The sequence below is a fragment of the Nyctereutes procyonoides genome, unplaced genomic scaffold (genome assembly GCF_905146905.1).
Source record: "Nyctereutes procyonoides isolate TBG_1078 unplaced genomic scaffold, NYPRO_anot_genome, whole genome shotgun sequence".
NCBI lineage: Eukaryota > Metazoa > Chordata > Mammalia > Carnivora > Canidae > Nyctereutes > Nyctereutes procyonoides.
The window spans coordinates 13924935-13997023 of record NW_026575140.1 but is presented as its reverse complement, the minus strand read 5'-3'; the positions used below and the strand labels follow the sequence as shown (position 1 = coordinate 13997023).

The 72089-nt window shown below is 40.0% G+C and overlaps 1 long non-coding RNA gene across 1 annotated transcript; it reads right to left on the bottom strand.

Moving 5' to 3' along the window:
* Nucleotides 1-20642: 20642 nt before the first annotated feature.
* Nucleotides 20643-56530, bottom strand: LOC129496633 (uncharacterized). Its single transcript, XR_008661823.1, has 3 exons — nucleotides 56475-56530; nucleotides 51902-51963; nucleotides 20643-20822 (listed from the first exon to the last, which is right to left on the bottom strand). It is a non-coding gene; the product is annotated as an uncharacterized LOC129496633 (long non-coding RNA).
* Between the last annotated feature and the right edge of the window lie 15559 nt (nucleotides 56531-72089).

Here is a 72089-nt window from a genome sequence, read left to right as displayed (position 1 = left end):
AACTATTATGGTGAGTAGTAGGTGGCAATGATGCAGCTCTAATTTTTCAATGGTTATTGGGAAATTAGGCAATTAGATGTTAATGGTCATACTAAATCCATAATGAGGAGGCGAATGATCACATTAACACACACCATATGTTTACAATCATTTTGTTATGGTTACTCTACCAACTCTAAAGGGAGAGGAAAAGTTCAACTTAAATTGGGAGGAGAAATAAGAGTGCCTGCAACACCTAGGTCAGAGATACAATAATTCTACTTTCTCCTTTCCACCAGGAATCTTGATGTCTCCTACTTGGCTTCTTGTTTTCTTAATGACCCATCGAATTCCATTTGTTTCTTTAGTTTATCCACTCTTGTCTCTGTCCTCCTACATATGAACAGCGTGCGTTCTCAGCCTTCTCCTTCTCACTTCCTTGTCTTCAATTCACCTATCGCATACCTGCTTTTATTTCTTTATGGCTTGGCTTAATCAATCTAAAGTCCCAAGCCCCACTGTCCATCTCCTGTATTCTGGGATGCATGGACTCATTCCTAATATCACATACAAGTCACACCTCCCTCCCTTATCCACCCCACACTCAAATGTTTAAGAATAGTGCATTCATAAAATAGCTGTTTTCTATTTCATTACAACCCCCCAACAAAAACCCCCAGAAATCTACATAACCTTACACACATTTCAAAGGATAAAATTTATAAGCATCTCTGAGTTTTTTTAACTCAATTTGGGAAAATATACTCAATATGCCCTGTGAAGTATGGCATATAAATGACAAAATAACAATAGTTATTACTGATCAGTATCCTTTCTATGGATGATAGCTGCTTTGGACTGAATCTCTGTAATGTGACACACAGGTTTATACTGCTGCTAATAGAGTAATCCTGAGAGGTCTTTGGTATCACTGCAGATGAGGAAAACCAAAATCAGGCAAATGAAGCATCTGCAGACTTTGATTCCCACTCAGGGATACCTGATGTTGACATGGGTGCTTTATTTACTATATAATGTAATTCCATTTGAAAAAAACAACAGACTAGTCACACTTGATTTTAACTTATCACCTGTTTTAGATGGCTATTATTTTTATTATTATTTATTTATCTGTTGCTTGTTTTTAATACCAATAGCCACCATTAATATGGTATTAAGCTACCATGGGCATGTCCTCAGTATAGAAGTTGTGTGGACTGTGTACACAGTAAGGAATAAAAAGGTAGTTGTCGCAACCTCTTTTACCAGCCTCTAAGTAGCACAGTTTTGATATCATTAATATATCTCACTCTGATCAAAACAAGAATTAAAGAAGAGCTGAATAGGTGCTATTAACAGGAATGACACAGTAAAAACTTCCATAACCTTCCATAAAAGACATAAGAAAATGTGTGTGTGTGTGTGTGTGTGTGTGTGTGTGTTTTTAACGGTCAGAATCAACATTTCAGAACTCTGGAATTAACTGATGATTTGCAGCAATCTGGAAAATGTTTAATATTAAAAAATGCTAAATCTCAGGAAGAAGAGTTTCATGGCATTACTTGCCCTATTCCCACTCACCCCGTGCCTGCTGTGATAGACTTGAAAACAATAGCTTCACAATCATATGAGTATCAGCAATTTGGCAGCCACTGGTGGAAGAAGAACAGGACTGGAGCTCTTTCAAAGCCCCATTCAAGAGAGTTCAAGAGAATTTTCATTATTTAACCAGTATGGTAGTTCCCTAGAATATTTTACTTGCAAAACTAGTCTTTATTTTAACGGACTTAGTCCATTCAGGCTGCTATAACAAAAATGTCATAGAATGACTGGCTTAAACAACAAACATTTATTTCAAAGAGTTCTGGAGGATGGGAAGTCCAAAATCAAGGGACCCAGGGACTCAATGTCTGTAAGAGCCTGCCTGCTGGTTAGCAGATGGCAACCTTCTAACTGTGTCTTCACACAGTAGAAGGAGTGAAGGAGCTCTCTGGAGTCTCTTTTATAAGGGCACTAATCCTACTCATGAGGACTCCTCCTTCATGGCCTAATCACTTCCCAAAGGTCCCACCTCAAATACAATCACACTGAGGATTAGGTTTTAACATACGAATTAGGAGAAGGGGGGTAGGACACAGATATTCAGTCTATAAGTACTGACTCAAAGTTTACTCAGTGCAAATAGACTCTGGGAGAAAGTATTGAGGGTGGAGAGATTTGTCAAAAACAATTAGAGTCAATTGTTTAATATCATGGATGCCTGAGGTAGTGAGTGGATAACAGTTCAGACAAATAGGCTAATCATTAAGTTGAAAAGGAAAAGCTGAGGAATGAGATGTCCATAGAAGGGGTTGAAAAACTGCAGCATATTCTTAGAAATCTAGAAAGTACATACATAGGGCTATGTGCATGTCCAGGGCTGTGCATATGCTCAGGAAAGACCTGAGAATATCCTAAGTATTCACTTCTGTTTAACCTGGAAGCTATGTACCACAAGCAGCAAAAGCTAAGCAGCATTATAAAATAAAAGGCATTCTCTGATAAACAAAACTAAAAGAGTTCATTACTAACAGATCTGTCCTATAAAAATACTAAAGGAGTTCTTCAGACTGAAATGAAAGGACAGTAACACTAACTCGAATCCATATAAAAGATAAAAACCAAGCAATAGTAAAGGTAATTATTAGTGATACTTCAAATCTACACAAAATTTTGGTCACCTGACCTTTTGATACCTCACAGTTGAAATAAAGTTATTTACACTATTTTTAAAAGAAATTCTAATGAATATTCTCTTCATTTTCTATAAACATACTACCTTTACAATATTTAGCATATACATTTAGGTATTTCCAAAAAAATTGAAAATATGTTTATAAAAATATTACAATTTTAGTAAAATTTATTGCATGAGTTTAACAAAATCATACATATATACATATGCATTTATATTTAAATAGATGAGTGTGTATGTGTATATATATATATATACACACACACACGTTTATGCTTAAAAATATCAGGTAAAATAAGTTGATGAGATTATTCTAAATACTTGATTTTCTTTCTAATTTCCATCTGATGGCAATCAATGAATTTCCATTTTATAAAAATATACCCAAGTAACGAGACATCTGGCACTTTAGAATTTTTCCCTAAGCAAAAAGGTTCAGGAACATAGTCTATGGAATTATTTCACTTGTCAATTTAGAGATAAGTTGACTCGTGTTCTATATTATTTGGTGACAGAAGCTTTACATAATGTGTTTTATTATGTATCTTGCACTTCTTTTGGAAAACATGTACTTTTCAAAATATTAGCTCCAAGATTAGGTTAAAGATACGTCATAAGTTTAAAATAAAATATATTCCTATGTACATGTCATGCTAATAGCAGATGCCAAAAAACAATAAGTTATGAAGGGATATCAAAAGTCAGAGAATAGAAAAATGACATCCATGATATTTCCATGACACAGTTCTTCACCCTTGCATGGAACAGAGTTTATGAACTAATAGATATTAACATCTATGGCCAGCAGTGTTGGATAATCTAGGTATAGGTTTAAATAAGATGGACAATTAGATTGAAGTATAGTTGGGATTTTGCCAAGCAAACATGATGAAAGGACAACAGGATCAAAAAAAGTGAACAATATTTCTAAGAACTGAAGTTCAACTGAAGAACGTGTCGGAGCCAGGTAGGTAAGGAAGTGAAGCTACAGGGGCCCGATAAAAATAACAAACATTCCCATATGCACATAATCACTCTGTGACAGCTTATCTATTTTATCTATGAACATATGAAATTATACATGCTTTGCATCCTAAATCCCAAAGCAGTTCCTCAGTTTCCAGCTCTTCACTGGATAGATGCATGTTCTTATCAAGTCATTAAATCAGAACAATAATCCTCAGAATTATGTGTACATGAAAGCATTCTATAAACTATTATTGCTGTTGCTTTGAAGGAAAAATACAGAAATCTATGACAATTTTATAAAGATACTAAACAACCTAATTCCCTTTCCTAGGGAAGGATCAAGATGAGACACGACAGCTTAAAGAGTTAAAAACTTTTCCACTGAATTTAAGATCAACCTATGCAGACTTAGTGATGTAAAGTAGGAGTAAAGTCTATGATATTATCATAAACTCATTATAAATTGCTTCTTGGACCATCAAACATTTCAGCTTAGCATTTATTTTTCATTTAAACACCTGAAAATATATGTATTAGTTTATATGTTTTTCTTGCTTGATACATCATCTCTTAAATAAATAATAAATATCATTTTGTATCCTCTCCATCTTGCTGCATAAAGAAATGGAGCTTTGTGATAAGTGCATTACAGCAATTCAGATAATTTTATCTGCCATAACTCAAGGTTTAAGTTACAAATTCAAGGATTTCAACAGGAAAAAAATTTTGTCTCTCTGTAAGCATGTAAGAATAAATACACAGATGATAATAACAATATTCAAACACAATTTAACTTAAAATACTACAACAAATGAACTAAAATTGTAGACCCCATCACTTACTCATTTTACTTCAGCTGTTTTAATTTCATCCTTTGGAGGAAGAGAAAAACAAAAAAATACAAAATAAGATCCAGTGGACATACGTCTTACAGAATAGAAGTATTAAAATTCCTGACCTTATTTCTCTGTTTTAAAGAAAATTTGGGTTCTACACTGAGTAGCAGAAACAGTGAGTTAAAATATTCCTTTAAACAAAATCTTTATTAGATTCTTAATATAATACTAAGATATCATAACATCTGTTAGTCAAATTGTAGGGAGTGGTAGAAGAAAGCTATACTTTAATTAAAAAGTGTTGAAGCTACCATTTTTTTTCTCGTTTATCAACATAAGCCAAAGCACCTATTAAAGCTTGCTTTAAGTGTACATTTAAAGCTGTATGTGGACAAGCCAATGGAAATGAGGTTTGTACCTATTTAAGCCAAAGGAGCTGGTTCCAGCGTTGGAGGCCTAGGTAGTTGTAGTAAGTGGGAATATCTAGAGAGAAAGTGGGGGGGGGGGGTGAGATTTTCCAATATACCAAAATGGCCATTTTTAAATGATAATACCTAATGTTAGGCTTTCTTATCAGCAGTTGTTTTGCTCAGTTTAATTTAAAGGCTCTGTGTTTGACTCTAGAGTCGCTTTATGTCAATTTTAAAGTCATGCCCCACCAAAAGTTACTATCGCAATTTCCAATCATTTCCCAAGAACCTCATGTTGAGACATTTTTTTTCTAAGATTTTATTTATTTATTCATGAGAGACACAGAGAGACAGAGAGAGAGAGAGAGAGAGAGAGAGAGAGAGAGAGAAGCAGAGACACAGGCAGAGGAAGAAGCAGGCTCCATGCAGGGAGCCCAACATGGGACTCGATCCCAGGTCTCCAGGATCAAGCCCTGGGCTGAAGGCAGTGCTAAACCACTGAGCTGTCCCTGGGCTGCCGGAGACACTAATTTTTATACTCAAGAGGGAGTATATTTATATACAGTTGTTAAAGTTTCAACAACTAACCTGAAGATCTTTTAATGCATTTTTATGAATAATACAATAGCATAATGAAATTTATTCCTATTATAATAAAAACACATTTCAACCAGCTTGATAAAACCAGTTCAATAATGGCAATAGTCTGAAAACCTGTTATTGAACTGCTCCACAATGCTGAGTTTTGGAAACAAAGTTATCATTAAAGAAGAGAGTGTTCTTCTTGTATCTAGCTGGTGCAAAAGAAGTCACTGGGGAGTCTCCCAGTTCAGAAAAACAAGCAAACAAATTCCTCCTTGAAGTATCAAGGTAGAACTGATTATAGGAATTCATGATAAACAACCCTACTCTAGCTAAAAGGCGTACTACTTGAAAGTATATAAAACAATGTGAGGACCTTAGTACTATGAAGAAAGTTGTCAGACCTAAATGAAGTACCAGCAGTGATGGGGGTCAAGGGTTTGCTGAACCGTGCTGAAACAAATATGCCCAGTGTGGGACCCAGGAAATTTAACAAAATCCCCTACCCCTGGACAAGCAGAGCAGAACTGACTCTATTTTGTGCTGCACCCACCTTGTGCTGACCTGCTTATTACTTAGGGCACTGCCCGGACCTAGTCAAAGACCAGGGCACACCCTAATCAGAAATCGGCTCAGTGATAGGCCAGTTCAAATGGATACTTTAAGGTATAATGTAATTCAATCGGCCACCTGCGAGTGGACCAGCATGACTTGTGCAACTTTCTGCATATCCCATTGGCCACTGGCCCCTATAAAGTTGCTAAGCCTCTTAGTCTCGGGGTCCAAGTCCCTGCTCTGCTGTGTTGGGTACACTTGGACCCAGGCTCGAGCTTGGAGCTTGTAAATAAACCCTCGTGTTTTGCATCGGTGTTGGCTCCTTGGTGGTTTCTCGGAATCGCGATCTCGGGCACATTTGGGGGCTCGTCCGGGATCCAAGAAACCTCCAGGACCCCATCCCGAGGGTTTCACGCGTGGTGGGTGCACTCAACTTTTTCCACCTTTTGCGCACATATTTTCTGAGAGCTCTAAACTGTACTTTACCCATTGGAGTTCCAATCTGTAGTGGGTCGGCATTGGCTTAGGCGGACGTGCTGGCAGGCCGTCGACTGGGGTCTTGAGATGTCCCTTGCCTTGCCCCTGCCTGGAGGACGGGGTCCTCATCTGTAAGGAGGGCCGGCTGCCAGCCCTTCAGTTTACTTTCTGTTTTGTCTCTGTGGCCGCACGGAACGTTTGTCTGTTACCTTATTCTTGTTACTGTTTGCAGGTTTATCTGTGTTGTTGTGTCCTTGTTAATCGTCTTTACTGTCTGTGTCTTGGTGTGGATTGGGGACATAATGGGGGAGACAGAAACCACTCCCCTATCTCTTATGCTCTCTCACTTCTCAGATGTTAGGGAAAGAGCTCGTATTCTGAGCATAGACATACGGAGAAAAAGATTCCACATTTATTGTTTATCAGAATGGCCAACCTTTGACGTGGGATGGCCCCAAGAAGGAACTTTTCACCTACCTATTATCTTACAGGTTAAGACCGTGATCTTCAGGGACAAACCAGACGGCCACTCTGACCAGGTTCCCTACATCCTGATCTGACAGGACATGATCGAGAATTCTCCTCCTTGGCTAAAAACCATTTTTACCCCCCAAAGCAGGACCCACGGAGATTCTAGCCCTGCGGAAAGCCAAAAAGGAAACCGACTCTATGCCCAAAGAACCCCTTCGCCCGGTCTTTGAGGATTCCTCCCCGGAGGATCGGATTCTCCCGCCGCCCTACTGGGCATTCCCCGTGCCCCCCCCCCCCGCTTCCGCCCCTCCATTGGAGGCATCGGGGGCTGCAGAAGGGGCACCACCCCTCCCTGACGAGGGAGTCCCTGTGCGCAGGCCAGCAGCGGGGACACACAGTGGGACCCACCGGACGGCCCCACCTCCGAATGCGGGGCCGGCCCACTCCACCGCCCTTCCTCTCCGCGCCATGGGGCCCCCCATGAGACTGGCGAACAGCTAATGTTATATTGGCCGTTCTCCACCAGTGATTTATATATTTGGAAAACCCAAAATGCAAAGTTCTCTGATAATCCGAGAGATCTAATTGGGCTTTTAGATACTGTTCTCTTGGGATCCCTGGGTGGCGCAGTGGTTTGGCGCCTGCCTTTGGCCCAGGGCCCGATCCTGGAGACCCGGGATCGAATCCCACGTCGGGCTCCCAGTGCATGGAGCCTGCTTCTCCCTCTGCCTGTGTCTCTGCCTCTCTCTCTCTCACTGTGTGCCTATCATAAATAAATAAAAATTAAAAAAAAATATTTAGACACTGTTCTCTTTACCCACCAGCCTACTTGGGATGACTGCCAACAGCTCTTGCAGGTTCTCTTCACCACCGAGGAAAGAGAACGAATTCAGGTGGAAGCCCAACTCAAAACCCAGACCTCATAAATGCTGCCTTCCCTTTATCCCGCCCCACCTGGGACTACAACTCAGCTGAAGGTAAGGAGAGACTCCGGGTCTACCGCCAGACTCTAATGGCAGGTCTCAAGGCTGCCACGCGCAAGCCTACCAATCTGGCCAAGGTCTATGACATGAGGCAGGGTAAGGATGAGAGTCCAGCAGCCTTCTTAAAGAGAGTCATAGAGGCTTTTAGGCAGTACACCCCTGTGAACCCAGAAGCCCCAGAAACAAAGGCCGCAATTATCATGGTTTTTGTTAACCAGGCCGCTCCGGATATTAAAAAGAAATTGCAAAGAGTAAAGAGACTGGGAGAGAAGAGCTTGCAGGACTCAGTGATAGTAGCAGAACGAGTCTGCTATAATAATAGAAAAAGTCCGGAAGAACAACAAACCAAACTAAGTGACCGGCAGACCCGAAACCTGGCCAAGATCCTGCTGGCCACAACCATGGACGACCCACAGGAAAGACGGAGGCACCTCAAGAAGCTGGCTTCAGGGACAGGTAAGGAGGATGGCCCTGGTCCCTGTCGGGAGCGCCCTAAGCTGAACAAAAACCAATGCAAAGAGGAGCACCATTGGGTGAAAAGCTGCCCTAACAAAAGATCTAAGGCCCCTGCCAAGATCTTAAAAATGGAGGACCTGGACAATTAGGGGAGTCAGGGTTCGGCACCCCTCCCCAAGCCCAGGGTAACTCTTACAGTGGAGGGGCAACCTGTTGAATTCCTAGTGGACACTGGGGCACACAACATTCGGTTTTATTACAACCCCAAGGGAAATTGGCAAACCAAACTTCATGGGTGCAAGGGGCCACGGGCGCCAAACAATACTCATGGACTACCCAAAGAACTGTGGATATGGGCACGGGCCGGGTATCCCACTCCTTCATGGTCATCCCTCAGTGTCCCTACCCGTTGTTAGGTCGGGATTTGCTCACCAAGATGGGGCACAAATTTGCTTCCACCTCGAAGGGGCAAAAGTCCTAAACAAGAAGGGGCACCCAATTCAGGTGCTTGTCCTGAGTTTAGAAGACGAATATTGTCTCCACCAAATGCCCTCAGCCCGAATGACTGACATTGACCGTTGGCTGCGGGAATTTCCCCAAGCGTGGGCAGAAACTGGGGGAATCGGGCTGGCCCAGCATCGACCGGCCATATACATAAAACTAAAGCCGGGGGCAGACCCTGTCAGTATTGGTCCGCCAATACTCCAGCCTCTAGTAGCACGAAAGGGAATCACACCTCACATACGGCAACTACTGGATTCGGGCATATTAAGGCCCTGCCAATCGGCATGGAACACTCCCTTGCTGCCAGTTCAGAAACCACACTCTAACAATTACAGGCCAGTCCAGGACTTCAGTGAAGTCAACCGGCAAGTAGAGGATATGCACCCTACGGTCCGAAACCCATACACCCTCCTCTCCACCTTGCCTCCAGACAAAACTTGGTATACGGTATTAGATTTAAAAGATGCTTTTTTCAGCCTGCCTTTAAGGTCTTATTTGATCATTGTACATGCCTGTGAACAAAAAAATAATACTTATACTTGCTCTTTGCACATAAGCTAAAAATATTTCTTTAGGATATATATTTCTTTGAGCTTTTAATTATAGAAGTAAAATGCAAGGTAGTCTGGCTTTTTATTGAGTTGATCACTAACATTTTTTTAACAAGTTATATATTAAAACTTACTACTATAATTTTACTTGGTCCAAGTCATTCTTTGTCCTCGGTCTGGCACATTTAAGTAATACTGTCTTAATTGTCACCAACAGTTATTTTCTCTTTTGTACTTTGCATCTTAACCACCTATGGAGTCTCTGAATTGTGTAATGGAAATTGTCAGTATTTTTTATATAATGTAATAATTGGTAACATGGTTTTACTTTTTTTAAGATTTTATCTATTTATTTATTTACTTATTTATTTAATTTATTCATGAGAGACAGAGACAGACAGAGAGAGAGAGAGAGAGAGAGAGAGAGAGAGAGGGCCAGAGACACAGGCAGAGGGAGAAAGAGGCTCCATGTAGGGAGCCTGATGTGGGACTTGATCCTGGGACTCCAGGATCACACCCTGGGCCAAAAGCAGGCTCTAAACCACTGAGCCACCCAGGCATCCCACATGGTTTTATTCTTATACTTTAATTTCATTTGATCTATTTATCATTGTGTTTGTTCTTCTCGTTTTTACTCTTTTGACAAGTTTTGTTTTTTTTTTTTTAAGGTTACTTCCCACACCCATCACTCATATGCCTGGTTACTTTGGAAAGATAACCATACTTCAGTATTGTTACTATTTATATACCTATTCCTTTTATTTATTTTTTAAAGATTTTATTCATTTATTCATGAGAGACAGAGAGAGAGAGAGGCAGACTCAGACAGAGGGAGAAGCAGGCTCCACGGCAGGGAGCCCGATGTGGAACTCGATCCCAGGACTCCAGGATCATGCCCTGGGCCAAAGGCAGGAGCTAAAACACTGAGCTACCAGGGATCCCCCCCCCCCATTCCTTTTATTTAAAAAAGATTTTATTTATTTATTTGAGTGGGGGGCAGGGCCTGAGGAAGAAGCAGATTCCCCACTAAGCAGGGGAACCAGGCCTTGGGACCATGACCTGAGCTGAAGGCTTAGCCAACTGAGCCACCCAGGTGCACCATATATATATATATGACATATATATATGTATGACATATATATTTGACATATATATATATATATATAATCTCCATTCCTAATAGTCATAATGAAACCTACATTTCACTACTAATGAATCCAGATTAAGCAGTCATACTATCAACCAAGACAGTTTATCTGCCCACTGTATTTTCCTGGCCCAAGTGAAATTTTAACAGGCAGTCCAGGTGACGCAGCAGTTTAGCGCCACAGTTTAGCGCCACCTGCAGCCCAGGGCGTGATCCTAGAGACCCAGGATCCTGCATGGAGCCTGCTTCTCCCTCTGCCTGTGTCTCTGCCTCTCCTCTCTCTCTCTCTCTCTCTGCCTCTCCTCTCTCTCTCTCTCTCTCTCTGTATGTCTCTATGAATAAATAAATAAATAAATAAATAAATAAATAAATAAATAAATAAATAAATAAATAAATAAATAAATAAATAAGTAAAAAATATTTTTAAAAAAATAATTATAAGAATGCTTTTACTCCAAGTCTGCCTCCACTTGGCTAACTACCCACATCATATATTCATATTATACTATCCTCACCCTTTTAGATGACTCAATCCTTCTGTATTATACTTGAATAATTTCTTACATAAGATAGATGGTGGCATACCAATTGCATCTTGTATTCTCAAAAATTAAAAAAAAAATTTCCTAAGAGAAGAATGATCTCTTGGCTATATATGTGATCCTTAGAGTTCTGACCTTATTAAACCAAATGATCAATTATATGTTGGTCTTTTGCTCCCACTTGGTTGAGCATCTACCTTTAATTTCAATGCTATTTGGGAGCCATGGAGCCTAAGTCATTCTTCTACCGCTGAAAAGGTTCTGTTATTTTTTTCATTATTACCTATCCTCTATTTATTCTTTGTCCCTCTTAGTCATCAGTTAAATATCTTTCACTTCTGATTTTCATTTCTTTTTTATTTGTCTATCTTGTAAGCTACTTATGCCACTTGGTTATCTGAGACAATAATTGGGTTCTCAGTGGAAATCTATTTTTTTAGTTATTTTACTGAATTGTGAAATCCAATTTCAGAAAGTAATTTTGTTGTTGTTGCTCCATTTCCTCTATTTGAAAGTTTGATTCATTTTTTTCTGCGCTAATGCTCCATGCTATTTATCCATTGGTTTTCCCTCAAAATTAATAACCTCTTTCAACTACTGAGTGTGTTCATCCTGAGTCATACTGAATTAGTCATTTGCAACTCTGGCCATATATTAGAAGCACAGTAGAAGATTTTAAGATCTACTGATACTTGGACTACAGCCACAGCTTTTTTACTTCATGGTCTGCATAGCACCCAAGTATAGGTATTTTTAGAAGTTCTAAAGTGCACCCAAGGACTGAGATCCACTGTCTTTCAAGAATGACAGTGAGCCCCTCATGTTTATGGTTGTAATTCCTACATTGTCTACATAGGCTACAAAGGTCTCCAGGCCACCAGTGGGCAGTGAACAACAAAACAGCTCTTGCCAGCAAATTGCTGCCCTGTGCAAGATGACAGAGTTAAGACTCCCTAGAGCTGTTAGGACATAGATGTCCCCTCCAGACAAGGGGATATATAATTCAGCCCCTCTGGCCAGTTGCTCTCTAGCTCTGTGCAGATTTAAACAATGAGAAAGTCTGTCCAAGGGCCAAAGATCAGAGGGAGCAGACAACGGTAGCTCTTTTCTGAGACTGCTCCCATCTGCTGGCAGAGGAGAGGCTTGGGCCATCACTGTAGATAATTAAGTCCACTGCACTTGCCCTCTTTCAGAGACATCTCAGGAAATATCACCACCAGAAACACACCCTCCAGGGTCCATCTGTGATCCTGGGTGGATCCCAAGTGGAAAAGGGAGCCAGGTAAGCACATCCAGATCATTATCTTTCAGGTCCCTCTCCTTGGGCATGGCTGTGCACACCATATGCCATAGCACAATGCCTTGCACAGATGTGCAAAGTACATATTCACTAAATCTTTGATAGCAGATGAGGTCTGAGTCATCCGTGCCCTACAATCTGAATCTTGGGGAATCTTTCAATTCCAAAGTAATATAGTTAACTGTTTCAAGAATGCCTACCTATGAATCAATTTTGCTTAGAAATCAATACTGATATTTCTTTGTTTATTCTTAGTATCCCTACTTATTACAAACTACATTATTTCCATTTATATAAGGGTGATCCCCACCCTTTGTGAGACTTCAGAAAGCATGTATTAACCATTGCTGAATTCCCAATATCCTGCATAATAAATATTATTATAGTATAATATAATAAATAGTAAATGGTAAGTATTTGTTGTTGAAAAAACACAGTATTTTCCACTGAGCACCTCCTCAGAGGGGTACTGAAAGATTAAATCAAATAATATATGTAAAGTGTTTAAAGTAGCTTCTTGCACAAATTAAATAATAATAAATGAAATATAGCCATTGGCTCACTTGACTCAAATTCCTGCTTCTTTCAGACATAAGCATAAGCATGGAATTCAATCTTCTCTCTCACTGATGATGATAATAACAGAATTTATAACAAATATGTATAAATCATTTTATTTTCTAACAATAGTGCCCTATACCCTCTTCCCAGCCCCTTGTCCATATATGCTGTATAAGTGCAATATTGTCATTTAAAAAGAGAAAAACACTTTGAGTTTCCATGCCAATGATTTTTATAATGGTCCCTAAATTCCCCAGACATTGAGAAAGAACAACTCTGTCAGATTAAACTATATGTACACATGCCACACATGCATTGTTCTATAGTGATTGTGCAGAATGTCAACAGCACTGAGGTTGAGTGTAATTAGATAATTCACAGAGCTAACTCTAATTCTAAAAGCTAATAAACTACACTGAAACTTGCTTATAGTCACATCCTCCCCAGCTAAGCAATGTGAAATTTTAAAAAATTAGAACAAAAATAAATTTCATACAATATTTTTAGTGTTTTTCTGTCCATTAACATCTTGGTAGAAATCTTGAAGAGAACAAAATAGCCAACTCAATTTATTTATTTTCCAAATATCCCTCTGGCACTTTGTGATAATTATGTGAAGTACTAATGGCATTTAAATTTTATTTAGTCATTAGACTTCTTTAGAGCTTTAGTTCCAGAATCTAAAGTGCTTTATGAAGAATTTATAAGTCCCATTATCCGGAAAGTAAGGCGCAAAAGAACTCATTTAATTGTGCATAACTGTGTGCTGATGTTTTGCCTATATTTATGGAAGGAGGAGGTCAGAATTCCACTAAGTTTAATGGCATCACCAGCAGCAGCATTATCATCATCATAAAGTAATAAAACCATCATTTATTGAGCCCTTACAATATGCTTAACACCATTCTGGATATTTAACCTCACAATAACCCTATGAGGCAATGATTATTAATTACATAATACAGATAAGGAAACTGAAGCTCAGAGAGTTTTAGTAACTTGCCTAACATTGCACAGCACCTGATAACAAAGCCACTGTCTACATTCAGGACTGACTCTAACACTTGTTATACTAACACATGCTATTCTATCACACACCTATGTGTATGAGACTTATTTGATATCCCTAAAGCTACTATTGATAGTAGGCAGCTAGGCAGGAGCTAGAGGCAAAGGTGGTGATAAATAGACGAAGATTAGAAGTCCAAGGGTCCAACATCTTGATTTTGTGGCTCTTAACATCCTGGCTTTATGGCTTCCAACATCCCAGAGCTGATAGACCAAGAGATAAAAGTGCAGAACATGTACTCTCTTATTCAACCTCTGCCCTAGGGTAATCTATAGCTTCAGTATAATATATTTACACTGGTTTTGACCACCCTGCACCCTCCCCCATCCTGAAGATGGCCATGACAGTTCTGGCAAGAATCTTGTAGGGCCAAAAACTCTCCCTCCCAACCAATAGGAGGAGTCCCTTAGGTAACTGGAAACCACTTCAGTCAGAGACCACCCTGGCAGTGACCCATAACCTCTGCAAACATAAAAGACATCACTAACCCCAGTGCAGATGCCATATCTGGGTTGTCCGTTCCCCCATCTTGAGAGTACACTGTCCTTAATAAACTGCTCTGTGCTTACTACTTTCCTTCTGGCTGTCTTTATTCAAACGCAAATCCTCACATAAATCTTCCCCAGGGAATCCAAGAACCAAGACCTCCATTCACGCAACACAGACTCTCCCACTGGTAACAACTATAGCACCTTGGGAAAATCACAATGTGTAATAATCCATTTCTATCAAAAGTTCTATGCAAGGCTGTCTGAGCTTGTCTGGGCTTATGTGAAGAGATGCCTCCTACTAGAAATACCTGGAATAACAGGAAGGAAAGTCAAGAAGGGGCACCCACTGAAAAGAAATGTATGAAAAATAAGAAATCCTTTATTAAAAAATTATTTTTCACAAGTTCAACTGTCCAAAAAGTTTTGCCCATCAAGGCCATGCTGCAAAGATTAGTCAATATTCAGTTTGGGAAGGTTTGTGCTCCTAAAGAGTTCTAACCAATGCATTTTAAGGTCAATCAAAAGGTCTCATTATAGGGGCACCTGGCTGGCTCAGCTGATGAGCAGTGAGTTGTGAGTTCAAGTCCCACACTGAGTATAGAGATTAAATTTTTTTAAATCTTTAAAAATAAATGTAATTATGATTTATTTTATTTTAAAAGGCCTCATTATAAGATTGATTCAATCAGAAATTTGGTCAAGAAAATCTCTTTATGGGATCCCTGGGTGGCGCAACGGTTTAGCGCCTGCCTTTGGCCCAGGGCGCAATCCTGGAGACCCGGGATCGAATCCCACATCGGGCTCCCGGTGCATGGGAGCCTGCTTCTCCCTCTGCCTGTGTCTCTGCCTCTCTCTCTACCTCTCTCTCTGTGACTATCATTAATTAATTAATTAATTAATTAATTAATTAAAAATTTTAAAAAAAGAAAGTATCTTTATAAGATTAGTACAAAGATCACCTGTTTTCAAGCTTAATTCCAAGGGAGCACATAGTATAAGACATCATATTTGGAAATAATGCATGGGTGAGGGGAAAAGGATGCAGAGATATAATCTACTGTGGGGACCACCTGGGAGCCCTGAGGAACCAAGGTCGTTATGACTCATATTGTTTATAAAGCTGATTTTGCTGGGTGGAGGCTGACCTCCTGAACCAGACCAGTCAGTTGTCTTGACGTGGACTTCACTTCCACCTATGGAAGATATAAATTGTCAGCATGTAGAGTGTTCCCTTGTAGCCTTTCCAGGCAATGTCTCCCATCCCAGGAAGTAATAGATATTCCAATTCTTCCACCTTCTACAACTGTTGATTTATTTTGCCTGTTCTTGACCTTCACAAAATGGAATCATACAGTATGACTAGATTTAGAATTGGATTCTTGGGCTTTTCATCATATCTGCAATGATAATTGTCCCGTGTAGCAAAAGTTTATTTTCCCACCTATGTTATATTGTCTTAAATGAATATACCACTATGTCTACATTCTCCGGCAGATGGGCATTTAGCTGCTCTCTAGAATTAAGGTATTATGAATAAAGTTGCTGTGCATAATCTTGTGCTTGTCTTTTGATAGATTCCATTCTCAATGGTAAATATCTATAAATAGGTTTGCTGATCTACAGGATAAGCATAAGTTTAGCTTTAATAGATACTTCCAACTAGTTGCATCAATTTAAATTTCTTGAGATTTGTTTTATGGCTCAGCATATATCCTGAGAGCTCCATGGCACTTGAAAGGGATGTGTATTCTAGCTACAGAATGTTGAGTTTTGTAAACAATTAGATCAAGGAAGTTGATAACACTTCATATCTTCTATTCTTTATTGATTTTTATGTCTAGTTGTCTTACTTATTGAGAAGGCATGCTAATATCCCCAATTATGATTTTGCAACTATTTTCCCTTAAATTCTGACTTTTTGCTTCATGTAATTGGAAGCTCTATTATAAAACACATATGTATTAATAATTGTTATGCCTTTTTGATAAGCTGGCATTGTTTTCATTGTAAAATGTCCCTCTTTATCAATTTTTGTCTCAAGGTCTATCTTGTCTAATATTAACATTGTCATTGTATCTTTCTCATGTTTATTGCTTTCATAGCATATCTTTCCCCATCCTTTTGCTGTCACTTATTATCTGTTTTTATAATTAAAGTATGTTTCTATAGATAGGATTTAATTGGATCTTGCTTTTTTCCCCCCTCCTGTCAGAAAACCTCCATCATTTAACTGGCATATTCATTCCATTTATATTGAATATAATTTTAGATATAGCTTGATTTTAGTTTAATATTTTGCTATTTGATTTGTCATAGCCCCATCTCTCTTTTCTCTATCCCTTCTCTTCTACCCCATTTTGAGCTAATGAAATATCCTTAGTATTTCATTTAAATTCCTTTATTGGCTTTTTAGCCATATATCTCTGCATCTTTTTCATGTTAACTTAAAGGTTACATCATGAATAATACAATTATCACTATCAATTTAATGTTAATAGTATAACACCTTACATAATATGTATTAATTTCAACACTATGAATCTATTAGCCCCAAGTCCCCACTCTCTGTGCTATTGTTAATGCATATTCTTATCTTCATATGTTATAAACTGCACAATCAGAATATGTTACCAACTGCCCAATTTAGAGTTGTCATTTCTGCTTTACACAATCAAATGGTAAAAAGAGTCACTGTCTCCCCCAGGGGCCACTATAGGAGCCTCCTGGCTGACTTTCCACTTCCACTCTTGCCCTCCTTTTTATGTCACTATTTACACAAGAGCCAGAGGTATTTGCTTTCAAATGAGAAATGGATGATGCTGTATGTCCCAAGCTTATTTTGCTTCAAAGACTTCCCAGGATGAAATGCAGACTCCCAGAAGTGGTCTTATATTAATCTTCTAGGGCTTCTATAACGCAACACCACAGACTGAGTGGCTTAAACAACAGAAATTTATCTTCTCACAATTCTGGAGGCTAGAAATCCATGATCAAGGTGTCAGTAAATTCAGTTGCTGGCAAGATCTCTCTTCCTGACTTACAGACAACTTCCTTCTTGCAATGTCTTCACATAGTCTCTCCTCTGTGAACGCAGAGAGATCTCTGGTCTCTTCTTCTTATAAGGACACTAGTCCTATCACGTGGGACCTCACCCTTTATGAGCTCATATAACCTTAATTTATCTCCTAACAGGCCCTATATCCAAATTTAGTCACATCAGGGATTAGGGCTTCAATATATGAATTTGGAGAGGGGGACACAATTCAGTCCATAAATAATAGGCCTGAAATGTTCTGTCTGGGCCTTAAGAGAGAAAGCTCTGTCTAGCTAATATGCAACCCAACACAATACACAGCACAAACATAATAGCCTGTGCCTATTAGTCAATGCAGGATGTACTGCAGGATGGACCACACTAGGTCTGTCTATGTAAGCATAACTTTCATGGACTCCTAGATCTCGCCTCTCAGAGCAGTTTGAACTCTCAAAAAATGAATCATATTTTGAAAAATTACAGTACAATTTAAACCTAACAATAACCCAGACACAGCCAGTCAGATGCCTCTGTGCCTTCGCATTACATCCCTGTGCAAGCCCTGAGTAACCTGGACAGAATTCTGCATGCTCAGGAGGACCCCAGACACAGGATCCTAATGAACAAATAGGTGATTTCAGGAGACCCAAGAAGGCAGCCAGGGAAAGGGAGAGATGGTGAACTAAAAGTAAGTGAGCTAAAAAGATGACACTCAAGCACTCATTTTGCAGAGAATTCAAATAGCTACATAGGAAAAAAGCAAAGAAGTTGGTACAAAACTTGATCTAAAAATATAAAAAGCAAAAAAACTTGACCTAATTGCTAGGCATACTATTTTTCCATGACAAACTGTTTGAGTTTGAGCAACTGCAATCAATATATTTACATGACATTTACCCAAAAACAAGAAAAGAAATAGTTCACTAAAATAATTTGAAAATTATTTTTTATAAATACCTCAAAAAAAGGCTATATTTCCTATCTCCTAGGCCTGTCTGAAAATGAAAAGTTGTATTCTACAGTAACATGTAACAAATCTGACTCGTGTGCATGTGGCCTTTATTCATTATTTTAACAGACCTGGATGTTTGCCTGAGTTGTCAATAATGCTTTGCCTTACTCCACATGGCAGTTCCTCCCAAGTGCTGAAGCTGACCTACCCAAATGAGGCTGCTCACTCAATCTTTTTTATTTATTCCATAACATCTGTATTTGTTTCCTATCACTGCTCTAACAAATCACCACAAAATTAATGGCTTACAGTTTTATAGGTCAAATGTCTGCTGAGGGTCTTATCAGGCGGCAATAAAGGCACTAGAAGGACTGTGTTCCCTTCTGGAGGCTCCGGGGAAGACCCTTTTTCTTGCTCATACAAGTGATTGGCAGAATTCAGTTCCTACAGCAGAACTGAGATCTTTGTCTCCTTCCTAGAAAATAGCTGAGGGCCATTCGCAGCCTCTGTAGGACACCCACATTCCTTGGTTCACTGTCCCCTCCCCCTTCTCAAAAGCGAGCACTCTCACACTTTGAATCTTTCCCTCTTCTTCCATGACATCCTTCAATGACCAAACCAGATTATATTGGGTCCACCTGAATAATCCAGGATAAGGTCCCTATCCATCTCTAGGTGCATACTTTTAATTACATCTTCAAAATTCCTCTTACTGTGGAAGGTAACATATTCACAGGTTCCTGGGAATAGAGTGTGGACATTTTTGAGAAGGCCATTATTCTGCCTTCCACACCACTGCAAGGTCTTTGGGTCCACATACTGGGCATTTTGCTAGTGCAGCATTTTCAGGCTTTCTCCTCTCCTCCTCCCTATCATACAGAGAAAGTCACTGCAAAGTGCACAAGGACTATCATTTTCACTTGCACTGGATATTTATTTAGCCTCTCAGATTTGTGGTGGACACCCAAATGTGTGACTTAGCCTCTGTTCCTCAACAAAGATCAGATTTTGCCAACAATCCAGCTGCAGATTCTCCAAAAGGGTCGAAGACTATTTCTAATTTCCAATATTCATAATCAATACCTGCAGAACACATCCTTTTTATGAACCATTAACTTTAGCATAAAATGAAAAAGGTGAGAGAACCTAGCAATAACTTGGTGTAGATTTCTTCCAGAAAAAGTGTTTCAAAAATGCATTCAATTAGGACCAAATAATGCCTGACTGAACATTAAAAAATAAAAACAGGGGAAGGAAAGATTCCTCTTTAAAGTTAAATAAATTTTAATTAAACAATTTGTTAGTTGATCAACCATCTGAATCGCTATCAAAATCATCTACAAAGATTTAGCTTTTGTATTGGAAAAATAAAACTAATAGATATCCTTTCATATGTCTGAGCACTTTCTAGATACAAATAAAAATAAATGTTATAATTTAGTAAAATTAAGGAAAATAGGTTCTAGTATGCATTCATTACTTTTGAACAATCTGCACAAGACTAAGGGCACATCAAAAAGGCAAATGCCTCTCTTCATGGTTGTGAGCCCATTTTCTTAGTGTTAATGGTTTTGCCCACATCTGCTTCATACGGGGTATTTAGGATATAACTTGGAAACCTGGGAAGTGTATTTAAAATAGGATGTTCCTGTGGTTGTCCAAGGTTGCCCACTCATCAAGATTACCTCTCCTCCTTCACTTTTTCCTACCCAGCACTTATCATTCAACACACCATATAAAAAGTTCATTATTTGTGCATAAATAAATAACCATACTGTCAGGATATACTGACATATAACAACAGCCCTGAGGCTCCCTGCCCTTTGATGCACTATCAACAAACAGTACGAGTTGCACAGTGTAGAATGTTAAGAAAATAATAATGATGACATCATAGATTCAAGATAAGGGATATGACATTTACTATGAATGAGTCATTATTCTTAGAAGGTTTTATTTGAATTCTTCTCTTTCCTTTTCACCTTGGAGTATGTCAGGGACAGGGGGTGTTTATTTGATTTATCTTATTGTCTGCATATCTTCTGTTGCTCAATTCAATTTTTTTTCTCCTTGGGTGAACCGAACAACAACAGCAAAGACCTAGGTGATGACAGGACAATTTTGAATATCAACAGCCGCAAGAAAGTGACTCAGCATGTGTTTTGCAGAAACCAAACTCATGTTTCTGCCTGACTGCCTTCAGTGGGCACACAAGTCATCTGTGAAAAAAAAAATGCAGGTTTGAAATAAATACACAAACAAAAAGCAGAATCAGACCCATAAACACAAAGAACAAACTGACGGTTACTATAAGGGCAGGGGGATGGGTAAAATGGGTGAAGGGGAGAGGAGATATGGGCTTCCAATTATGAAATGAATAAGTCATGGGAATAAAAGGCACAGTATAGGGAATATAGTCAATATTGTAATATAATTTTATGGTGACAGTAGCTACACTATAGTGAGCACAGCATAACATATAGAGCAGTTGAATCACTATGTCATATACCTGAAACTAATGTAACATTGTGCATCAACTATACACAGATTTTTTTTTAATCTTTAAGATTTTATTTATTTATTGAGAGAGACAGAGTGTTCACATGAGCCAGGGGGAGAGGCAGGAGGAGAGAATGAAGCAGACTCTCGGAGAGCAAGGAGCCCAACATGGGGCTCGATCCCAGGACCCCAAGTTCATGACCTGAGCCAAAGGCAGACATTTAATCGACTAAGCAACCCAGGTGCCACTAAAAATTTTTTTTAAAAGAACATAAGTTTGCTTAAAATGTTAATGTTCTGCCTTTAAGTTAATTAACTACCTCCAAACTAAGCTCTGATATCATGGTAGAGCTCGGAGGCCATGAATTTCCTTCCCACATGAGTTGATGGCCCTGTGCCCTGGAGTCAGTCCCTAAATTCTCAATCCCAACTACTTTTCTATATAATGAACATTCTCCAGTAAAAGATTTATAAGCTTCCTTCCAGCTAAAAAGTTCTATAATTTTAGTCATTAAAACTGAATAACCATCCTCTAATGATATAAAACATGCCTGGAATTCAAAGGTACAAAGACGGTTATAACCTAATCCAGAAGCTGGTTATTTTTTCCAGGTGGTATCTTGAGGTCCAGTCCACACCTACTTTCAAGAACAAAGAGAATGACTGATGAGGAAAGTCCTATTTCAGACTAGAATTCATTCTATGGATAAAAAGAAGACCTGAGAGCAAACTGTCAATGTCCTTTCTTGTACAGCCTCAGGAATGAATAATTAACTTACTTCAAGCATCATTTGTAGAACTCCAACCATGTACCATGGTGTGCTGGTTGGTATAACCACAATGAGAAATAAGAAAATAGTTCTAATACTAATCTGATCAGGATAAGTGAAAAGTATTCTTTAAACACTCCTTACAATACAATATGCTAAGGGTGATAATAAGTGCTGGTATAAACAGCATAAGGATCAACTCTAATTTATTTCAACACAAGGCCTGCATGTCCAAGGAAATATCTCTGTACTAAAACCATGCAGTGAGAGAAGATAAAATCAACTGCCTCTGAAAAGCTGCCAATGAAACAGGACCTCTGCTTTTGTGCTAAATAAAGACATCAATTTGTCCACTCTTCATACTTATGGTAAAATCAGGATGGAATGTAAAGGGAAATAAAAGGTAATGATTTTGGAACAAAGCTGCATGATGCAAGTGCTCCATTGGGAATAAACAGACAAGGAGCAAGTTAGAGAGTTCTGTGCAATGAAGGTCAGTTTCCAGTCCATTCGGCAGAATCAATACAGTGCCTTGGACTTGCAATAGGTCTCATAAGTCATAGATTGACTGGGCCATGTATCAACCTCCACCCTGCATAGCTTTCAATGCCCCTCATCGACAAGCACTGCTGAGTAAAAATCTGTGATCAGAATCCACAATTGGAGTGGAATGCTCCCCACACATAGACCGGCAGAGAAACCGAGTAGATAACCAACAGCAAAAAGTACCATCACATTCAAGAGACTATGTGTCAATTCTGGAATTGATTTCCAAAGTCAAAACTGAAACTACCATCAGAGGCCTCCTCCAAAATTCCACTTCATAAAGAAGGTTTGTCTCAATGAAAACTGACATTCTGCACAAATCCAGAGAATCGTATTAATGTCCATCCTTCTTTTTGATATGGTTTTCTCATAGGAAAACAGTTGACAAAACAGAATAAGAAACAGAGAAAGGGAATGGTTAGTACCAGGAAACATCGTTCAAACCTCTAGGCACTCGTCCCAGTGCTAATAGTGAACACGAGTCAAAAATCCCTGCCTTCCTAGAGCTCATACTCCACAAGAGGAGACAGAAAATAAATAAATAAGCATGTCATATACAGCATATGAGAGGTGATAAGCATAAGAGAGAAAAAGTAGTGAAGGCAGGGAGATAGTTTTGGGGAAGTAGGGCTGCTTCAGAGAAGCTGATGTTGCAATCAGCTACAAAGTATAATATTTTCTGAATGCCATCACTCCAAGTAACACCAACAATGTTCACTGTCCAGGCAAAGGGAAGACAAGCACAACTCCTGTTATAGTCTGACCTTTGCACTGGCAACCAAAAACTATACAAAGCAGACATTCCTCAGTCCCTTATCTCGATCTAGGAATTTATTTGATGGGCCAGAAAGCGAAAACTCTGACTATAATAATAGCTAACATTTTTATAACATTATCTGTGATCATCCAGGTACATTCTAAGAGCTTACACATGTTGATTAATTCAATGGCTCATGTCACTTCAATAAGGCATATTTATTATCAACCTGTTTTTCAGATGAGAAGACCAAGACAGTGAGGTTTACCTGAAGAGTAGATTTGGGATTCCAAACCAAATGTTCTTTTTTTTAAAGATTTTATTTATTTGTTTGTTTGACAGAGAGAGAGAGCACAAGCAGGGGGAGCAGCAGAGGGAGAGGGAGAAGCAGGTTCCCCGCTGAGCAGACAGCCTGATGTGGAGCTCAATCCCAGGGCTCTGGGATCATGACCTGAGCTGAAGGCACACATTTAACTGACTGAGCCATCAGGTGCCCCAAAACCAGATGTTCTAGCTCCAGAGGCTGTGCTCTTAACTACTGTACAGAGACATATGCCTGCAGCTAAAAACCTTCCTGATATCTCCATTTGGATAGCAAATGGGCAACATGAAATTAATGTGCTCAAAATAAAACTTTGGATCCTTAATACATCTTCCCTCCCCCTCCTTTTCTACCTGTGCACACCTGCTCCTCACTTGGGCTTCCAGAACTGCCTTTATAAATAGAACACACAGAGCTGCTCAGGCCCAAAACTGATTTATCTGTTCCTCTCACACTCTTCATCTAATCTGTCCAAAAATCCCGCAAAATATTTCTCATATTCAGCAACCTCCCATCACTTCCAGGCCGTTGTCAGGTTTCATCTACAAACAGCCGTCTAGCTGATCTCTCTGCTTCTCTCTTGTTGCAGAGTCAATTCTCCCTCCTCCAAGTACGAGTGATCTTTTGAAATGCAAATTGTATCATACAATGCCCTTGCTCAAATAAATCTGATGACTGCTATATTAGTCAGAGGTCTCCTGAGAAACAGAACTAGTAGGATATAGAGAGACAGAGAGACAAAATGAGGCAGAGACAGAGATTTACTTATTTCAAGAAATTGGCTGCTGCAGTTTTGGGGGCTGGCCAGTCCAAAATCTGAAGAATGGGCCAGCAGGCTAGAAATTCCAGCTACAGTTAATGTTGTAGTCTAGAGTCCGAAGACTGAAAGCTCAAGCAGAATTTCTATGTTTCGATCTGAAGAAAGAATTCCTTCCTCCCTAGGGGACTTCAATCTTTTCTCTTAGGACCTTCAACTGATTAGATGACATTAAGGAGGGTAATCTGCATTCAGGAGGGTAATCTGCTTTACTTAAAGTCTACTGATTTAAATGTTAATCATATCTTTAAAAAAAAAAAAAACACATACCTTTGGGATACCTAGATGGCTCAGTGGTGTCTGCCTTCGGCTCAGATCCTGGTCCCAAGATCCAGGATGGAGTCCCACATCAGGCTCCTTGCATGGAGCCCGCTTCTCCCTCTACCTGTGTCTCTGCCTGTCTCTCTCTGTGTCTCTCATGAATAAATAAATAAAATCTTTTTTAAAAATATAAAAAATAAAAATAAAAAAATACCTTCATGGCAACATCTATACTGGTGTTTAACCAAACAACAGGGCACTGTAGACTAGCAAAGTTCACACATAAAATTAACAATCACAGCTTCAAAAATTCAGAACAAAACCTATGGCCTATAGGTCTCTCTTTCTGCTCCTACTTTATCCATTCTTTGAATCACCTGGGCTCTTTGTTCGCATACGTGACATGCTTCTTCCTACTTACAAAAAATGCCGTGTGCTTGTTTTTTCTGTTCTTTGTATCTGGTATGCTCTTCCCCCAGAACTCCATATGCCTCCATCCTTCACTTAATTTGCCTCTCTCTAACGTCCCTGCCTCAGGGAGGCCTTTCTTGGCCAGTGTATCTCCGACAGACCAGAACCCTTTAGTACCCTCTAGGTTCTCTGTCTGCCTTCATAATACTTATCATGTCTAGAAGCATATTGTGTGCTTGTCCACAGTCCCCCCTTGCCCCACCAAGATGTTTTATTTAATCATTTAAATTTCTAGCTTTATTCAGTGTAAGGCTGAATAGTCTCTGCTATATTGTTGGTACTCAGTGAATGAAGCTGAATGAACGAAGTACATTATAAAAGTACATTTTTAATCCATTGGCAGAAAGGAACTATGGTAATATTAAGAAACATTAATATCACTTTTCAAATACTTAAGATGTAAGTGAAACTATACATAGTGTTACTTTTTTGCTATAATTTATATTCCATGCAACATTCTCTTTAGCTGTAGTGATTGTTTTTGTTTTCATCTAAGGTTTTTGCCAATCGTCTATAATTGAGTTTTTTTTGGTTTTTTTTTTTATTTGAGGTCACAACTCTAAATGCTCTTTCTTCCCTAGAACATTACACTTGGATCAACCAACCTCCTCAAAGCACAATGCACGGAATAACCATCATTTAAAAAAAAAGAACAACATATAATTTGGGGCACATGAGTGGCTCAGCGGGTTAAGCATCTGACTTTGGCTCAGGTCATGACCTCAGGGTCCTGGGATTGAGCCCCACATCCGGCTTCCTGCTCAGCAGGGAATCTGTTTCTCCCTCTCTCTTTGCCCCCATCCCTCCCCTCATTCATGCTCTCTCTCTCTCAAATAAATAAAATATTTTTTAAAAAATCATATGGGATCCCTGGGTGGCTCAGTGGTTTGGTGCCTGCCTTCGGCCCAGGGTGTGATCCTGGAGACCTGGGATCGAGTCCCACGTTGGGCTCCCTGCATGGAGCCTGCTTCTCCCTCTGCCTGTGTCTCTGCCTCTCTCTCTCTCTCTCTCTCTCTCTGAATGAATAAAATCTTTTTAAAAAATCATACAATCTATGTTGTACAGGTCTCCAGAACTTATTCATCTTATATAAGTGTAACTTTAGAGCCTATAGTTAACTATACAGTGTTGTGCACTTAAAGTCATGTTAATAGGGTAGATCTCATGCTAAATGTTCTTACCACAAATAATAATAAAGCATGGGAACACAAGAATACTTTTCAAGGTGATGGATATGCTTATTACCTTATTTGTGGTAATGATTATCATAGGTTGTATACATATGTACAAACCCACCAAAATGTACACACTACACACAATTTTCTATATATTAAGTATATCTTAGTAAAGTTGAAAAAGAAATTAGTAAGCTCCATTCCTCCACAGAACCTTGATCTCCATGCCAGCTGTACTGCAGCTCTAGCCATACATCACCCACCCCTCTTTGTCCAAGTACTGTGAATTGTTGTAGCCCATTACATATTTTAAAAACAGTTCAAACCAGAACTGGTATTTAGATAAAAGGATATGAAAATCAGTGAAGTCAATACAGAGCTTGTTTATATAGTGACTAATAGTGTTCTTCGCTTTAAAAAAAAAAAAAGATTTTATCTATTTGAGAAAGAAAGAGACAGAGAGAGAGAGCACAAGCAGTGGGGAGAAACAGAGGGAGAGGGAGAATGAGACTCCCTGCTGAGCAGGGAGCCTGAACGTGGGATTCGATTCCAGGACCCTGGAATCACAACCTGAGCCAAAGGCAGACACTTTATCAACTGAGACACCCAGGTGCCCCAGTTTTCTTTGCTTTTAAGGAAATTGCTCATCATCTCATTATACAGTGACCTAAGAGGATTTTTAGTATTTTTAGTTCCAAGATTGCAAATTAGATAACCAAAAAAATAATAATAATAACGCTATCAGATTCTGCACTGCATCAAAGAAATATCTTCAGGAATATCTTCAGGGGGATCCCTGGGTGGCGCAGCGGTTTGGCGCCTGCCTTTGGCCCAGGGCGTGATCCTGGAGACCCAGGATTGAGTCCCACGTCAGGCTTCCTGCATGGAGCCTGCTTCTCCCTCTGCCTGTGTCTCTGCCCCCCTCTCTCTCTCTCATTCTCTCTCTGTCTCTGTCTCTGTCTCCATGAATAAATAAATAAAATCCTTAAAAAAAATTTTTTTTAGGAAGAATTTCCCTACCAGTCTACACTGTAAGAATCTCCAGCATCCTAGCAAGGCCCTTAGGATTCTACATCTGTAAGGAGAGTAAGGAATCAGATAATGAAGTCTAAGAAGTCTTCTTGTTCTCTGCTTCTAGGACCACGGCCACAGGACAGGGTCCTCTCCTCCCAAGGCTAAGGCCCAGAGGCTCAGTGTCCACTAGAGAACCCTCTTGTTGCTGAAGGAAGAGCTCTGACCTCCAGCATGTCACTCCTCCAAAATCATTCAAATGCTCTGTGAATTCTATTCTGTCATCTTTCCAGGAATGAAAAATTACATAACTAAATAAATGAAGTGGGTATTTAGTTTACACAAGAAATGATGGTTCCAGACCGAATTCTACAATCATGTGAACCGCTTGAATTTCATATACTAACCTCTCTGAGCCTTTCTTCAATCATAAAATGACACGACTGGGATTCTATAGAATCCATTCCAGCTCTAATATTCTGTGAGCTAAAACCAAGTAAAACCTTGTTTTTCCTCTCAAATTTCACTTCACCTTATTCATTTTTTTCTCAATTAAATAGAACAATATTCTATGGAAAATAAGCTCTTCCCCCTCCTGTAAGAAACACACCTTGTCTTTCTGTTGTGTGTCTCCTCTTTGTACTTCCCAGCAGTTGCCACTTCAAGTGCCCGCTCTATTTTGTGCTGAGTTTTATTTCCTTCACTTTCCTCTTTCCTTGAACAGCAGGTGCCAGAATAACAAGGCAGTGTGAAATTTACAGAAACAATGTGTTTATATAGTTGGCTACCTTATCTACAATGTAATTCTATTGGACTCTAAATCAGATGTCTTGCCATTTGCCACAAGTTACAAAGAATACTATACAAAGCTACTACCTATCATATTTTGCACAAAGGTATGGGGTCTCAAAATTACTTTATTGAGGTGCAAAAATTTCTATGAACCCTTCTGTTATATCTCTATGGAAAGTAAAACACTCTTACTCTGAAATTATTCCCTGTTTATATCATAGAGTATTTAAGAAGGTCCCAAATTAAACACTAGTCACAGCATTAGGGTGCCTGAGTGGCTCAGCCAGTTAAGTGTCTGACTCATGGTTTCAGCTCAGATCATGATCTCGGGATCATGAGATCAAAGTCCTCCATCAGGTTCCACACTCAGCATGGAGCCCTTTCCCTCTACTCTGTCCCCTAGTTAATCAAATTACTAATCACAGCACTTAAAATCCTTTCACTTAATCATATTGAAACATGTGAATCATACTGGAATTCTTGGTAGATCTGGCCTCAAAATGTAACAAATGTACAAAAATGTATTTATTTTTGAAAAAATAAACAAGAGATATCTTAAGATTATCACCTTTCCTTATTAAATTTACTTTGTGATTATTTCTGTGAAAGCTGTCTCTTGGATGAATTTATTTTAATTAAAGTTGAACACAAAAGGGTTTTGTTTTAAACCCACATATCTGACCCTATAGAAATCTCCTATTTGATTTAACTAAAAGATATGCTTGAACTTCTCCTATATGTTAGGAAGTTAACCATTGCTTGCTACCCAACCAAGATCAATACCAGGAATGCTCTTAAAGTAACTGTATTTTCCTATTTTCCTACATCTGATATTGCTACTTCTCTTCCCCTGTGAAACCACTGACCTCCTCAAAATGGGGTTGGGTTTTGTATGTTCCAGTGAGGACCTTAAAGAAATAGTGATTCCTTGGGTTGAAATTCAATCAATGCTCTTATAGTGTAAATGGATTTATTTTTAATCTAATTCCTGCATCATGGGCTTATTAGCCATAATTAACTTCTAACAAATCAAGGTCTCTGTTGGAATTTAGTCTCAGGCAGCACCCACAAAATCAGCATAATGCCTCAAATTCAGTACCTTTACTATCATTCTACATTAGGCACCACACAGGTAGAGTTAGAAAAGACACACTTCTTGTCCTCAATGAGTTTGTTATAATTAAGGAGCCCAGGAAGCCTTCTCTGTTCCAAAATATTCCCCCACATGGCCTGGCCATAAGGTCTGAGATTCCCACATTCTTCATTCTTTTGGGGTGAGACAATGAAAGTAATTGTAAAGAAAACCAGTATGCAATCTCATTAACACTTGATAAAATCTTTATAAGGTAGAACTCAGGAGGGTCAACGTTCTGACAATTTCAGTATTCTCTAACCCAGTAATTCCCAGCTCTGCTGATAATCAGAACCACCAAACAGATTTTTATTAATTCAATAGGCTAGACATGGAGTACAGGAATCCATATTTTTCAGCCAGATTAGGAAATTAAAATCTCAAGTCTGCTCTCTTGCTTTCTTCCATTTCCCTTCTTCTCCTCTCCTTCTCCTTCCCCTTCTCATTCTCTTCCACTTCCTCCTGTTTCTCCTCCACTTCCTCCTCTTCCTCTTCCTTCTTCAAATAAGTAACAGAAATAAAATATGGGAGAGGAGGGGCAAGATGGCGGAAGAGCAGGGTCCCCAGATCACCTGTCCCCAAAAAATTACCTAGATAACCTTGAAATCATCCTGAAAATCTACGAATTCGGCCTGAGATTTAAAGAGAGAACAGCTGGAATGCTACAGTGAGGAGAGTTCGCGCTTCTATCAAGGTAGGAAGACTGGGGAAAAGAAGTAAAGGAACAAAAGGCCTCCGAGCCCCACGAGGAGCCGGGCTGAGGCCGGGGCGAGTGTCCCCAGGACAGGAGAGCCCCGTCCCGGAGAAGCAGGAGCTGCACCAACCTTCCCGGGGGAAAGGGGCCCGCAGGGAGGTGGAGCAGGACCCAGGAGGGCGGGGATGCCCTCGGGCTCCCGGGGACACTAACAGACACCTGCGCCCCGGGGGAGTGCGCCGAGCTCCCTAAGGGCTGCAGCGCACACGGCGGGGCCGGAGCAGCTCGGAGGGGCTCGGGCGGCGGCTCCGCGGAGGGGGCTGCGGGGCGGGAGCGCGAATCCACCCGCGCAGGCCCCGGAGCACAGGGCGCCGGGACACAGCCCAGGATCCGGCCTCCCCAGGGACAGGCAGAGGCCGGGAGGGCCCAGGACAGCAAGGACGCTCCTGCCCGGAGCTGAGCAGATCAGCGGCCCCGCCCCGGAGCCTCCAGGCCCTGCGGACGGAGAGCCCCGTAGTTCCTGCGGGGGCTGAATCCAGGCTTCCAGAGTTGCCATAGCAACTGCGGCTGTTCCTCCTGGGGCCTCACCGGGTAAACAACCCCCGCTGAGCCCTGCAGCAGGCAGGGGCAGAGCAGCTCCCCCAAGTGCTAACACCTGAAAATCAGCACAGCAGGCCCCTCCCCCAGAAGACCAGCTGGACGGACCAGTTCCAGGGGAAGTCAAGGGACTTAAAGTCTACAGATTCAGAAGATACTCCCCCGTGTTCCAATACAACTTGTTTTTGGCCACTCTGCACTGAGCAAAATGACTAGAAGGAAAACCTCAACTCAAAAGAAAGAATCAGAAACAGCCCTCTCTCCCACAGAGTTACAAAATCTGGATTACAATTCAATGTCAGAAAGCCAATTCAGAAGCACTATTATACAGCTACTGGTGGCTCTAGAAAAAAGCATTAAGGACTCACGAGACTTCATGACTGCAGAATTTAGATCCAATCAGGCAGAAATTAAAAATCAATTGAATGAGATGCAATCCAAACTAGAAGTCCTAACAACAAGGGTTAATGAGGTGGAAGAACGAGTGAGTGACATAGAAGACAAGTTGATGGCAAAGAGGGAAACTGAGGAAAAAAGAGACAAACAATTAAAGGACCATGAAGACAGATTAAGGGAAATAAATGACAGCCTAAGGAAGAAAAACCTACGTTTAATTGGGGTTCCCGAGGGCGCCGAAAGGGACAGAGGGACAGAATATGTATTTGAACAAATCCTAGCTGAAAACTTTCCCAATCTGGGAAGGGAAACAGGCATTCAGATCCAGGAAATAGAGAGATCCCCCCTAAAATCAATAAAAACCGTTCAACACCTCGACATCTAATAGTGAAGCTTGCAAATTCCAAAGATAAAGAGAAGATCCTTAAAGCAGCAAGAGACAAGAAGTCCCTGACTTTCATGGGGAGGAATATTAGGGTAACAGCAGACCTCTCCACAGAGACGTGGCAGGCCAGAAAGGGCTGGCAGGATATATTCAGGGTCCTAAATGAGAAGAACATGCAACCAAGAATACTTTATCCAGCAAGGCTCTCATTCAAAATGGAAGGAGAGATAAAGAGCTTCCAAGACAGGCAGGAACTGAAAGAATATGTGACCTCCAAACCAGCTCTGCAAGAAATTTTAAGGGGGACTCTTAAAACTCCCCTTTAAGAAGAAGTTCAGAGGAACAATCCACAAAAACAAGGACTAAATAGATATCATGATGACACTAAACTCATATCTGTCAATAGTAACTCTGAACGTGAACGGGCTCGATGACCCCATCAAAAGGCGCAGGGTTTCAGACTGGATAAAAAAAGCAGGACCCATCTATTTGCTGTCTACAAGAGACTCATTTTAGACAGAAGGACACCTACAACCTGAAAATAAAAGGTTGGAGAACCATTTACCATTCAAATGGTTCTCAAAATATACCCTAAAAACTATAGAACACTTCTGAAAGAAATTGAGGAAGACACAAAGAGATGGAAAAATATTCCATGCTCATGGATTGGCAGAATTAATATTGTGAAAATGTCAATGTTACCCAGGGCAATTTACACGTTTAATGCAATCCCTATCAAAATACCATGGACTTTCTTCAGAGACTTAGAAAAAATTATTTTAAGATTTGTGTGGAATCAGAAAAGACCCCGAACAGCCAGGGGAATTTTAAAAAAGAAAACCATATCTGGGGGCATCACAATGCCAGATTTCAGGTTGTACTACAAAGCTGTGGTCATCAAGCCAGTGTGGTACTGGCACAAAAACAGACACATAGATCAATGGAACAGAATAGAGAACCCAGAAGTGGACCCTGAACCTTATGGTCAACTAATATTCGATAAAGGAGGAAAGACGATCCACTGGAAGAAAGACAGTCTCTTCAATAAATGGTGCTGGGAAAATTGGACATCCACATGCAGAAGAATGAAACTAGACCACTCTCTTGCACCATCCACAAAGATAAACTCAAAATGGATGAAAGATCTAAATGTGAGACAAGATTCCATCAAAATCCTAGAGGAGAACACAGGCAACACCCTTTTTGAACTTGGCCACAGTAACTTCTTGCAAGATACATCCACGAAAGCAAAAGAAACAAAAGCAAAAATGAACTACTGGGACTTCATCAAGATAAGAAGCTTTTACACAGCAAAGGATACAGTCAACAAAACTCAAAGACAACCTACAGAATGGGAGAAGATATTTGCAAATAACATATCAGATAAAGAGCTAGTTTCCAAAATCTATAAAGAACTTATTAAACTCAACAGCAAAGAAACAAACAATCCAATCATGAAATGGGCAAAAGACATGAAGAGAAATCTCACAGAGGAAGACATAGACATGGCCAACATGCACATGAGAAAATGCTCTGCATCACTTGCCATCAGGGAAATACAGATCAAAACCACAATGAGATACCACCTCACACCAGTGAGAATGGGGAAAATTAACAAGGCAGGAAACAACAAATGTTGGAGAGGATGTGGAGAAAAGGGAACCCTCTTGCACTGTTGGTGGGAATGTGAACTGGTGCAGCCACTCTGGAAAACTGTGTGGAGGTTCCTCAAAGAATTAAAAATAGACCTGCCCTATGACCCAGCAATTGCACTGTTAGGGATTTACCCCAAAGATTCAGATGCAATGAAACGCCGGGACACCTGCACCCCGATGTTTCTAGCAGCCATGTCCACAATAGCCAAACCGTGGAGGGAGCCTCGGTGTCCATCGAAGGATGAATGGATAAAGATGTGGTTTATGTATACAATGGAATATTCCTCAGCCATTAGAAACGACAAATACCCACCATTTGCTTCAACGTGGATGGAACTGGAGGGTATTATGCTGAGTGAAGTAAGTCAATCGGAGAAGGACAAACAGTGTATGTTCTCATTCATTTGGGGAATATGAATAATAGTGGGGGGAATATAAGGGAAGGGAGAAGAAATGTGTGAGAAATATCAGAAAGGGAGACAGAACATAAAGACTTCTAACTCTGGGAAACGAACTAGGGGTGGTGGAGGGGGAGGAGGGCGGGGGGTGGGGGTGAATGGGTGACGGGCACTGAGGGGGACACTTGACGGGATGAGCACTGGGTGTTATTCTGTATGGTGGTAAATTGAACACCAATAAAAATTAATTTATATATAAAAAAGAAATAAAATATGGTAAAAGTAGTGTTCTCCTAATGTTATAGATACAGATTCTTAACATGAAAACCAGAACTATGCTGCACCTGTATATTTTAACATTCATTCACATCTATTTTAGTTACTAGGAATATTCAGATTAAATGTGTAAAATGTCCAAGAAAAGCCTGGTAATTTTACTTTACAGAGATACTAAGCAAAAGCCTTGTTTTATGTGAACACCTTATCACAGGCACACAGGGGGATCTTGCAGTATTTAGGTAGCCCGATATGTAGGAAATTTGAGATATTTGTGACACTCAGCATATCTACATTCCAACAAATAGTTATGGCCTTTTAAATATCTTCTCTATTATTTTGGACATACTTCACTTATACATGTGTATTTCTGAGATATCTAAAGGGAATTCTCAAGGCTTTTAATTTCTGCATAATTCTTTCAGCAATTGCTTCACTTTTAATAATATTTCTTAAGCCATGTTTTGTGTTTATGAACTTTTACCCAAATTTTAGAGATTTAAGACTTGAATATACATTTAAGAGAAGATGTTTGGGATTTTGTTTTGTTCTCTTTGTCTCCCCAGAAAGCAATATACGCAGGTAGTTATTTCAGGATATGTTCTATTGTCGTTTATTTTATTGCTTCCTTACTTTGGCTTTGTCATATTGCTCCCATATCAAGTCTAACTGCTAATTATCTTTTCCTCAAATTTCTTAGGATTAATTTAAAACAAAGTTGATTCCTCATTCACTTCAATTTGATGTGCTTTATTTTGCATAGCAAATATTTATTCCATTGATAAGTATTATATATACTATAAATCAAACTGCCATTACAAATTAGGTATGCATATCTAGTGTCTTAACAAGATTACTCTGAGCTGCTTTTCTCTTCTGTGAAAATATGTTTCATCTCTTCAAAACATCAAATCATGTTGTTTTAACTTATTCTTAAACACTGGGTTTTTTTAAGTCATTAACACTTTGTAGGAATCTTAGCATGAAAAGATCTCTTTCCTAATCCAAGACTGTCCTTAATTTTTAAAATCCTTAAAAAGTAATTTAATCAATTATGGGATGCCTGTGGTTGAGCGTCTGTCTTCAGCTCAGGGCATGGTCCTGGAGTCCATGGATCAAGTCCCACATCGGGAACACAGGAGAAACTGTTGCTGAGGGAAAGTACCTCATCACACTCTTTATAACCAGCTTTGGCGTCGCCAACGGCAAACATCCTCTCAAATAAGGTAATGCTTGGCAAGAGGCAACCACTCAGCACTCTTCCCACCAGGGAAGACACAAAATTTGCACAACACCATCACTCAAATCAAGATATAGAATACTAATCTCAGCACCTTATAAGCCCCCTCTCTCCTAGGCACTATGTACCCCTCTGAGTTGCCATATCCCAACTTAAGCACTTTCCTGAATTCTTAAATCATAGATTAGTTTGCCTATTTTTTAATTTTATTTAAGGTATATTTTCACCTGGCTTCTTCCACTCAATATTATTTTTCTTAGATTTATTCCTGTTGTCACCTATATAACGTCATTCTCATTATTGTAGGATACTTTACAGATATTTGTTTGTTTACTTCCTCAACTCTTGGTACACATTTGGGTAGTTTCTTGCTTGGGGATATTACAAATGGTGCTGCTACAAGCATTCTAGTAGGTGTCTTTTGGTGAATATGATAAGCCTTACAGTTGTTTCTATACCTAACAATGAACTTCCTAGATTAAAGAGTGTGTATATATCTAGCTTGGCAGATAGTGCCAGTCTTCCAAAGTGGTTGTACCAGTTTATGCCCTTATTCATAGTGTATAAAAATCCCAGTTGTGGGACACCTGGCTCGCTCAGTCAGAAAAGTATGCAACTCTTGATCTTGAGGTCATGAGTTTAAGCCCCACACTGGGTGCAGAGATTACTAAAAATAAATAAGCTTTAAAAAAAAAAGGGGGATCCCAGTTGCTCTGCATCCTTAACCATGCTAAATATTGTTAGTATTTCTCATTTGGGATATTCTGGTGGATATGTCAAGCTCTACTTTTATTTCTTTCTTTAAAAAGCTTATAAGAAAGTTTACTGATGAGGTTAAGGGATAAAATATTTGAATTCCCAACACAAAGTGAAAATACATTTTAATAGATAATTGTACTACACACTTCATGTAAATTGCAAACAGAGAGAGACATAAATGTTGAAGTACCTATGCCTATACTCAGGAGAATTTAACAAATATAATATCTTATTATGCCATCCTTCCTGAATTCCCACTGTATACACTTTTAATTGGCTTTTCCATTGAATAAAAGTATTTCATGAGATTCAAAATATTCCTTTCTAACTATATTGTATGAATATTTTATTTTGTTGGACCATGTAGCATGTGTGATTCAGTGAAACATATAAATAAAATATGCTTATCCTTTTTTGAGAGAGAGAAAGAGCTTGAGCAGGAGCAGGGGTAAAGGGGGAGGAAGAAAGAGAATCTTAAGCAGGCTCCATGCCCACCCAGCAAGAAGCCCAATGCGACACTCCATCTTACAACCCTGAGATCATGACCTGAGCCAAAGTCAAGAGTCGGACACTTAACTGGCAGAGCCACCCAGGCAAGTAAACACACTAACGATCTTCTAACTCCAGTTCTACGATAAGACAAAGGTGATGGTTTAAAAAGTATATGGTCATTTCATCGCACTGAGAATCAAGCCTGAATTGCCTCCCATAAGAAGGGGGAGAGGGCTATTATAAGGACCGAATTTTTCAGAAGACGACACAAATTATCGTATGCTCTGACAAATCATTCTGTATGTAAATTTAACAGTTGAATCCAGATCTAAAATCAATACTGATATGCCCTAAAGTTGCCAACTAAGAAGGAAAAGAGGCTCAGATATCAACATCCAGCATGGACAGTGGCACAGGTGAAATGCAGAATTGCTGGCATCAAATTTTATCAACTTTCAACTATTCTCCATTTTTTTCTAAAGGACTGAATATGTCCAGATATTTGGGAACCTATTTTAGGCAATGCATCTATTTACTAATAAGTGTAAAGAGGCAGCCATGGTAAAGGGGGAAACTATAAAGCTACCGCTCTAAGCTATGTGGCTGGTATCTGCAAACTGCTCAGATACATAAAAGCCAGGAAATACAACTTAAAGCACAGATGCATCTCCTGTCTCTCATCCACTACCTTAAAGGCAGGAACTATGTTTTATGCATCCATCACAACAAATGCCTTCTACAGTCATTTACATCCAGCAGCTCACACAGCAAAGACAGCACACAGGCTGGTAGGTTATGCTCTTCTCTCCTCTCCAACCCTACTCCTACACATTCCTTTGTAATGTATCTCCCATTCATTCATGTCTCCCAAAGAGCAGGGTAATTGGAATGTTTCCCACCAACACCCCCTGAAACCTTTGGTCCCATGCTCCTTCTTTCCTTCACCTTAGCCAATTACATACTTAGAAGAAAGTTGACAGAATACAAGCTCAGCAATATCCAAGGCAGAAATACTCTTTGCTAGCATATGATCTCAAATACAGTTTTCAGTACACAATCAGGTCCTCAATAAACACTGCCAATTCCCTGTCCTTTAGCCACACATTTCCTCTGAACCTAGCACTGACTCAATGAAGACATGCTTTCCACTTAGGAGGGCCATGTCCAGAGACTGAAAATGTGAGTGTTTTTCCTGAGTTAGGCACCACAGTCTTGCTTTGACTAAGCATGAATAATGCTTAAAACTCTTTTGTGCAGTTCCTGGTTATACTACAGCTTTATAGGTAAAGTATGGGTCTTTAGTATACTAAGAGTGTCACTCCTGACAATTAATTGAGTTCAACAGAAGTGGTACTAGAGCACCCGCTGGAAGCCAGGACCAACGCTAGGTGCTTGAAATACACTTCCTTTGGTGGCCTTTTGAAGTTAGGAGGATCCAAACCACACAGAGGGATACTCCACAGCAGTAATTGAGTTATGCATGGGATACACAGGAAAAGAGGGCATTTATTCTTGCTCAGAGAAGTCAGAGAAGAGTTGCTAAGGAAGGAGACTTGGATGTGGTAGTGGACCCACAATGTCACCCACCTCATCAGTGATAACTCCATAACGGCATGCAGCCTCACAACCTTGATCACCAAACCTCAGTGCATTACTAGTAAACCCAAATTCCTCTGATGGCATCTGAACACTCTAGTTCAGTTAGCATTCAACATGGTTCTCCTGATCTTCCCTTCAAGCAATCACTAGTTTTCATCCCTTCCACTTATTCTTTCTTCTGTGCTGCCACCTAAAATATATTCCTTCCCATATGACACTTATTCAAATCCCCTATTTTTTTTTTAATCACAGTCCGGCTCAGGACTTACTTCCTCCAGAAAGTATCTGTCTACATATAAACACTCCCTTCCCTATGATTTCCTTCTCTATTGCACTGTCATTGGTGTATTCAGCTGTTATCTTGAAACAGTCTCTGTTGTCTAAGAGTACCTTGTCTCCCTACAGGGATTCAATTCCTAATGACAATAAATGTAGGGTTCCAACAGATCATTCAAAAAGCAGGAGGTTTTAATAGTAGCACCTACCCTCCTGGGATAGGTGCTACTACCCTCCTGGGGTAGGGTATCCTCCTGGATAACCCTCCTGGACCCTCAACTCTAGGGCTCAGCTGTTCTCTGGACGGTACAGCAGCTATAGCCTTGATTTTGGTGAGAATAGGTATCCACTGTCCCCAGAATCTATACCAAGGAGAAGCCCTCTAGCATGGGGTTGTAAAGCCTTTAAGAAAGGAACATCAGGAAGCTCACAGCCCCACTTAGCCTCCCATATGCTCCAGATACAGGGAGGGTGGTCTCTAGAGGACTTGTCCTGAAGTGAGGTTTGTTAGTTTCCTAGGACAGTGGCAACAAAGTACTAAAAACTTCATTATTGAACAGAAACTTGTTCTCTTACAGCTCTAGAGCCCAACAGTCCAAAATCAAAATGCTACCAGGACTGTACTGTCTCAGGGACTATAGGCTGGTAATTCATACCATATCTCTCTCCCAGCTTCTGGTGGCTGCCAGCCATGATGTTCCTTGGTTTGTGGCCACATCCCCATCTCCATAGTCATGCTACCTCCCCCTCCTCTCTTCAAATCTCCCTTGCATGTCTCTTTTAAGAAACTTACTGCATTTAGGGCCCACCTGGATAATCCAGGCTGATCTCTTTATTTCATGATCCTTAACTTAATTACACCTACAAAGACTCTTTTTCCCAATAATATCACATCCACAGTTTCTAGGAAATAGGGTTTGGACATATCTTTTTGCAGGCCACATTCAACCCACTGAGAGTGATAACCTAACTACCTGAATTTTTTCACTAACAATGGTGGTTTACAAAGCATACTCACCATTTAGCTTATGTATTGCAAATAATAAGTCTACCTCCTTAGTTACCAAAATGTATTCAAGGAGCATCACTAGGTGCTTTGAGGGGTAAAAATGAACTAAGATTTCTTTAAATGTTATTATAATCTAGCAGGAAAAATAAGCAGGTGCACAAGTACAGGGAAGTTGGATATAGATGAGAATACAATGCTTTGCAAGAAGAACAGAAGCAGAGTAAAGACTGCTTGTTCCTTTTCCCTCTAATTCTTCCTCAACGCCACTCTGACCAACAAGCAGTCAGACACATTATGTATCTCACAACTGCCCCATTACCTGATGTTTGGTTCATTTCTTTCATGGGCACTCAAGGCAAGTGGACACCCCTTGCTAAATGTGATCTTAGGGAGTTCTCATGAGCCCAAAATCTGAATGTCATACTACAAATGCATTATCACATTAAAAATATGGTAACTTTCTAGAATAAATTCTAGAAAGAAAGCAAAATATATGATCTCTAGTATTGTTTCAAACTTATTTTAACAATATGAAAGTCTATGGACAACATATATATAAAAGCTATGCACACACGTACACACACATACACAGGTAAAAAATGTACTCTTTTTAGAGCTGCCTTTGCTCAACATAGAATATAGATAAAACATTATCTACCACAAATGACTTTAATAATTATAACTTCTGCTTAACCATCAGATTTCCATTTCTTTGTCTTTACTCATGATTCTGGGTCTTTATTCATACAAAAGTAACACTAAATCACTTTCACAGAAGGACTTAACTTCTACTGGCAGCTCAGGGTCAGCAGTCAAGGCTGGGAGAGAAAGGAGGACCAATTAATACAGCTTTAAAGATGGTTCAAATGTCGTAAAGACAAATACCCAAAATGGTTCCACATCTTTCTAGTTAAAAATTTCATTTGCAATCACTACTTCTAGCCCAAATATGTAAGACTACAGTTTCTGTATGACAATGGCTTGCTTCCTTCAGTTTTTTAGCACATCAAGGGCAATCCGAAGATATAATCGATACATTATGGCTATGTAGTTACAGAAAGGAGATCAGGAAATGGGGCGGCAGGGACAGTGTCCTCACAAGATGAGGTAGAAGACAAGGGGATCTGTATCTGGCCACTGCGTTTAAGGAAGGAGGTGCACAGAAGAACACAGTTGGAATGCTCCAGTAAACATGCTGGGCTGCTTACAAAGGAGGGAGTTTTGGCTAAACATGGGTACAGAATTTTCGACAAAGGGCAACAATCCTTAAAGCATTCATCTTTCCAACCCTCAAAGCTCAGCACATGTTAGAAAATAATTTTCATCAAAGTTGAAAGGAGAATATCTATCCATTCCATGACTTGCCTCCCTGGTTCCCTAGGAACAGAGAGCACTCCCTGAGTGGAAAAAAGATCCGAAGTGGTAGAATTTTTTATGGACTGTACTCACTCTATTATAGATTAAATGTACCATATTGCCAATTAATCAAACTATCAACATGGATTGCAAAGCAGTTCACAGGCCTGCTGGATTTGAGTTATTGGCTCAAAGCTGATTACCTAACAATTTTTCTATAAAAGTTGAGCCCAGCAGCTATACAGATCCAGAGAATCTACCCTTCAGAAGAGACCAGCAGCTTGGCCTTGGGAGCACATTCATTGTGCTTCCTCAGCAACCTCACCCAGAGCAATGCTCTGGATAGCAGCTCACTGTTGGCTACAAAGCAGTAATCTGGAGAGTATGCAATCCAAATTGAATTTGTATCCACCCATATTTTTTTAAATCCATTTACTATTTCCCTGTTAAATTCTTTTAAAGGCTGAATCTTGTGGAGCAAAGGTTGTCTTTAGAAAAAAACTAATTCAACATGTTCGATTTTACAAAATTATTTTCAAATAGATACTAATCCACATACACAGTTTTTCCAAAGAATATTTATCAGTGTCATTGTCATTTGAACCAAAATGAGGGGCACTCCACAGAGATTTGGAAGGTGAAAAAGAAACAACCAACAATTTCCATGAAGCAATGGTGGGACCAAACAAGGACTTCAGCAAATGGCAGATGTGACAATTTGCCAAGCCTTTCAAAATGTCCTCCTACATATCACCAACTTCAGGGATGTGAGCAAATGGATTCACTGAAATTCCTGAAATTACTGCAGATGTTTTCTCCCTTAGCCGTTCCATTCATTTTGAAAGCCTCTAATCCCCTGTATTAATTCCCTTCCAGTTTGAAATACCTCAAGTAATTGCCTATCTCCTGACCAACTTCTGACTAATCCAGTAAGGAATACGAACTATTCTCAGGTCAATTACTTTGATGTTTAAAAAGTGAAAGTTAATTTTATTTAGTCCAAACAACCAGGGTTTAATTTAAAAATAATATTTCAACTGAGTCAGATAATAATATTTCCTAATGAGTCATTTTCAACCACACTTTATCCTTTGCCACATCTGGGATCATTTATCACATGATTAGTTGATTCACCAACATTCATTTGACCACTGAGCACTGCACTTCCTTGAATGTTGACAATGACTCCACAAACCATTAATATAATCACGTTTATAGCTGACAACACTAAGGCTTAGAGATACTGCACAACATGCCCTAGGTCCCACCTTCAGGAATTAGAAGAATTTTCAATCAAATCAGATACTGTCTTATGCCTGAACCCATTCTGCCACAGTAACGGACTTTTCACCATAGTAAATAACGTTAGACTATGGTCAATACGAACATTTCTGTTAATCAATATAAGGTAACCAACACCATACACTGTTTTGTTACAGTATCTGCATTCTGAAATCTCTCCCTTCTGGCCATATATTGAGGAAATTTTCCCAGCCAGCTCATGGTGGTAGATGTGTGGTTTCTAAGATGACACGAGAACCTACTGCCGCATGGATGGAGAGCCCCCGTGGAAGCAGTTCTCAAGAATCAGAAATGCTCTAACAAAAGGGAGGACTAAAGGAGATGAATTTAATACAGTAACAACAATCACAAAAACGTTATTCCCCAAATGTCACTAGAAGATATGCTAGCTATCTTCTCCTATTCTTCTATTAAACACATACTTCCTTCAACTTTCTTAAACCCAATTCTGGAAATTCTGAGCCTCTTACAGAAAAGATTTGCTTTTTGCTAGGAACAATGCAACAACAGAGCCTTCTCTTTGGCAGGCAGCCTCCTCAAAATATGCCCACTGGACTTCACAGTGAGAGGTTTGGCATCACCTGGGGGCAGGAATTGTACCACCAGCAACTTTCCCTGCCAATCCTTCTACATGACAAAGCACATATGGATGCAAATAAGCTAATCCTTCTTTGGAAGAGTAAACTGCACCTGGCAGTCAGTTTACAGAAGTGCCAGACAGAGAAGATGTGATTGTGAGGTATCTGGGGGATTGCTACAGAGCAGGCTGGGAAAATCCCCACCTGGGATGCCTGAGATAAAACCTAATCACCTGCTGGGATAATTGGCCTCTGAAACAGATACATGCTAATAATAGTATCAAGTCATAGGTTATTAAACTGCTGAAAGGTTAGGGATATTTGCCTATTGATTACAGAATTCCTGAAAATGGCAAAGCCAATAAAGCTCAAATAAATGAATCAAATGAGATTACAAAAAGCAACTGTACATCCTGTTAGGTGACAAAGAAGATATCCAGGGATAGGTTATCCCTTCAAATAATAGCGCAAGGAGAATGTTACTAGAGAACAAGATGGATCTCTATAAAAGCTGAGAAACCCCACCACCACTTCCACCAAATTAACAAAATAATGTTGGAATAGGATATACTTAGGAACAGGAAAATAAGTCTTTAAAAAAATGTGTAAATATATGGTCTAATTCATTTTCCAAAACATGCTCATTTTAAATTCTCTCTACTCTGAATTCTCTAATGACAAGCGGTGGTTTTCTTTTTAATTTTTTTAAATTTTTTATTCATTTATGATAGTCAGAGAGAGAGAGAGGAGAGAGAGAGGCGCAGAGACACAGGCAGAGGGAGAAGCAGGCTCCATGCACCGGGAGCCCGACGTGGGATTCGATCCTGGGTCTCCAGGATCGCGCCCTGGGCCAAAGGCAGGCGCCAAACCGCTGCGCCACCCAGGGATCCCACAAGCGGTAGTTTTAAAATATGTCTGTAATAGTATTGATACTCCTCCTATTGAAAGATGGGAGTTTATCCTCTCTCCTTAATCATTAGTGACTTGCTTATAACCAATGGCATGCAGACTTAATGATGCTGCATGACCTCCAAAGCTAGGCAGCTTCTTTTTTTTTTTTTAAGATTTATTTATTTATTTATGACAGACATAGAGAGAGAGAGGCAGAGACACAGGAGGATGGAGAAGCAGGGTCCATGCTGGGAGACCGACGTGGGACTCGATCCCGGGTCTCCAGGATCGCACCCTGGGCCAAAGGCAGGCGCCAAACCGCTGAGCCACCCAGGGATTCCCAGCTAGGCAGCTTCTATCTGGTTTTTGGGGGACACTCATTCTAGGGAATTCATTTAATAAATGGCTACCGTGAGACCACCATGCCGGAGAAGAGAAGAAAGCTCTTACTCACAACGCCAGCTAAGGTTCTAGCAAACCACCAACTTCAGCTCCCAGTCATGGGAGCGAGCCATCCTGGACACTCTGGGAGTCAAGCCTTCAGAGGACTCCAGTGATAGCCAACATGTGATCACAATCACACAACACACCCCATCAAGAGCTGCCTGGTCAAACCATTTCCAAATTCCTGAGCCATGAGTGTATGAAGCAAATAAAATGATCATTTTTTCACACCACTAAGTCTTGGAGTAACTTATTATGCAAAACATTGTCGACCATTCTCCAAACTTCCAACAAATTATAATTAACATTTTACAATGCCTTTCAATTCACAGAGTATGATCATACAATCTCATTTAATTTTTATGAGTATTATATGAAATATGTAAAATTATCAGGAATTGCAGAAATGTAGACAAGTGCTTAATACCACAACCAGGACTCAGAACCACATCATTTTATTCCCGGCACTCAACCCTGTGCTGACTCTCAAATGGGATAAGATATTTTAAGTGCCTAAAAATTTTATCTATTCAAAAATGCTAGGTGACAATGAAAAAACTATCTCATTGGTCCTTTGTTCGATATTTCCAGATAAACGGTCTCTTCATGTATTTATATGTTCTTATAAAATGTTTAAGATAATAATAAAGCAATTCCTGGAGAGTCTAAATGGCAGCCGATTCTTATATTTCTTTACATTTGTAAATAACATAGTGATTTCTCTGTAATTTTACCTTCAACGTTGTAAGGAACAGACCAGGTTTCAGGAGTGAAATAAAATCGAATTTTAAAAAGGCATGGAGAGACTTCTATTTCATACCAACTCTCTGGATTTCACATCCCAAACGCACACTGGGAATTGATTGGGGTCCTAAAAATTTACAATTTGCTTAATCCTAAAAGAGTTTGCCAAATCTGGCATGTCGTCTAGGTATTTTTAAGTTCCCCCGTATTAAATTTTTACAAAGGATAAATCAACAAAAACACATTTACTTTTTCCTATTAAGGGCACTGATGTGATGCAAAGAAGTATAAACTGTGCTTCCAGCCTTACAAAAGCTTACAGGCTGGTTGGGGCTATTCAGAGATAAATCTGTATGACGTGGCACAAAGTGTACTGAATCAGGAATACGGTTCCCTCTTTACCTAAAAAGGGCGCCATACGGATCAAGAAGGAATACGCTTTGTAAGGCACAAAAATGCTAAGCAAATGTAACACAAAATACACGAACCAATTACCACAGAAAGATTCCATCCGAAACGGAGGCTGGGTCCCCGCTGCTTTTACAAAGTCGTTAAGCTGGATCTTACGGATGATTCCACGGTAAAGGTGACCTAAGCCGTACCTGAGGCGCAGGCCTCGGGTCTGAGCAGAGGCTCCAATGAAGCCGGTTGAAGATCACACACACGCGGCCTCCTCGCGCTTTCCCTCCACAGCACCAGGGACTCCGGGAGGGAGCTTTTACCTGCCGCTGGTGCCCGTTTTTACGTCAGCTGCGCGGTGTACGTCACTGCGCAGTGTATATCACTGCGCGGTTTACGTCAGCTGCCCGGTTTGCGTCACTGCGCGGTTTAGGTCACTGTGCGGTTACGTCACTGCGCAGTTTAGGTCACTGCGCGGTGTACGTCACTGCTAGGTGTACGTCTCTGCACTGTGTATGTCACTGTGCAGTTTACGTCAGCTACGCGGTTTAGGTCTCTGAGCGGTTTACGCCAGCTGCCCAGTTTGCGTCACTGTGTGGTTACGTCACTGCGCGGTGTACATCACTGCGCGGTGTACGTCACTGTGCGGTTACGTCACTGCACGGTTTAGGTCACTGCGCGGTTTAGGTCAGGTGCTGGATTTCCTGTCCTACGCTCCGTTTTACCTCTGGAGCCCAGCCTGGCACCTCGGGCCCTGGTTTCAATTCGGAAGGCCTGGTTTTACGCCTGAGGCCCCCGTTTTTGCGGCTGCCCCCAGGGGACACCTCTGGCCCCCGGTGCCACCGTACTATACATTTGCACACTTGGAAACTACTGTCTGAGGGCCCGGTCTCCGAACAGCCTGAATCTCGGCGCCCACTTAGATTCTCCCCCTCCGCGCCCCCCTTCAGGAACGCCGGCAGGTCTTCTTCCCACGCCCTCAACTACTAGCGGCCGCCAAGAACGGGCTGCTTGGAGCACCAGGGGAGTCCGGAAGACCGCCAGGAGCTCGGCCGGTTCCACCGATGGGTCCAGGGCCCGCGGGAGGCGCTGCGTCAAGGCTGCGGCCGGGGCGGATCTGATCTAACGCAGAGGCCAGGACGACACGGAGTCAAGCGAACTAAAGAACCAGAGGAATAGTCTGTAAACAAAGGAACAGGATAAAACCCCAAGGGGGGGGGGGCTAATGAAATAAATAATAATTTCCCTTTGAAATAAAATTTCATCCAGCATTGATCAGTGTGATGAAGAAACGGAGGCGGCCAACACTGTCGAGCTCAAGAAACACACAAGGAGAAATAAAGTATCAGATACTGAAAAGTACTATCAGAACTACTTGTTAACAGTAATAAAATAGTATTAAAAATAGTATTAAGGGCAGCCCGGGTGGCTCAGTGGTTTAGCGCCGCCTTCAGGCCAGGGCGTGACCCTGGAGACCCTGGATCGAGTCCCATGTCGGGCTCCCTGCATGGCGCCTGCTTCTCTCTGCCTGTGTCTCTGCCTCTGTGTGTGTGTGTGTGTGTGTGTCTCATGAATAAATAAATAAAATCTTTAAAAAAAAACAATAGTATTAAAATACAGCTTTCTCAACCTTAGCACCTAACATTTCGGACTAGACGACCCCCCGTTGTGGGGCCTTCTTGGGCGTGACGGCATGTCTCGCGGATCCCTGGCCTCTGCCCGCTGGATGCCGATATGTCCCCTCCCGTGTGACAAACAGTGTCTCAGGACGTTGCCAAATGTCCCAGGGCGGAGAGAAAAATCCGCCCCCTCCATGTTGGGATCCGCTGCCGCAGCCCCTAGTCGAGAACTTTCAGCTCCAAGCTTGTATCCTCGTACTGAGCCCGGAATATTACACTGTTCGCACCGGACCTGCCCCCTCCTGCCTTTTCAACCTTTGCAACTAGCGATGCCATCCTCTTCGGTATGTGCCCGGTGGTAAAACTCGCCGAGCTGTTTGCCTCAATAACATTCCAAACCCGTATTGTAGGGATTGAAAACGCCGTCGGACCCTGTAAAACGGATGACAGGGTGTCCTGAACTGTTGACATTGTTAAGCAACTCGATGAATAGCGCTTCTAAGCTATTATCCGGAGACCGACGGGAATGCTGTAGACTTTCTCCAAATGAAAGCACTCATCTTCACAGTTATAAAAGATAACCCATTACCATGGCAGGAAATCAAAACTGCAATGAATTTCAAAAGAGAGAAGAATGATGAGGAGGAGGCATAAAGGATTGGTAGAAAATCTCAAGTGAGAACATGCTCGACGCATAAAAATGGGAGGAGGGCGGCTCAGACGGGGAGAGGTCCCACGCCGCCGGTGAACAAGAAGGCGCTTAGAAAACCGGTGGAAATTTGTCAGGAGGGTCCAGCCGGTAGTGTTTAGACAAACCCTTCTCTCCATCACCCAAATCATTTTCAGATTAAGTTGAAACCGTGGCAAAGAAAATCTTTATGTTTGATTCTGGCTACGGAGAAACTCCATTTGGAAGCTGTTAAATAGCTCATGAAATTAAAACTCACACCTGAATAAAACTCTCCATCTTCCTTTATTTGTGCTAAAAAAAAATTTTAGGGCGTATGCCATTGGAGATTTCTGAGCGAGAAACTCCAAAAGCTCCGGGAAATATGTTTAATGAGCATAAGGAGAAATAATTGAGAGATTATGTATTTGTAGCAAATACAAATCGGTTTTCATGAGTTACCTTTTCCACATAATCTTGCAGATTCATAAACTCATTTTTAACAGGGAGTTTACGTGATCCTTTACTTATTATCATCCAAAGTTGATAATAGTTATCTATTTTGCTTGTCTACTAATCTACTATATTAATACAAGTTAAAGAAACAAAGCACAGGACTCTCAAATCAAAAAAACATAATGTCAGGGCAATTGTTCTCTTTATCTTTCTGAAGAATTTATCACACATTTTCCTTTAAGAAGTACAGGTTGGGGAGGCGCCTGGGTGGCTATCACCTTTGGCTCAGGTCATGATGCCAGGGTCCTGGGATCAAACCCCAGGTCAGGCTTCCTGGTCGGGGAGCCTGCTTCTCCCTCTCCCTCTGCCACTCCCCCTGCTTGTTTGTGCACTCGTTTTCTCTCTCTCTCTCTCTCTCTCTCTCTCTCTCTCTCTCTCTCTCTCTTTCTCTCTCTCTGTCAAATAAATAAATAAAATCTTTTTTAAGAAAGAAAGGAAGTACAGGTTGGAAAGGGCACAGGAGTCAGATGCCTTTAAGTACCTCCTCTACCGTTCACCACATACATGATTCTGTTCATTCATTCAACATTTCTGAAAATCAAGTTTCTCATATATAAATTGGGTATGAAAATTCTACACCATTCATAGTGTGAAGATAAAAAGAAATGACATAGGAAAAGTCTTCGCAAACTGTAAAGTTTTTTCAAGTGCTATTTTGTTATCTTGTTATTGAATTAACATAAAATGGGACCACAATATGGTTGAAAACGTTCAAGCAAGCGGATGACCCAAAAGGCCTCAAGGTTCACCACAGTTTGATTAAACTTTAGACAGGCTTCCTCCTGACTCTAGACATTGACCCCCCTTTCCTCAAAGAGTTTTCTTCAGAAAACCTGTAAATTTCTTTCTCTGCCCCTTCGACATGTAAATCTATTTAAAGACTTCTTGCCCAGTCTTCAATCCAGGAATGCCTACAACTAGGAGCTGAGAGCCTCCTTTTGAAATGATAACATCAAGGAGTATCTCCCACTTTCCGCGAGAAGGTAGGAGCCCAACTTCCAGGGTCACTTTGCTCCAAGTAAAATGACCTTCTGTCATGAAGATAAGAGAAAGTTTACTTTTCCTTCTGGCAAGGCCAATTAGCAAACACAAATGGCCTATGATCCCTCCTTACCCCAGCGATTCAAAATTCTCCCAGCCTTTGTTTCAGCAGAGTTATGTTCAACAGCCTTGAATAAAGTTTTCCTTGCCTGCTTAACTGTGACCTGTACTATTCTTGCTTTGATATTTGCATATTTGCAAAAGAATGAAAATATTCTTGGATGCATTTGCCACAAAATTTAGCAAACCCTGGCCCTATCTGTGACTCACATCAGTTTCTAATAGATTGTAACCTCCTGAAGCAGAGGGGCTAATCTGAGGACTGACCACATCTAACAATTGCCTTTTTATACAAGTATTTTAGTTTTACTGGGACACCTGAGTGGCTCAGCAGTTGAGCGTCTTCCTTCGGCTCAGGGCATGATCCCGGAGTTCCAGGATCGAGTCCCGAGTCAGGCTTCCTGTGAGGACCCTGCTTCTCCCTCTGCCTCTGTCTCTGCCTTTCTCTCTGTGTCTCTCATGAATAAATAAATAAAATCTCTTTCTAAAGCAATGTGACATTACTGTTTCAGTACCTGACTCTATTTCAGTATTAAATCAGAATTTAGGGCCACCTGGGTGACTCAGTCATTTAAGCATCTGCCTTCGGTTCAGGTCATGATCCCAGTATCCTGGGAAGGAGCCCTCTGTCAGGCTCCCTGCTCAGGGTGGGGGTGAGGGTGAGGAGTTTGCTTGTCCCTCTCCCTTTGCCCCTCCCCCTGCATGTGCGTGCTCTTGTGTGGACGCGTGCTTCTTTCTCTCTCTCTCTCTCAAATAAATAAATAAAATATTTTAAAAATAAATACCAGAGTTGAACTTTTTGAAGATGGAGCCCTTAACATCCTTCTATAGGTGGTCATTACGGTGACGCCACAAAGCACATTGCAAAATAAATGCATTTCTTTATATTTTAAACCACTTTGTTGAGGTATGATGGACACACCAAAAGCTGTACATATTTAATGCATACAAGTTGATGAGTTTGGACATATATACACCAATGAAACCATCACCACAATCTGTGCCATAAACATGTCCATCGCTTCCAAATGTTTGCTTGCACCCTCTTTACTATTTTGTGTGGTGACAAGAACACTTAATATAAGACCTACCCTCTTAGCAAATTTTAAGTATACAATACAATATTGTTCACTACAAGCACAGTAGAGCTCTAGGACTTACTCATCTTATATAACTGAAACCCTGTTCTCTTAGACTAATACTTCCCTGTGTCCCCTCTCCCTAGTCCCTGGCAACCACCTTTCCACTTGCTGCCGCTATGATGTACATTCTTCATGTAAGTGGTATCACATAATATTTATCCTTCTGTGTTGGGCTTATTTCACTTCATGTAACATCCTTGAGGTCCATCCATGCTGTCACAAATGACAGGCTTTCCTTCTTTTTTAAGACTAAATAGTATTTTTGTTTTATGTATTTACCACATTTTTATTTATCTCTTGATGGACATTTAGGTGGCTTCCATGTCTTAACTATTATGAATAATGTTGCAGTGACCACGAGAGTGTAGATATCTATTCAAGATAATGATTTAATTTATTTAGATATATACACAGGGTGGAATTGCTGGATCATAAGGTAGTTCTATTTTAATGTTTTGAGGAACTGCATTCTGTTTTCCACAGTGACTACACCAGTTTATATTCCCACCAATGGTGCACCACTAGGATTCCCTTTTCCCCAACTTTCATATTTGTTTTTTTCTTTTCTTTTCTTTTCTTTTTAATTAATAGTCACATGAGATGAAAGTTCATTGTGGTTTTGATTTGCATTTTCCTGGTTAGTGACATTGAGCCCCTTTTCCTATATACCTGTGACTGTTTGTATGTCTTCTTTCAAAATAAAAATATATTTCAATATAATTTTACAAAATGATGACTTTTGGAGATGTATTATAGATGGTAAATGTACAATTTTAAGAAATAGCCATATCAAACATCTGTCAATATTAAATATAATTTAAACATAGTTAACTTAGTTCTAAAATGTTTTTTACTGAAAGATTTAGAAAGAATAAATGTAGCACAGAAGCAAGACAAATGAGAAGAGTATTGTGTCTTGGGGGAAAAGCTAGGGAATATAAAATTTCTCTCTTAAAATCCTCCAATGACTTAAAGTATAGAGTAAATCACCTTACCAGACCTAAACTTTGGCAAAAACTAGAGCAGATCAAATTTCTCCCCTTACTTGCTTTGCATTTGTTCCTACATCCCTGATACTCAGTATCTTCTCATGAATGGAGAGGAACTACTACTCCCTGCATCTAAGAACCTGAAGTATCCAAATCTCTTAATATAATTACTAATGCCTTCATTTACATAATAGGGTTTGCATATGGGTAATGCAATCATTGTGTCACATCCAAACCCAAAAGCCCTATGAAATCTCCTTACTTCCCAATCTGATTAGTACTCTACATTTTTCAAAGCAAGTACATGTCTATTATCTTTATTATCATTAGCAGTGAGTTACATATTTTTATTACTAAGTTCACTTTATTTGCGAGAAACTTTGATGCTAATGGAGTTTATCTTTATAGCTTTATGAGATGTAATTAATATACAAAGCCTCCACATATTTAATATATGCAATTAGATGCTGAGAGTTTAAATATCTTACTTGTGTGTCAGGACAGGACTTTAAAAAGATTGGAAGCCCAGGGCATTGTTGGGTGGCTCAGCCAGTTAAGCGTCTGACTTTTGGTTTCAGCTCAGGTCATGATCTCAGGGTCCTGAGATCGAGCCCATAGCAGGGTCCATGCTGGGCATGGAGGCTGCTTAAGATTTTTTCTCTCCCTCTCCCTCTGCTTCTCTTCCCTCTCTAAGAATGAAAAAGAAAGAGAGGAAAGCAGGCAGGCAGGCAGGCAGGTAGACCTTAAGCCCATTTCTCTGTCAGATGATCAGATTCCCAGGAATGATAGAAGCAATTTTTGATTCTGCACACCCTGCATATTCCCAGAAGGACTTTAGGACCAGAATCCACCCAAAGTGATGAAAGATGCACATGACATCCCCAAGACAACTGAGAGGGTTAGCTTAAGGTTTTATCTGAATTCCCCAGCACAGCAGGTGAGCACATAGAACAAACTGAGAATGGCCATTGCTTCTCTATATAGTCATAGGAACATAAAGGCCAGAGGGGCAGAATGGCCTCTTCTAGGCCCCGGGGTGAGCTTCTTGAAAAACCTGCCTAAGGAGATTCTCCTCACAGACAGGGTGTGTTATTAGCTGACAAGCATTGTTCCAGGAATTTCAAGGCCATGAGAATTGATCTCCAAAAGGCAGGATGCTGCTGAGTCTCCAACCTGGGATAGCCATCACCATGCAGTTACATCTTTTCATTTTTCACTTACATTAAAGGCATCTGCATCCTCTGCCTGTGTCTATTGATACTTCGTTGTCAATCACACTCTCCCTTGAGAAAAACATACAGAGAATCACAGAAACTAATAAGTGGTAGATTTGGTGTTAAGAAATTCCAATTGCATATCCAATACTCTTCTACTGTCTGCTTAATATTTAAAGGAATCTTATAAGACAAACCTAAATCACAAAACGGATCCCAAAGTTTTTAAGCAAAAAGAATAAATGCTCTAAAGTTGTTGGGGGAGATCTGTCTCTGATTAGGATGTGGAATGGTGCACAAGACCGTCATTCCCATGGTAACAACAAGGAAAAAAAAAACACTTTTCTATAAAGCTATCAAAGAACAGTGGATGGATGGAAAAGAGGAAAAAAAAAAAAAGCCTTAATGAGCTAAATTCCAGAGAGAGACGACCAAAGAGCTGCAGATGCTTCCACACCTAGCGGCAAATTCCAATCTGACTGCAGATCCGGGGAAGAGCACACTTGTCATAGATGGAAGCAGGAGGTGTGAGGAGAAACCAGCCATGCTTCAGCAACAGTGAAGCCAGCAAAAGAAGGTGGAATCTGTAATAGCTCAAAGAGTAAAATTATTGTTCAGGCCAACATCTTCCCCATCCCCACCCTCCACTCCGTTTATCTCCTAGAAATCGTTCTGAGAAAGTAGCAGAAATCGTTGTGAGGACAGGGCTAAAAGGACAAACAAAATTTTAGCCATTTCATGGTACTCAGATCCCAGGGCCCTGCAAAATTTGAATCCATACAGGAATCATAACCATCTAAGCTAAAAATCAAACCTCGTCAAGTTCAAATCCTGAGGGGATCAAAGCAATTTATTTGTCCCTCATATGTAGCAACAGTAGTAAGGAAAGTTGGGGATTGAGCTGAGGGGCAAAGTTAAATCCCCTAAGTCATATTTGAAATCAGACATAAACTAACTGCAGTCCTGGCCCAATTCGAAGTAAATGGAATCTAAAGGAACAGACCCCGGCCTGGCCACCTGACTGAGGAAAGTTCTTGTGCCCTGTGGGAAAAAAGAAAAGAAGAACAAATATCGTATTTCACTGTTCTTCAATGACTGGTAGAGAATAAAAATTTATAAAATATGTAAAGTAGGTAAATTGAATCCATAATGAATAAAAGTAAATTCCATAAAGGCAGACCTACTAATGACTCTGTTACTGAAATCTGCAAAAACTTTATTCTATTTTTTTAAGGAGGCTCCATACCCAGCATGGAACCCAACAGGGGCCTGAACTCACCACCCTGAGACCAAGACCTGAGCTAAGATCAAGAGTCAGATGCCTAACCAACTGAGATATCCAGGCACCCTTGAAATCTGCAAAGATTTTAAGACAATTATTTTAAATACATTGATCAAAAAAATGAATAGGTTAAATAATGGTGGATTTTACAAGAGATCTGTAAACTAAAAAATAAATAAAATTCAAGTTATCAAACTGAAAAGAAATGAAGTTTTTTAAAAAAGTAATTGAATCCCACTGGAGACTGAGTCAGTCTCTACCTGGACCTCTTCATGGGGGCCACTCCCCAGAACTGCGTGGTCTTCCTCACAGAAGGGTGGCTGGGTGCCAATAACAACCATCCCAAGAGACGGGAAATAGAAGCTGCCAGCTTCTGTTGTCAAGCAGGCAGAGAACCCAGCTTCGACAGTGGAGAGGTACACCTCACTTCTCAGTGGGAGGAGTGTCATAATTAGGGGAGCACTATTAAATCCACCACAGCCAGAGAATGATAAACCGTGGTATATTCATAGATATAATGTATTTCTACTTAGCAATAAAAGGGAAGGGTATTAATATACACAACACGGATATTTCAAAAACATAACATTCAGTGAAAGAATTCGGACTCAAAGGAGGAGTAAGTACTGAATCACTCTGCTTAGATGGAGTTTAAGAACAATTAAAAATAAATGCATAAAATGACAGAAATCAGAAGAGTGGCTGCCTCTGGACGAGCAATGGATGGAAATAGGGCATACAGGAACTTTGGAGAGGGTGAGATATTCCGTGTCTTCATTTTCATTTTGATTTCGTAGGCTTATACATGTGTCAAAACTTACTAGATGGTACACTTAGGATTTGTGCATTTTACTATATATAAGCTAGACCACTACGGAACTGATCAAGACACAAATAAAAAATCATTGAAACCCAAGCTATTGTGTAGTTATGAATTGAATACTGATTTGAACAAACCTGCTATAAAAAATAAAACTAGGACATTTGGAAATATTTTATGATGTTTATGGTATTTGGTGAGAGAAAATTTATTGACCTATAAAGACCAAGATAGTTAGCTGAAAAAAGTATATTGTAAAACAATGTGTGGAGTATGATATTGTACTGTTAAAAAATACCTTACAGAGGATTTTTAGGGCAATGAAAATACTCTGTAGGATACAATCATGGTGGTCCCAAGTCACTGTACATTTGTCCCATAGAATGCTCAGCTAGAGTGAACCCTTGTGTAAACTGTGGGCTTCGGGTAATATGATGTGTCAGTGCAGGTTCATCAATTGTAATAACTGTTCATATTCCCATGGGGGATGTTGATAGTGAAGGAGGTTATACATGTGTTGGGAAAGGGGATATATGTGAAATCTTTGTCTTCCTCTCAATCCTTCTGTGAACCTAAAACTGCTCTAAAAAATAAAGTCTTAAATATGTATATAATATCCCTCATATATATTCATAGGAAAAGTACAGGTGCATATGCTCCAGGGTGTTACTGTGGTAATCTCTCTGCCATGGGAACGCATGTTTTTATTCTATATTTTTGTTTGCATGCAATTTTCTAATCTTGTACAATGCACAAGTACTGTTTCTATGATAAAAGTTTGTATGGGGACGCCTGGGTGGCTCATTGGTGAAGTGTCTGCCTTTGGCTCAGGGCATGACCCTGGGTCCTGGGATTGAGTCCCACATTGGGCTCTCTGCATGGAGCCTGCTTCTCCCTCTGCCTATGTCTCTGCCTCTCTCTCTCCCTGTCTCTCATGAATAAATAAAATCTTTAAGAAAAAATAAAGTTTGTATGAATCATTTGCATGTTTTGGTGGGAAAACAGTGCTAAAAAATCATTTCGGCCCCCCTCCAAATATGTCATTTTTACCAAATGTTAATTCAATTAAAACATATTATATATAGATAGTATCTAATAGAAGGTTGAATAGAGTATAACAACAGGTGACCTGTGTTCTAATCACTGTGGTTCACGCCTGTGTTTAATCTTCACTATCTCACAGGAAAGGAACCACTACAGATAAGGAGCGTGAGGCTCAACACAGTCACCATACTGGCAAAAATCAGAGTCTCCACTCTTCCTTACTCTTGACTATGTATCACTCATGGAGCTAGTGCTATACTTCCATCATCTTCTTCATCCTCAAAGCACTTTTTTTTTTCTTGAGATTGCAGAGGTTCAGAGGGTAAAGCTGGGGATTCAAAGAAGTAACTCGCCCAAGATCACACAGCCAGCCCGTGGCACAGTCGTAATTGGAAAGCCTGCATGTCTGTTATCAACCAGCAAACGCCACACTGAATCCCTGGTGCTACGAGCAGCATTTTTATGTAAAGCTCTAGCAGAGACTATAACCCCATGCTTCTACTGCACAATTTATAAAATACCCTGACCTGATAAGAGAAATGATATTTATGTAGGGTTTGTTGAAGGAAATGAGCCCATTCATTTCTTTTAAATCTAGAATTAAAGCCTGAGCATCAGAACATTGCAGATTCAGAACATATTAAGTTGGCCTTGGTGCTTATTAAAGGATGAGCCAAGAAAACATCCCATGAATCCCACAAATGTGTTTGCAGTAGAGAAATCCCTTGTCTCTCACTATCTGATTCATAAGGTGAAGCTCCCAATGAGAACTAGCCTTTAAAATTAGGTAGGGGAGTGGGGGGAGGCAGGGAGCATTCCTGGGTGGCTCAGTGGGTTGGGCGTTTGGGCGTCTGACTCTTGGTTTCGGCTTAGGTCATGATCTCATGGGTTATGGGATCCAGCCCCACAATGGGCTCCTGCCTCAGGGGGAGTCTGCGTGAAAGATTCTCTCCCTCTACCCCTCCCACTGCCTCCACACCCCCCATCTCCACTCATGGATGTACCCGCCTACTATCTCTCTCTCTCAAAATAAATAAGTCAATCTTATTAATTAATTAATTAATTAATTAATTAATTAATTAATTAAAGTGCTAGATGAAACATTTCTTGGGAAACTTCCTTGGCATTTATTTTATTTTTAATTTTAAAAATACTTAAATAGTACTTGCTTTGTGCCAACCACTGTTCTAAATGCTTTACTAATACTAGCACATTTGATTCAATCCTCGTCGCATGCCTATACAAAGAAGCTACTTCTATCATCCACATTCAACTTATGCAGAAACTGAGCTACAGAGTAATGAGTTCATTTGCTCAAAGTCATACAGTTAATAAGTACCTTTTTTTTTTCTTTACTTACACTAGTCTCTTTGCAAATGAATATGTTTTCTTTCTTACTGGGCTTGCTAGGGGGTTCAGAGGCAGAATTTTTACCTGTCTCCAGCAGCTCTGGACGATTCTTTCACCAGTAAACATGCATTTTGTTTTCCTTTGTAGTTCTGATATCATAGTATATTTTGCATTCTCTTTGTTCCTGGATGGATAGACACAGGAATAAAAATAAGGGTGGAGCCAATGACTGAGATCTAGACAAAAGCGTAATTATGTCTGCAATCCCTATATGCTAGAACAAGTACTCTGTGGCACTAAATCAAGGCAAAGGAATGATTTCTGTAATTGAAGGATTAGTAGAAGTTCAAACTAAATCAGATTATGAAACAAAAATATGAATGAAGCTAATTTACACAAGAGACCAAAAGCGTTTAGACAAATGGGAGGAGAATGGTAGTGTCTTTTTTTAATCTGAGCAAATTCAATGGGATTAGAAGACAAGGCAAGAGTATGTACAGGAGCTTGTCATGACACTACAGGAGCTTGTCATGACACTGCTCAGAGAGTCTCTCCTTAAAGTGATTTTTCTCGTATGGAGTCCAGAAAGGCAATAAATTTAACATGGCCCAAGAAAGCATTCAGGAGCCCAGGTATATAAACCACCTGCTAGAACACAGTAATACTAAGAAATGCCTGTTCTTGCCTTTTGTTGCAGATAAGATCCTTCACTGGTGACAGATTTTCATTTGTAACCATTCACAGCCGATTCCAATTTAGCACTGAAGTGAAAGTTTAGCTTTGCAGCTGAACCAAAGCTGCTCCACGTAGCAAAATATTTTTCAACTTTGTTTCTATAATATTCCCTTTGTCAGGAAAGTGATGAGAACTGCTTGTGGGCCATGGATGGCTTCTGTGAAAATAAACACCTGTGTATTTGGATGCTATTTCTTTATAAAGATGCTTTCATGGATCGTTCTTCTGGAAATCATGGGAAAGCTACTGCCAACATTATGACATCAACATAGAAGTTGAGAAGCCAGTAAACCTCTCCCTGGCCATAAGAGCCACATTCACAGGACAAAGGTGTCCAGGGACACCTGTGTGTTTTCATTGGCTACGATAATAAATACCAGGGACTGAGTGGCTTAAACATCAGATATTTATTTTCTCACAATCCTAGGAGCTGGACATCCAAGCTCTAGGTACTGGCAGGGTTGGTTTCTTCTGAGGCCCTTCTCCTTGGCTTGAAGCTGGCCACCTCTCCCTGTGTCTTCATGTGATCTTCTCTCCATTTGTGCCTGTTTCCTAATTTCTTCTTCTTCTTACAAGGGCACCAGTCATATGGGATTAGGATCTACCCTAATAACTTCATTTTAATTAATCACCTTTTTAAAGACCCTATCTCTAAAGACAGTCACATTCTGAAATACTGGGGTTAGGACTTTCAGCACATGAATCTGGGTACATAATTCAGCTCATAGCATTGTATCCAGGCCCTCCCACCTCCTCACACTTCTCTACCATAATTCTGAGAAGATTGGCTATTTTGGGACCGAGACATCAATCACAGCAGCCCCATTTCTCAGAAGCCACATCAATGACTTCAAAAGCTGATGATTTTCTGCCTAAAGTCATTTGAACAGGCTTACAGAGAGAAGGATTTCAACTACAAAATAAATTAGGATCTCAGGTTTTTAAACGTTTGTGTGACATAAATGTGAAATGAGAAGATACCCCAGACTAGAATCGGAATAATAGGAGTAAAAGTGACATTTTAATTTCTGAAACCCTGTGTAGGCATTTTAGCAAGAGCCAAGGGAAAGGAGATGAGAAGTGAGAAAAGGAGCCACAATTCCCCAAGAGAAGTTAAAACACATTGAATATACACTATAACCCAAAATTTCCATGGCAACACTCTCATCAAGATCAGAGAATCAAGAGGAAGTTGGGAAGGGCAGATTACATATACATCAATGCAGTCTTCCTAATAGTCAAAGAAGATGCTGTGGGGGGAGTTGACATGGTCTATGAATGAGTCAGGAAGCAGCTTATTAGCTTCCCTATACTCTCTGCGTGCTCTGGACATTGGCCATATTCTCACAGTTTGTACAGTTTGAGCCACAATAGCTCAATCTCCTGAAATATGAGGTTGCATTTCACTAAAGCCAGGTTTTTCTGGGGATACTCACAGCATGTTAGAGCTGACGAAAGACAGCACATTCATCAAAATCAGAGTCTTCTAGGTGGTCCCAGTAGTGTTGGTAGATTGCTCAGAATGGGGTCTGTAGTCCAAAAGTTTGGAGTACACACATTTTGCATTGTCTTATCTTTTTATCTTGTTTGTTGAGACTCATGGTTGCTAACATGTAGTTATAGTTTGAATAACCCAAAGGTGTATGCAACTTTTTAGAACTTCCTTGACCCCAGGAGCACTGTTAGGAAGATGATTCTTAGGACATGCACACCTTGAGACATGCAGATGGAGTCCAACTGCCTCATTTTATAGATTAAGAAACAGAGACACAATACTGAAACCATTTTTCCAGGGGCAGGCCCCAAACTGGGACATAAATATCCTAATTCTAGAGTCCTTTCTTTATGCCTTTGAACTTCTTCCTAATGAGTACTGGTCTCTGGACTTGGAGAGAGGGACGTGAAGATATCTATTCAGAAAATCTCAATCTTCAAGTTGGAACAAAACTTTTTACATAACTGATAAATTTAACCCTCATAAATATGCACCAAATACTACATAAAAATTTGGATTTGGCTCATAATTGGGATATTCAAATAAAGAAAAGTTGTCTTATAAATTGAACAAATTTAAATTCTCACATTGAAAAAACACTTCCACAGATTAACATAGTCTAGTCACCGTATATAATTATAGAAGTTCAGAACTGTGAGGGCACACATGGACAAAGGAAACCCATGGAAAACACAAAATGCTCAGTCATAATATCTATCTCCTTGTTTCCTGTCCACTTACAATTTTAACTTCACTTTTTCTTCCCCTAAGAATAGGATTGCCAGGTCAAATACAAGATGCCCAGTTAAATCTGAATATTGGAGAAACAATACATTGATTTTTAAAATAAGTAGCTCTCATATATTATATAAAATATGCTGTATTTTTGGTTTTTTAAAATCTGGCAATTCTGCCAACAAAGGATGTTCACACTTTGGGAAAAGGCCTTTGGGTCAGGAGTAGGTGAAAAGTTTATTACAAAGCCAAGGAAAGGGTGGTCATCATTCAACAATGGAAGCTCAATTCTAAAATGTAAACTCAAGTAGAGAAGATGAGAAACGAAGGGATAATCTCATAGTTTACATCACATTTTCTACATTCTCAACCAGGGCCTCAATGAAAACTAGCAAATGTAAGCCTGTGTTTTAAAAGGTAAGTTTGGAAAAAAAAATTAAAAATTAAAAAATTAAAAATTAAAAAAATTTAAAAAAGGTAAGTTTGGGGGTACCTGGATGCTTCAGTTGGTCAAGCGTTTCACTCTTGATTTTGGCTCAAGTCATGATCTCAGGGTCATGACTTCAGAGTTGTGGGATAGAGCCCACTGTCAGGCTCCATGCTCAGCCAGGAGTCTGCTTAAGATTCTCTCCCTTTACCCCCCCCCACACTCTTTATCTCTCTAAAATAAATAATTAAATATTTTAAAAAATAAATAAATGGTAAGTTTGTATCTGCATCATAGCACACAAAAATAGTTTAGGAATAGGCATAACCCATTTATGGATTAGTATCTCTGTATCTAATTAAAACTGTTTAATTTGGAGATCCCTGGGTGGCTCAGTGGTTTAGTGCCTGCCTTCTGCCCAGGGCATGATCTTGGAGACCCGGGATTGAGTTCTACATTGGGCTTCCATGGAGCCTGCTTCTCCCTTTGCCTATGTCTCTGCCTCTCTCTCTCTCTCTCTCTCTCTCTCTCTCTCTCTCAAATAAATAAATAAAACCTTTAAAAAATAAATAAAATAAAACTGTTTAATTTATGTCTATTCCAGACTCCAGACTATGGTATCAGTACTGAGCCTGGCACACGTTAGCATTCCATAAACATTGTTGAACCAGTGAATAAACAAAGCCAGCTCCCATTCATGTTTATGTTGGCACCTCTGGCGAAAATTAGAGAAAGGAAACTAAAATGTTTTCATGTCCCAGACAGGTAATGTAAGAAATGGCCAATTGGGAGACATGAAGGAAGAGCTGGGTATGTGGCAAACTGTACAATGCTTGCCTCTCACTTGTCTGCAAATGCTGTTCAAGATGAACTACATAGAGGGGAGAAAAAACATGAAGCTGAACAACACAATTAATAAACATTTACCAAGGGTAGTAAATATCCAGAATTGAAAAGGTCTTGGTATTGGGGCACCTGAGTGGCTCAGTGGTTGAGCGTCTACCTTTGGCTCAGGTCATGATCGCAGGGTCCTGGGATCAAGTCCTGCATCGGGCTCCCTGAAGGAAGCCTGCTTCTCCCTCTCCCTCTGCCTCTCTCTGTGTATCTCTTGTGAATAAATAAATGAAATCTCTTTAAAAAAAAAAGAGAGAAAAGATCGTGGCATCAAAGGAAGTATATCAGTGTGGAAACAGATACCAGAACCGAATATGGGAAGGTTTGGCTTGAAAGCTCAGCCAATTTTCAAGGCAAGCAAGAGGTCCATCAAAGGGCTTGCACCCATGATGAAGCCACCACACTGAACCAAGTTTGATGTACCTACTAAACTGATGGCAAACCTAATGGCACACAGTTTTCAGATGTTGCCATATCAGTTCACTATATCCCTTTATCTCCCTTTCATACCCTATAACCTCAAAATTTGATTCTCTGATCCCAGGACAAATTCTCCCCAATATGGGAACATATTATTAGTATATACATTTTATCCTAATTGTTACTGATTTCACAAACAGTTAATATGCAACATATTTCCAAATACATAAGGCCACAAATAAAATCTTGCTTCCATGCATTTAACTTAACCTTTTAATTTTCCCCATTTTAACAAAAGATGCTTTTCTTCCAACACATTACATCTTTACCTGTTTCTTGACCATTCTTCTCTCATAATTCATATCAGGCACCATCCCCTTTATAAAACTGATATTAATTTTTCTTCTTAATTAAAATACATTTTAAAATATCATCCCTTTCAACATCCACTATGGTGGTAGTTAATATGATGTTAACCAAATGAGATCATAGGACATACAAATTTTTTATGCTCAGTATATGGCACTATAAATTTGCATGCATATTATGACAGCTTTTCCTGTTTGGGTGTGGCCATAAACTCAAAGATTTTTTTATGGACGCACCACATGCTCATTGACTGGTCATTACTTTTCATGTTCAACTTATTACTAGTGGGTCATTAGGATTACTCCAAAATCAGATCCTATTTTTTTCAATACCACAATATTTTAAAAATTCTACTAACATTATGAAAACAACAAAATTATCTAGGTTACGCTGTTTCTTTCTATCCCAAGGTTTAGAATCAATTCTCTTTAAAGGAGCATTGATTTCTATCACTGAAGAATAATATAAAGGTCTGGTGAGACTGTTTCTTATTTTAAGATTTTATTTATTTATTCATGAGAGACAGAGAGAGAGGGGCGGGGGGGGCACAGACACAGGCAGAGGGAGAAGCAGGCTCCATTCAGGGAGCCTGGTGCGGGACTCGATCTCGGGTCTCCAGGATCACGCCCTGGGCTGAAGGCTGCGGTAAACCGCTGAGCCACCCAGGCTGCCGGAGACTGTTTCACTTGGACAGTATCTGGACTGAAGGTGACAACAGAGGTATCTTATCTTGACCTTTTTTGGTGACTGAGCAGGAGACTTTTTACAAAGGGATCAGATTTGCCCTCCCACCTTAATTCCATCCATGCTAACTTTACCTGTTTTAAATTATCAGTTTAAAAATCAACTTCTTTCACTGCTTTACCTATTTTCTTTTTCTAATGGCATCTTAGTAACAATGATGCCTCCTATTGTCATACCAACATGCATTTAAATTATCATGTTTATATCAAGTATTGGAAACTATAATTATTGTTGTTTGTATAATTGTCATGTGTTTTCTTATTTTGTTCCTTCAACTCAAGATGTGTGGCTTTTTTTTTAAGATTTTATTTATTTATTTAGAGAGAGGGAGGGAGAGCATGAGCAAGGGGAGGGATAGTGAGGAGAAAGAGAATCTCAAGCAGGTTCCCTGCTGAGTACAGAGCCAGCGGCGGGCCTCTATCTCAAGACCCTGAGATTGGGCAGCCTGGGTGGCTCAGTGGTTTAGCGCCTGCTTTTGACCCAGGGCATGATCCTAGAGACCTGGGATCAAGTCCCACGTCGGGTTCCCTGCGTGGAGGCTACTTCTCCCTCTGCCTGTGTCTCTGCCTCTCTCTCTCTCTGTATCTCATGAATAAATAAATATATTTTTTTAAAGACTCTGAGATCATGACCTGAGCTGAAATCAAGAGTCAGACCTTAGCTGACTGAGCCACCCAGGTGCCCCAAGATGTGTGGCTTTTGCACCAGGTTTGGGTTGTCCTTATCTGTATCTACTTACATGAGCGCCAACAGGTTAAAAGGAAATACATTTTATTCTTACCCAAAAGGAAGCATTGAAAATTTGAGGGCATATGTGACTATTTTTATTTTAATAAAATAAATTTCCCTCCTGATCTTATCAGGATAATCAAATTTAACTTTATTTTTCCTGTTATCATAAGCACTAAGGATATGCAGAATCTATGACTGATATGAATCTGCATACTCTTAACTCTCATGATAAATTGGCTACTATTTCTCCTACAGGTGAACTTTGAACCACTATAAATAAGTTAGGGTATATTAAAGCCCACTGTGTCGCTCAGTTCCTATCGGCCAGCACTGTTTCATGGCTGCAGGGGTGGGGGTGGGCGGGAGGTGCAGGGATGTGAGTAGGAGTGGAGCTCACTTTCCAGGAAGCTTTCCCACTTCTGTTTGCCTTGTCAGGCAGACAGCAGCACAGACCTTTCTCTCTGCCCCATACCCACCACCACTGAGGGCTAGGCCCACCTTGAAAGGGGTGAAGTAAATCGGGTGGGGAGAACCGATAGTCAAAAATATATTGCTAAAATAAGTTGAAAACAAGTAGCAACCTTCATTCCAGAAACAGGTACCTGAAATACTTATCTGAACTGTTTCATTATAGGCCTTCTCTGCTGAGTGATTAAATATGAGACTTGTAGGTACCATATCATTCAAGATGGACCTGTGTCCCCAATCAAAAAGCAACAAATTCCAAATAACAGCAGCACCACAATATGAATTAATGGTGTGCATAAATGCAAAGCCAAGTTTCAGTGTACCTTAGCTAGCCAGGTACATCAAGGCACATGAAGAATCAGACCTTCAAGAATGTGGCATGATAATTCCCTCTTTGCTGACTTAATGCCCTTACTACTTTCCTTTTTTATTTCTGTTTTCTTTGTATTATTACATCAGGGGAAATATAGTCATTTTCCATGGAATTTAGAACCAGCTAAATCCAGTAATAGCATGACAAGATTTATATTGAATCTAGATTGTCTTTTTTAAAATAAACTTGACGTGTAACATTATGTAAGTTTACAGCGTATGGCACATTGCTTTAATACTCTTATTGAAATGGAAAAACAGGGGCACCTGGGTGGCTCAGTGGTTCAGTATCTGCCTTTGGCTCAGGTCAGGGTTCTGGGATGGCGTCTGACATCAGGCTCCCGGAGGAGCCTCTGCCTATGTCTCTCTCTCTCTCTCTATCTATCTCTATCTATCTATCTATCTATCTCTATCTCTGTGTGTGTGTCTCTCATGAATAAATAAAATCTTTAAATTTTTTTATTTTAATTAAATCAATTTTATAAAGGAAAAACAAAAGACCCAGTGCAAGCCAACTGAGTGTAGGGATGTCCTCAACCAATATTTTCTTTTTTCTTAAGGGAGAGAGAAAGAGCACACAAGAGTGAGGAGGGTGGGCAGAGAGAGAGGGAGACAGAAAATCTTAAGTAAGCTCCACTGCCCCTGAGCAAGGCTCCATCTAACGACCCTGAGATCATGACCTGAGCCCAAATCAAGAGTCTGATGCTTAACCGTCTGAGCCACCCGGTGCCCCTCCCACCAGTCTTTTTAGGGTACACCTCTGTCAGCTTAAATCATGCCAGGAGCAGAAACCAAGTCAGGGGTAGGCTTGAGGGATGAGCCTCTGATAGACAATGAGGGAGGGAGCAGGAAAAGGTAGGGAGGGAGCAGGTAAAGGTAGGGAGTGCCTTCAGACAGTACTGTGGAATGATGCCTGCAAAACAAAAGAGAAAAGGAAGGAGTGAGGAGGAAGAGCCTTCTTCTATGGCACAGTTTTGAGAAAATTTCAACCAGGCCAATGGCCCTTCCCTGATTAAAGGACTCCTGTGTTAAGCCTATGGCATAGCCTCCACTGTGCTCAGTCTGGACTAAAGGCAGCCCAGGAGAAGCTTGATTCCAGCATAAATGCAGTGGAGGAGCCAAAGCAGTGGCAGCTGGTGCTGTCAATCAACTATGCTCTCAGCAGCAGGTTCTCTTTTTTTTATTTTTTTATTGAAGTATAATTGACATACAATATTATATTAGCTTCAGGTGTACAGCATAGTGATTGACATTTGTATACATTGCGAAATGATCACCACACTAAGTCTACTTACCATCTGTCACCATCTGAAGGGACAAAATTTTTATCTCGTGATGAAAACTTTTAAGATTTTCTTCCTTAGCAACTTCCAAATTTGCAATACAATATTATTGACTAGAGTCATCGTGCTACACGTAAACATCCTCATGACTTATTTTATAACTGGAAATTTATCCTCTTGATCTCCCTCACCTATTTCACCCACCCTCCCCTCTGGCAAACACTAATCAATTCTCTGGTTCTGTGAGTTCACATCTCTAGATTCCACACATAAATGAGATCATTCAGGATTTGTCTTTCTGTGTCTGGCTTATTTCACTTAGCATGATGGCCCCCAAGTTCACCCATGTCACTGCAAATGTCAGGATTTCCTTTTTTTTTAATGGCTGAAAAATATTTCAGCATGTGTGTATCCCATTTTTTTATCCATTCATCCACTGATGGACGGACCTTTAGGCACTTTCCGTATCTTGGCTATTGTGAACAATGTTGCAATGAACATGAGAGTACAGATATCTCTTCGAGATACAGATTTCATTTCCTTTCCTTTGGGTACATACTCAGAAGTGGAATTGCTGGATTGTTTGATAGTTCTATATTTAGTATTTTGAGGAACCTCTATCCAGTTTTCCATAATGGCTGTACCAATTTGCATTCCCACTAACAGTGCACAAGGATTTCCTTTCCTCCAAACCTTAACCACTGTTTGTTAGTTCTTGTCTTTTGATAACACCATCCTAACAGCTGTGAGGCAACATCTCATTGTTTGTTTTTTTTTTAAGATTCTATTTATTTATTCATGACAAAGAGAAAGAGAGACAGAGACACAGGCAGAGGGAGAAGCAGGCTCCTTGTAAGGAGCCTGATGTGGGACTCGATCCTGGGACTCCGGGATCACGCCCTGAACCACCCAGGCGTCCCTCGTTGTGTTTTTTATTTGCATTCCCCTGATCGTTAGTGATGTTGAGCACCTTTTCCTATACATGTTTGTTGTTTGTATGTCTTCTTTGGGGAAATGTCTATTCAATCTTCTACTCATTTTCTAATCAGGTTCTTTGGTTTTTCTTATTGAGTTGTAGGAGCTCCTCATATGTTTTGGATACTAACCCCTTACTGGATAGTTTGCAGATATTTCCTTCCATCCCATAAGTTGCTTTATCATCTTAGTGATTGTTTCCTTGGCAGTGCAGGAAACATAACATTCCTTTCCTTTTAGATTGATGCAGTCCCAATTTTTGCTTTTGTTGATTGTACTTTTGATGTCATATTAAAAAAAAAAAAAACCACTGCCAAGACCAATGTCAAGGGTTTTTTCCCCTGTTCTCATCTAGGAGTTTTGTACTTTTATGTCTTCCATTTGAGTCCTTAATTCATTTTGAGTTAATTTTTGCAAGAGGTATATGATGGAGGACGGGGGTCCAGTTTCATTCTTTCACATACAAATGTCCAATTTCCCCAATACCATTGATTGAAGAGAATATTCTTTCTTGATTGGATATTCGTGGCTCCCTAGTCAAATAGGAGTTGACTGTGTATGTGTGGGCTTATTTCTGGGCTCTCAGTTCTGTATCTTTGTCTACATCTGAGGCATGGACCAGCATGACCCTCCAGAGACCCTCCAGAGACCCCATGTTGTTGGTGTCAGGACCAAAGCCAAACAGAAATATAGCCATATCCTCAGAGGGAAGGAGCTGTTTCTGGGTCTGTAGCTGGGATCATAGTCGGCAATTCAAAAGCCTAACCATGGGCCTGCCTTTTCAAAATAGCCTTCTTTGGTCTTGGGCATTACTAGTGTTTTACAGTCTTCTACCTGGATCCCAAGTTCCCACAGAGGCACTTTCCTCCCAGATGGCTGCCAAATGATTGTTGCTGAGCAGGAATACTTGGGGGGGGCCAGGGGGCGATGCCCTATTCTGCTATCTTGCTGATGTCACTCCCTGTGAAAATATTGTTAAAAATTCGACTTTCCCTTTTAAAATTATTTTGTGTGTATGTACCTTGCTGCCTGATTTAACATCTTTCCAGATTACCCAAAGAAATTCCTCTAGGATGTATTTGTTTTCAAGAGACTCTAACAAAATTAAAACTGGGGTACCTGGGTGCCTCAGTCAGCTAAGCCTCCACCTCTTGATTTTGGCTCAGGTCATGAACTCAGGGATGTGAGATTGAGCCCCGTGTCAGGCTCTGTGCTGTGTGCAGAGCCTGCTTAAGGTTGTCTCTCTCCCTCTGCCCATCCACACCCCCCCAAAAAAATTAATTCTTTATTAGTGAAACCAAGAACGTATTCCTTAACTTTTCTACAACTTCTAAAACAACTAAAACTTGTATGTGTGCCAGAAAACAGAAACCTCTGCAGACCAGCATCATCTAAAGCAAATCTTAAAAGATGAGAGTAGGGCACCGTATGGGTAATGAACCATGTAGCACTTGCTTCGAGAGGCACCCAGTTTGAAAGAGCATTGTCAGGCTGACGGAAGCATTTGTCTCAGTAAATATTCTTCTTCATTCCTAAAGCACTCAACCATGAGAAGGTGAGCACAGACAGCAGTCTAAAAGTCTCTAATGAATACTTGTAACACACAAGCCAAAAAATTCTTGGCCTATCTAACCTTTGTGAAAAATAGCAAGAGAAAAGATGGGGTTAAAATGAGGAAGAAGCTTCCACTTCCAACTATGATGGACCAGCCTATTGCAAAATGAACCTCTCAGCAAGAAAATCTTTAAAAGGTGAATAAAATACAGAAAACATCAGGTTGAAGGTATTAGAGAGTTACCAAGTCAGCCAAGACTCAAGGAGCCAAGTTGCTGGAAAGACCAGAAAAGTGAACTCAGCGTTCTGGGTCCCATTCCCTTTAGGCACTTGATGATTCATACACAGGGCAAAAGGATTTTTTTAAAAATCCCAAATGGGGGCACCTGAGTGGCTCAGTCAGTTAAGCAGCCAACTCTTGAATTTGTGTCAGGTCATGATCTCGGGGTCATGAGATGGAGTCCCACATCGGACTCTGTGCTCAGCCTGGAATCTGCTTGAGATTCCCTCTCTCCCTTCCCCTTCTGCTGCTCACTCTCTCTCTCTCTCTCTCTCTCTCTCTCTGTAAATAAATAAATAAAATATTTTTTTAAAATAAATTTTTATTTATTTATGATAGTCACACAGAGAGAGAGAGAGAGAGAGAGAGAGAGAGGCAGAGACACAGGCAGAGGGAGAAGCAGGCTCCACGCTGGGAGCCCGACGCGGGATTCGATCCTGGGTCTCCAGGATCGCGCCCTGGGCCAAAGGCAGGCGCCAAACCGCTGAGCCACCCAGGGATCCCCAATAAAATCTTTTCTTAAAAAAAAATCCAAAATACTGTGTCTTTAATGAATAAATAAATAAAATCTTTTTAAAAATCCAAAATAAAAAAATAAAAATAATAATAAAAATCCAAAATAAAAAGGGAATGTGCCCCAATTTATTTCATGAGGCCAATCCAAATTTCATATTAGCGTTGGTGGTATAGTGGTGAGCATAGCTGCCTTCCAAATTTCATATTAAAATCTGAAACAGACATTGCAAGAAAAGTTAATTACATAATATCTGTCAGGAACAAAATTGTAAAGTTGATCTCAATGTAATTCCTAAATACATTAAAAAGATAATATATCATAACCCATTTGAATTTATTCAGGAATACAATATTGTTCCCACATTAGGAACACCAAACAGAGAAAAGAAAGAAAGAAAGGGAAACCAAACAATTCACTACTCTGGAAGAAGAAAAGAAAAAAATCTTAATAGGTGCCAGAAAAGCACTTTAAAAATTCATTATTAAAACATTAGCAAAGTAGACATTGAAGAATCTGACATTAGTCTGATATTGAGGGACTACAAAATACCCTCAGGAAACCTCACACTTATGGTAAAATATAGAAGCCTTACTTGCTAAGATGAGGAACATGACAAAGTACCCTCTATCATCACATCTATCCAACACTGCATTTTACATCTTTGGCTGTGCATCGATGTAAGTAAAAGAACTACCAAAGCATAAGGAATGCAAAAGTAGGGGCGCCTGGGTGGCTCAGCTGTTTGGCGCCTGCCTTTGGCCCAGGGTGTGATCCTGGAGACCAGGGATCGAGTCCCGTGTCGGGCTACCTGCATGAGCCTGCTTCTCTCTCTCTGCCTGTGTCTCTGCCTCTCTCTCTCTGTGCCTCTCATGAATAAATAAATAAAATCTTTTAAAAAAAGAAATGCAAAAATAAATATACCTGTGATTAGTCACAGACAACACTTATTTATGTATGTGACTATACAAAAATATTACACAGGTAAACTATAAAAATGAATCTATCAAAATTGCTCAATAAAGTCAGGATAAAAATGTTTCATTGTAAAAAAAAAAGTTTCATTGTTATCTACCAGAAAGAAGTAGAAAGTTAATTTTTCAATGATCCTTATAAAAGCATAAAGAATACTTAGGGATTACCCTAACAAAATATGTACAATGCTTTGTCACAGAAAACTAAAGACAATAATATGAGAAAATATAAAAGATCGTGCCTGGGTAGCGCAGTCAGTTAACCATCTGCCTTTGGTTAAGTTTGTGAGGCTTGAGGTCCTAGAATTGAGTCCCACGTTGAGGCTCTCTGCTCTGCAGGGTGTCTGTTTCTCCCTCTGCCCCTTCCTCCACTCCTTCTCTTTCTCTCCTGATCTCTTTTTCAATAATAAATAAATAAATAAATAAATAAATAAATAAATAATAATAAATATAAATACTACATAAATAAATAAATAAATAAATAAATAGCTTTTTAAAAAGAAGATAGAAAAGGGGCACCTGGGTGGCTCAGTGGTTGAGTATCGATCGTATCTGCCTTTGGCTCCGGTTGTGATCCCGGGGTCCTGGGGTCAAGGCCCACATTAGGCTCTCCATAGGGCCTCCTTCTCCTCTACCCACGTCTCTGACTCTCCCTCTCTCTCATGAATAAATAAAATCTTAAGAAAGAAAATAGAAAGGATCTAAACAAACAGGGGACAAATATCTACGAACTGCAAGATATAATATTGCAGACATACCTCCTTCTACAATGATATATGCATTCAATACCAAATGAAAAGCCCAGCTGTATTTTTATAATGTGGAAATTGAAAAACTGCTATTAAAATGTATATGTAAATTTAAAAGATAACAACCTGGGATCCCTGGGTGGCTCAGTGGTTTGGTGCCTTGCCTTCCGCCCAGGGCATGATCCTGGAGACCCGAGATCAGGTCCCACATCGGGCTCCGTGCATGGAGCCTGCTTCTCCCTCTGCCTGTGTTTCTGACTCTCTCTGTCTCTCATGAATAAATAAATAAAATCTTTTTTAAAAAATTAAAAAATAAAAATAAAAGATCACAGCCTAAGTCAATTTTGAAAATAAACAAAGTTAAAGAATTCACAAATACACTAGGTATTTAGACTTATTCAAAAGCTATAATAATTAATTAAGACACTGTGGCATGATACTAGGACAGAAAAATATTCCACTTAAATGGAAGAGAACTCAAAAGCACAGCTACACAAATATGAACATGTGTATTTTTACAAAGGGGACACTCAGGGGCACCTAGGTAGCTCATTCAGTTAAACATCCTACTCTTGATTTCAGCTCAGGTCTTGATCTCAGGGTCATGAGTTCAAGTCCCCAACAGAGCCTACTTAAAAATAAAAATAATAACAATTAATTAATTAATTAAAAATAAAAGGGGACACTCCAGTGGAGTGCAAAAAAGAATGGCCCTTCCAGTAAAACTTCAACATGGAGAAAATCATTCTTGACCCTTCTTCATACAATACACAAAAGCATTCTATAGGTCTTGAAGACTATAAATAGTAAAGGCAAAATAATAAATTTTTACAATAAAACAGAGGAGAAAATATTAATGAGCTCAGGGCAACCAAGAGAATGAGAGAAGACAGTCCCAAAAATAAATGCCACAAATTGCTCTTATCTACAATGTTTAAATGCAAGTGTGTGTATATAGACTATACAAAAAGACAATGCTATAGAAAAAATGAACATACATTTTAATGACTCTCCCCCCCAAAAAAGATATCCAAATGGCAAATAAACGAAAAGGTCAAAACCTCATCAATCATCAAGAACATACAAATGAAAATTAAAACCACAACAATACACCGAAGTACATAAACTGGAATGGATAAAAATGAACAATATGAAAACTCCGGACATTCATCAAGTGTTGGCAAGGATGTGGACACTTGGAAATATCATGCCCTGCCAGTGGGAGTGTTAATTGGCACAATCACACTGGAAAACTCTTTGACACTATTAATAAATTAAAACTGCTTTGTATGTATTGTAGGACTAAACAAATGAGTGAATATATAGATATGTGAGTCATGTTTCTCCCGACAGAAGTGAGAAGCAAACAATGAATGAGGGAAGCCAAAGAATCATCTTGAATTATTGGACTTGAATTAAAAGTAAAGAGGAAAAATATGATTTCAGTAGTTTCTACTAAGGGGCCCACAGCCAATGACACCGCAGGAGAACTAGATCCAGGCCTTGGTTTCTAAATGCCATTCCCCTCTCAAAGGAATTAGGGCTTGCTGAGGCAATTGTGGGGTAGCCATCAGATAAGCCTGGAACATGTCTAAGCAAAGCATCATGAATGGATGCTAAATTAAAATTGGGTAAAAACTTTGAAGAAAAGAAGTCTACTTACTACACAGCCTTTGAGTATCTTCCCATAACTTTTAGCAAATTACAAAATAAAATAAACTCATAATGGTGAAGGTAGATAACTTAGCCAAGTAATCAAAATTCACAAAAAGAGACAAAACATCAACAGAAAGAGTCATATGTGCTCCCAGACATAGTTACTTGAGGACACATCACTGCACGTATCCAAAATGTATATATAACCATGATTCACCAATGAGGAAACATCAAAGAAATCCAAATCGAGGAACATTCTATAGAATATCTGGCCTGTATTTTTTCACAAGAGACCAAAGAAGGCTAAGGAATTCTTCTTTTTA